Source organism: Cryptomeria japonica, chromosome 9 (assembly GCF_030272615.1).
Source record: "Cryptomeria japonica chromosome 9, Sugi_1.0, whole genome shotgun sequence".
In the NCBI taxonomy this organism is placed as follows: domain Eukaryota; kingdom Viridiplantae; phylum Streptophyta; class Pinopsida; order Cupressales; family Cupressaceae; genus Cryptomeria; species Cryptomeria japonica.
Window position 1 is genome coordinate 398,844,034 of NC_081413.1, and position 72,089 is coordinate 398,916,122.

The following is a 72,089-nucleotide window of genomic DNA, read 5'->3' on the forward strand; positions in this document are numbered from 1 at the left end:
CAGATTCCATCTTGTCTATCGAATTATTTTTGCTAAGCAATTCATGCAGGGTTGGGTATTCTTGATTGATCAAGAATTCTGGGTAAGTGTAAGCTTCAATTTTGGGTGGAAAAAACACCTGAATCTTGTTCTCATCTTCATTCTAAAGATTGTATTGAAGATAGCTTGGATTGTAGACCAAAGGATGCATCTCATCCTTTACTTTATGTTTTGCTCTTCTTGTTATTTGAACTTAAGGCATTAGAAAGGCCTAAGTATTGTATGTAGATAGGATTAAGATACTACTACAATTTCTTATTGAATGAAAAATCTTTATCTCTATATAGAAATCTTGTGTTTATTATGATATCATTGGAATCATCAATTAGAGCTTAGGATGGAAAAGTGTAAGAAAATACTTATTAAAGGAATTATGAGTTTATTTAAGAATATAGAGTATTTTGTTTTATAATTGAATTTAGAATGAATTACATCTTAACAAAATTCTAAACGATTTAAAAGTTATAGGTGTTAGAAAGTGAGGATTTTTTTTCAAAATGTTCATCTTAGTGTCAAAGTTGGCCCAAAAGTGGGAACCATTACTGTGAGTTCACCTTCAAACAAAAGAATTAGTCTAACATCTCACAAATTTGTGGGGAACTTTGGTGGGAACGATGCAACCACAAGAAAAAGATATGCCCCAACATAACATGGGACCATAGGGATATTATGTGGGAATAACATGAGACATATAAAAAATATGCAAGCAAATTAAAAAAATAAGACCATGCCCCTAGTTTTAGCATTCGCCACACACCATGATATAAAGGATTATGATGACCATAAGGAGGTAAAAATAAGAAGTTCAAGATAAAGATAAACAATGGTCCCAAAAGCACCAAAGAAATAAAAAGCATCTTAAGTACCTTTCACCATAGTGAAGATGATGGATGGAGTTTATGTGGTTTGATGTGAGGAAGGATACATCCCACAAAGACCAATGATGGATACTAAACTATGATTCCTATGACAAGAGACAAGCGAGATACCTGAAACTCAAAGTGATCTCAAAGGTAGTGAATTGAACAATAAAAACTGCTCAAAATAAAAGAACCAAACAACAATTGAGACTAGACTAAAAAGAGGTTAGAACAACATATAATTTTACAAAATAAAACTATGTTAAACCTCATGTTGTGTAGATTTTCCCAAGATGTTTGGTTGGATGTGTGCTCACTCAAAAATCTAGTAGCAAAATGATGCTCCAATGCAAAATGGGTGAGAGATAAAAAATGGCTAAAGTTACGGATAAATAGGTTGAGGGATGAAAAGAGATGGATTCTTGAGATTGGAGGATGAAGATCTATAGTGGAGGATGATGGAGAAGAATAAAAGAATTAAAATTTCCTTTTAGGTACTTCAAGGGACAAGCCCATGTGCTTGATGTGATGGGAGGAGTTAACTTTACTTAATCAAAGATTAAGTGTGTGCACATGCTTAGCGAAGTGGATTAGGAGGAGATTAAGATTAGGATTAGGAGGCAAGTGAGAGATTTGGAGCATGTGACACGTGAGGGGGTAAATTAAATAGTAATAATTATTTATTTAATTGTTTGAAAGAAGGGGACTAAGGACGGGCAAATAATTAAAGTTAATTATTTACCTTGGGGTAGGAATTAGAAAAATAAAAGAAAGTAAATAATATTAAATAATAATAAGATATTATTTAATTAATATTAAAGATGGGGAATTATATGAAATAGGGTTAAATTGACCAAACATAAGTACTCGTCAATTTTGGGTGTCTATAGTTACCTTTTGGTGAGCTTGAAAATTAAAAGTGAGTGTTTCTTATTTTATTTTATTTTTCTTAGAGGTCTATTGACATTGGAAGTGACATCCAAGCACTATCCAAAGCTTGTGTCCTAGTGGGCTATACAAATTCCAAGGAGGATTTACCAGTATATGTTAAACTAACATCCTCTTTATAGTCTTCCAAGTGAAGGAGGAAAATGCGTTAACTTTTTAAACCAAGTCATTAGATATCACCCCGGATTCATAGACTTGGACTTCACATACCTTCAAGTATATAAATGAATCCCTTAGTGGAACCTTATGTTATCCTAGACTAAGAAATTTAGTACAAATTTGTAATGTGTGATGCACTGATAAGCAATTAACCCGATTAAGTCACCCACTATATAATTTTAAAAATGGAATAGTGGGCTATGATTACATTTGTAATCCTCCATATTTGGTGCTTTGATATATTGGGTCAAAACATTTTATGATCAAGTCAAATATATTGATGAGCTAAAAAGCCAAAAAACTAATTGATTATTATAGGTAGTTATTATGCTTTATTTGTCTCCCTTGTTGTGTTAAACTAATGTTGATCCAAATTGTCCAAAATTAAATTTCTAAAGATAAGTCAAACCAAAATACCAAGTTAAGAGCCAGAAGTCCAAAATACAACCAAGGTATGTTTTCATGTAAACTACCAATAGAAATTAGGCAAAGTGTAACATGAAATTCCATTAAGAGAAGTATTTTTTTCTAGAATGCATTTGAACCACACTATCACCTTAATTACTCAAATTATCAATTGTAAAAAATAAATAATCACATCAAGGCATCTAATTAAACCCTTATCAAAATTCTCCAAAAAGATCAATCAATGAGATAAATATAATTAAGATCTTCAAATCAATCCCATTATATGGACCTACCACACTAGCATTCTTACACCCATAAGAGTTACTCTATGCTCTCTTGTTTTAAGAGATGAAGTAATTTTTGAAATTAGGATCATGGTGCCTTCTTTGGAAAAATCTCATTGATGATGGGGAGTATTGTGTTGTCTTTCCTTATGAATTAGAGCTCCTAGATGAACAAAGGATCAATGCATTAAACCATTTCAAGTCACAATAGAATCAACTACACCATAGCTATAAAAACACATCAATATATAGAGATTTTGTAATGCCCCGCTAGGAACCCTAAAGGAAAACAACACAACTAGGCAACTAAAGGGTGAAGTAACTTTTTTTTTTTTTTGTTAAAGACTAAGTGCACTAACTAAAACCATAGCACATTGAATAACACAGCAGAAGTCTATCATATGTTTTCCTAAGGGTAGCCAATGAAGATTAATTTCATAGATTATATTAACACCATAGTTAATCCATTTAATTAGATAAATTGAATGCTTAAGTTTAAAACTACACATACATCCAAATTTCATAATAAAGAAATAAAAGTATTCCAATGTATCCAATTTCCATAAACCATTTAAACATAAGATAAAAACAATAACATTCATTTCACTAACATAATAATATTACAATATCCATAAATACATGGCTTCCAATAATACCACTGATTACAAAGATACAATATCAAGGTTACATAAAAGTCTGATACAATGACCACAACGTCTCAACTAAACAATGTTCTCGAACAAGAGCTGGTACATAAACCATGAACCAAGAAACACTAGTGAAGCCTTTCCTTGCTTGAAGATACAATCCAGAATATCCGATGGGAAGTGGCACTACCACCTGACCATGTGATCCCAAAATGGAACCACCCAACCATGCTAGGAGATAGTAGAAAACCCTCAAGCAAGCAAAGTAAGACAAGTACGAAAGGACTACAAGACTCTGCAAACATCCATGTGACTCAACTCACAAAACACTAGTGACTCTAAGAAGAGAGTGTCATCGCATAGCTTGATGGTTACAATGGGACAGCCTCCATAGGTCCCAGCCCCCATCCATGGGTTTCTCCTGGTAACCTCTCCCGAGCCTCCGGTTCCAACTAAGTCTCATGCGGACCCTACCAATCCTTTCGTGAAGACAAGGTGGTAAGTTTGCCATTCTAGGCTTCTCGTAACATTATGAGCCTTGTACTGGCACTCAACTATGCACGAGGTACATTTATCTTAATTAATATTTAATCTACCCACCCCCTAATCAATTATTAGGTTATCACTTTTTAACTAACTTTCGACGAGTTATCCTGTCATCCACTTCAGGCACGGCCCCCGCTCAAAAGCCACTCTCTCTCATAGGACACTAACAGGAAATGTTTCTCTCTACGAGAACTCTATGGCAAAAAAAACAACCATAAACAATCCTAACAAGCACAAGTAAAGGATACACAAATACCAACCCAAGATTGACCATTTGGATTAAAACACACAATGGCTCATATCAAATAGGTTATACAACAACACCTAGTCTAGGAGAAATAATAACATAGGACACAATGACAATTCAACCAGAATACCAATGAAATTTAAGTTTGACTGAAAACACCATTTACACAAGATCCTAATACAACCAATCTTTTCTTTAAAACAACCAAAGCATAAATTATTTGCGAATAAAGATTTTTCCAATAATAAGAAAATACCACTATTTAAAAAAACATCCTTCTTGTCATTTGTCCAAAAAGATTTAAAATAAAAATAATTCTCCTAATGTATTTTCAACATATTTATAAAAATTATAAGCTCTATTCCCGAAACATTCCAAACTGTAATTAAATAATATTTAAAATACATTTAAAATATTATAATAACTACCATAAGAAAAATATATCTAATATAAATATATATATATATAACCACATTAAAACTTGTTTTATACCCCTTGGCACGATAGCCTAAGCTACCACCGGTAGCTAGTACTACCATCGGTAGCTAGCACTGCTACCATCGGTAGCTAGTACTACTGTCGGTAGCTGGTACTACCGTTCGGTAGCACTGCTACCATCGGTAGCTAGTACTACCGCCAGTAGCACTGCTACCGTCGGCAGTACTGTGTACTACCGCTGGTAGCGGATGCTACCGTAGGTAGCATACCCTACCTTATATATATATATTTTAAATTAATTTCCAAATTCCTATAAACATCATTTTACATAATTCCCATAGAATTTTAAATTTTCATATAAATTGAAAACTCCTTCACATAATTTTATTTCAAACACAATTTTTTTAAATTTAGATAATCAAATAAATTTAATTCACAGTTAAATTTATTTCTAAGAAACCACAAGATTTATTTAGAGAATTATTAATACAAATTAAACCAGAGAGAATAAATTAATTTTCTCAATGTTTTCAAAAATTCATCCTTCCCATAAACTAGAAAAACACATCAGGCATGGATTTTAAAACAAAACTTGAATTCACCAGAAGAGGGTTTATATTCGACAATAATTTTATACACACACATCAAATAGAGAAAAATAGAAATATCTACTAAAACCCACAACTAAGAATTCATCCAGCCTGGTCTAGCTTTCCTGGAAGAAATCTGTAGAAGTGCCCTAACTTTTTCATTAAGCTTCCAATAAATTCCTTCACCTAAATTCCAGACCTATTCCTGTGTGTCCCTAAAATAAAGACCTATTCCCCTATTTAAACTAAAATTCTAGGTTCAATAGCTTTTCTAAAAAACCTAAATTTAGAATAAAAACAATTTTCTTTTCTTTTCTAATTTTATAACAAAAGATAAACTAACATGCAATAATTAAAAATCATTATTCTTTCTTTTCTTTTCTCATGCACATTAACTAATTTTCTAAATAAAGAATTAAAACTATATTTTAATTCTTATTAATCCTTTTATTCATTTATTTAATTAAAATTTTAGGAAATAATAAAAACAATTAATCTAATTTATTTTTTTCATTTAAATAAAAATATATTTCTAATATCATGCAGCTTGCAACTTAATTTAATAATTTCTTTTAATTAACTAAATTTATAATCTCAATGCATAAACAATACAACTATGAGATAATTCCATAAACTTAATTAAGTAATTAATTTAATCCACTAAAACCCTCAAATTAAACAAATCTCAAGCAATTACCCATAAAAGATAAAATGACAAAATACAAAGGTCGAACAAACTAACAAGATGACCAACTGACGACACTCACACGAGTGTAACTAAGTAAAATAGGGTCAACTACTATCTCCTCCACTTCCATTGGAAAATATAAGGCACGCTCAGACCTGTGAAGCCAGGTGGAGACGATACCCCGTACCTACCCAGTACTTGTACCTGCAATATCCTGCATCATCGAACCACACATGCATATATATACAATATAGAAAACACGGCATACACACTGATAAAGGAGAATCGTGGCATTCCTTGTCTCACCGAAATGAGTGAAGGAAAATCGTCCCCTTGCATCCAATACACTCGTAAACACACAACATATAATTACACATTGCATAGATAAACTAAAATGTCAGTACATAGCAATAATCCATAAAATGCCATAAACCACAAGTACTGAAATACTGCAAATAAATTATACATCTCATCTCTAGTTAAAGCATAATGTTATAAAAATATGACAAATATATCATGGTAATGTATCCACTGAAAAACAACCAATAATAAAATATGAGTCTAATGAGTTCAAACTAGTAGGGGTACTACATTCTCCCCCTCAAAACTAGGTTTACTCCTGGAAGCCTAAAATAAATAAGAATACAGCTCTCTCATCTTTGCTGCATCCTCCCAAGTAGCTGAGGTCTCATCATTTGTTTCCCATAGGACCCTTACCTTGTCGATGGTATGACCCCTGAGGATCAAATCCCGACGCTGAAGAATGCACACGGGCTCCATACAAAGCTACCCATCCTCGACCTGTAAAGAGTTCCTATCAAGAACATGTGTCACATCTGGATGACAAGGTCGAAGAACTGAAACAAGAAAGACATCATGGATGCAGGATAGACTCGGTGGCAAGGCAAGACGAAAGGCAATAGGTCCTATCCTCTCAAGGATCTCAAAAGGTCCAACAAACTGAGGTGCCAAATTAGAACCCTTTCCATAACGGATCAGACTCTTCCATGGATGCACTCTCAAGAACACACGATCGCCAACAGAAAACTAACGATCTACCCTATGAACATCTACATACTTCTTCTGTCTATCCTATGCTGCTAATAAATGCTCACGAATCCTATCTACCTGCTGCTCCATCTCCCGAAGAATATATGGTCCTATAAGCACCCTGTCATCTAACCGATCCCAACTCAAAGGAGTGTGGTAAGGATGACCATATAATGCCTGAAAGGGGGACATACCTATGGAGCTATGATAGCCATTGTTATAAGCAAACTCCACTAGATATATATAGTCCTCCTAGTGTGATTGTTGGTCCATCATATACATGTGAAGCATGTCCTCTAATACCTGATTCACTCTCTCTGTCTGACCATCTATCTCTAGATGATAAGCTGAACTAAAATTCAATTGAGTCCCCAAAGCATGCTGAAGTGAGGTCCACAATGTTGAGGTAAAGACAGGATCTCTATCAGATATGATCCACCTCAGAATCCCATGCAATCTCACTACTTCTTCTAAGAAGACTCAAGCCACCATTGCTGCTGTGTAGGAAGCTTGAATAGGAACAAAATGAGCAACCTTAGTCAATCTGTCAACTATGACCATGATCGCATCATGACGACGTGAAGAGGCAGACAAACCAACAATGAAATCCATGGAAATGATATCCCATTTCCAATTCGGTACTAGATTAGGCCGAAAAATCCTAGCTGGGTACTAATGCTCTGCCTTCACTTGCTGACACTCTAAACACTTCGAAACAAAATCAGCAATGTCACATTTTATACCCACCCAATGATAAATCTGTCTAAGATCTGTGTGCATCTTCTTGACACTTGGATGTGTCGAATAAGGTACACAATGGGCCTCAGTCATGATCAAAACACGAAGACCCTCCAAAGGAAGTACATAGATCTGTCCATGGTGACGAAGAAGTCCATCTGCCTCAAGGTTATACCTAGAAACTCTACCATCTAAAGGCCTTCCGGACTCTATCACAGCTCTAACATCCTGATACCAAGTATCCTAAGGAAGAACTCCAAGAATTCTCTCTCTCAAGTCTAGTCCAAGGGATAATGCTGAAACTTCATGCCGCCTATGACTCAAAGCATCTGCTACTACGTTCTCTTTCCCTTGAATATAACGAACCTCAAAATCATATTCACAGAAGAATTCCATCCATCTTCGCTATCGAGCATTCAAGTTTGGCTGTGTGAATATATACTGCAAACTGCAGTGATCACTATGCAGCTTAAACCGATGCCCTAATAGGAAATGCCGCAATCAAACCAAAGCATGAACTACAACTACCAACTCTAAATCATGAACTGGATAGTTCAACTCATGGTTCTTGATTTTGCGAGACTCATAAGCAACCACACGTCCATCTTGCATAAGTAATGCACCTATACCTTCCAAAGAGGCATCTGTGCATACCATAAAATCTCCAGATGGATCAGGAACTGCCAAAATCGAAGCACTGACAAGGAGTTCCTTCAAGGTCTTAAAAGTTGCTTCACATTGTTCTACCCAAACAAACTTCTTCCTTTTCTCTAAAGAGAAGTAATCGGGTGTCCTATCCGAGAAAATCCTTTAATAAAGCGATAGTAATATCCGGCCAAACCCATAAATCTCCTAACTTCTTAAACATTGGTCGGTGCTGGCCAATCAATAATGGCTTGGATCTTTGAAGGATCCACAGATATACCTTCTCCCGAAACCACATGACCAAGATAGTTCACCTCAATCTGGAAGAAGTCACACTTTGCTAAATTGGCATAGAGTTGATTTTCCCTTAAGCACTGCAGTACCTGATGTAAGTGACCCTCATGCTCCTCCACAGATCTAGAGTAAATCAGAATGTCATCCAAGAATAAAATGATGAAACGATCAAGGTAGGTGCGAAAAAACCCATTCATTAAGCTCATGAAAACCGAAGGTGCGTTCGTCAACCTGAATGGCACCACTGTGAACTCATAGTGACCATAATGAGTACGAAACGTTGTCTTATGAATATCTACATCCTGAATGTGCAACTGATGGTATCTAGACTTCAAGTCAATCTTAGAGAATGCCTTGGCTCCCTTAACCTGATCAAAAAGGTCATCTATATGAGGCAATGGATATCTATTCTGGATGGTTACCTTATTCAGCTGTCGATAATCAATGCATAACCGAAGAGAACCATCTTTCTTCTTAACGAAGATAACAGGCGCACCCTAAGGGGAAACACTAGGACGAATGAATCCCTTGGCCAATAATTCTTCTATCTACAATTTCAACTCACTTAACTCCTGAGTAGTCATCCGATATGGTGCTCTCGAAATAGGTTTTGCACCAGGAACCAAATCAACATGAAAGTCTATGTCTCGCTTCAAAGGCATACCAGGAATATCCAATGGAAACACATCCGCATACTCTCTAAGAATAGGATGACTATCAAGAGTGATTTCTCAACTCTCTGACTCATCCAATTCCTCAAGAGAAATTGCAAAAAGCTGACATACTCTATGCATACACCACTTAAGTTGCATAGCAGAGATCATACGCAGGGATATCGGCCTCTGTACTCCAACAATCTCCACTTCTTTTCCCAGGTCATCTAAACACTCCACTGTCTTCTTGTGACAATCTACATGAGCACTATGGGATGATAGCCAATCCTTCCCTAATACAACTCCATAAGATCCCAAAGAAATAACCCGAAGGTCAACTGAAGTAATTATGGTTCCTAGTTTCAATTCACAACTAGGAATAAAGGCATCTACAGAAACACTGACACCTGTAGCCAACTCTACTTGCCACCTATCCTCCTGCTTAGCAGACGTAAGTCCGCACTGCTCCATAATGGATGAAGAAATAGAAGAATCAAAAGCACCAGAATCGAAAAGTACAGAGATAGGGGTTCCATGCAACATACCTGTTGCCTCAATGACTATACCCTGATGATTAGCTTGGCGGTCATCTACCACTGCAAATACTCTATGGGATCTCCCTACATCTCCTACTATAGGTTTAGATGTTGCTGGCCTCTGATTTCCTATGTTGTGGAAATTTTGAGGGCACTGCGCAGCTCTGTGACCAAACTGCCCACATGAGAAGCAAGCTCCTCTATTACCTGTCCGTCCACTAGATTGCTGAAAACTTCTCTGACTAGGGGCATGAGATACACTCTATGAGGCCTGCCCTGTAGGGCCTTGTTTGCCCCTCTGCCAATTCCTGCCCTTCTTATACTGAGAATTGCCACCTCTTCGACCCTGGAACTATTTTGGTTTTGACTATTGCTACTGTTGTTGCCCACTCTTAGTGGGTGCTTGAGGAGTTCTAAATGGTGTAGCTGACTGGGACTGATTTCCCCGAGCTTTATTTCCACTGGTAGGTGCACTTCCTATCTGCACACCTGTCTAACCACCAAGTGCACGACTAAGGTTCAGCTCAACTAATTTGGCCTTCGCCACGGCTATCTCCATTGAAGCTGGTTCGAATACCCTTACACCTCCATTGATTCGGTCATTCAAACCTCTCAGGAAATGTTGGACAAGCATAGCCTCGTCATTACCAATTCCAGCGTATTGTTTGAGCTCATAGAACCTGTGCTCATATTGGTCTATTGTCATCCCATACCGACACAAGCCATAAAACTCATCTTCTCAAGTCTGCCTCCACTGGGGTGAGAGGAATCGTGCCTTGAATCTCTCCAAAAATAGTTCCCATGTGATGGTGTTAATGCATACACTGATCTTCTCCTCCTCTAATCTCCACCAGATTGAAGCAAATTTATTGAGACGCATAATAGCACATCTCGCCTTGGTGTTGCTATTGTATGGAAACATAGAGAAACACCGGTCCAAGTCGATAAGCTAGGTCTTTGCCTCAAGACCAGTACCCATACCATCAAAGTAAGGAGGATTGGACCTCATCAAGTCCTTTATGTGACCCAAGGAAGGTGGATCTCAGATAGTTGGAATCTCCCCTCTCCTTGGTGATCTCTCTCTCTCTCTCTCTCTCTCTCTCTCTCTCTCTCTCTCTCTCTCTCTCTCTCTCCTCTAAAACCTGTTGAAGCGGCTCCTCAACCGGAGCCTGAATAGGCTGTTCAAACTCAGGCCTTTGGCCTAACCTAGCCAGAACCTCCTGAAACATCTGTCTCAGCTCTTCCCTTTCGGGAACATGTTCTCCTGCATGCTGAGAGTTCTAATGAACAGATTGTTCCTGCTCCTGATGAACTGACTGTTCCGGCTCAACACTCACATGAGTGGGTGGTGGTGAAGGACTGTGATGGTCAGAACCATGGCCCCATCCTCCACCTCTGCCTCCTTTGCGACCACCCGTACAGCCACCTCCTCTAGCTTTCCTAGCCATGACCTGGTACCATAAAAGAGAAAATGGTTCAGATCTATAGCAAGGATAAGACAAGAGAGATACAAACATGTTGACCTAAGCAAGATGGTCAATGAAAGGCACACTACAAACCCAGAGTACCCAGTGTTGAAACTTGGGCTCTGATACCAAATGTAATGCCTCACCAGGAACCCTAAAGGAAAACAACACAACTAGGCAACTAAAGGGTGAAATAATTTATTTTTTTTGTTAAAGACAAGTGCACTAACTAAGACCATAGCACGTTGAATAACACAACGGAAGTTTATCATATGTTTTCCTAAGGGTAAGAAGCAAAGATTAATTTCGTAGATTATATTAACACCACAGTTAATCCATTTAATTAGATAAATTGAATGCTTAAGTTTAAAACTACACATACATCCAAATTTCATAATAAAGAAATAAAAGTATTCCAATGTATCCAATTTGCATAAACCATTTAAACATAAGATCAAAACAATAACATTCATTTCACTGACATAATAATATTACAATATCCATAAATACATGGCTTCCAATAATACCATTGATTACAAAGATACAATATCAAGGTTACATAAAAGTCTGATACAATGACCACAAAGTCTCAACCGAACAATGTTAGAGTTATCTTGTATTAGCTAATAATTATTTATTTAATTATTAATCTATTAAACTCTACGCTTAAGCTAAACTTAGGCATTTAATAAATATTGTAGGTATTTAATAATTATTCTAATTATTAAATACACATTATCCTTTTAGGGTTTCATATCTTTAGGGTTTCTATTATCCTTTTATAAGGATTGTATTGTACTTATTCATCAAAAATTTGATTCCCTTTCTAAATGATAATTTTCTTCTTCAGGGCATTTATGTTTTTTTGCTTTATGTGCCTCCATTCTTCTCTTGTGATAGGTATTTGCATGCAGGTGTTTTTGGGATCTCTGAAGTATTTCCTCAACTTCTTCATGGTATTAGAGCCTACATCTACCGCTGCTTGTTCCTGATTTTTCAAAAGATCTTTTGGAGGAGGGTTTCAAGTTTTTTCAGAGTTTTTTATTGGATCTAGAGCATTTTTTTTTTTATCATTTTGGGCTCAAACAGATCTCACTGTTGAGCTCAGAACGCCCCAAAACCCCCATTTCCATATAAAATTTGTCAATTTTTGACAAATTTAGGTTATGAAAAATTTTTCTTTGGTTTTGCCTTTTTTGGCATGAATTTCGAGAAATTCGTCAAAAAAATCAGAGCAATTTGGGCCAAAACAGATCTCATCGTTGGCTTTCGAAGGGTGTTTCCATTCATTTTGATATATAATTCAACCTATTTCAATGACAAGTGCATCTGGGCCATGATTTTTTCATTGGCATGCTTTACAAGGCACAAAAATACGTACGGTTGTACCTGCAAATGCATCAGAATTTTTTCGTCAAAAAAAATAATAATAATATTTTTTTTTAACCCTTTTTATGCCCAAAAAGAGGGGTTTTTTTTCTTTTGGACATATCTTGGGCATACGGAGTCATTTTTTCAAAAACGAATAGGCATTGGAAAGCTGGCTCCGAGTCGGACCTCGTCATGTTGGTAATTTTTTCCAATTTTTTTGTTTGACTATGTTTTTTTCCAGTCAAAGTGGGGTCTTTTTTTTGCACTCCGAGAGCCATAGAATGAGCATCCGAACTTTGTTTTTCAAAAACTTTATATCATTGGAAATCTTGTCCTATGCACTTTCCAGCCATATGAGTTTTATTTCCAAATTCTGCTCCATGCATATTTTATTCAGTTTTTTGCTTTTCAACACTCTAGTGGATATCTTGGTTGTTTCAGGTCCTGGGATCTCTTCTCTGGGTAGGATGTCTCTATTTTGGTTGTCGTTTCTATTTCCAGTCTTCTTATCTTTGTAGCTTGTATTCATGCAAACGCACTAAGATAAAGTGCCATCATGCATTATTTACATGGAATCTTGCACCTCTTGTGCCTTATTGTACATGCACTACTTATAAAGTGTCATGGGGGGTTGATGTTTGCCTTGTTTGCCATCTATCGTTGTCCAGTGAGTGTTCCTTTCATGACATTCGCCTCATGATATGTGTCAAGTGAGTGTTTCTTCCACGACACCATATACTTTCTCTGCATCTTCGATGTTCCTGGTTCTTCGTCATGCAGTTCTTGTTGGTCGTTCTTTTTAGTGTACCTATCCCTCTCCCTTTTCAGCATTATGGGGAGGTTTGTCCTGTTGGTTCTAATGTTTCTTTAGTTTGATTGATCAGCTCTTCAGGCTTTGGTGTCTCATGCCATCTGTATCTTTGAGTTCAGTTGTTTGCCTTTGTTTGCCATCTGATTCGAGTAGTGTCATTTGAGGGCACTCATGCAGATTACAGTCTTCTCTACCTAGTCATGTTCTATTTCAGTGGAGGTTCTTTAGATCAGTAGTTACTCTTCGGCAGTGTTTGCAGCTATTTCCTATTTCAGTGGTGTTCTTCTTGCTTTTCAATCTCTTTTTGGAGTAGAGTTTTTTCCCATGTGGTTTTCTCTATTTCTCCGATTCATAGAGATTTGGTTGTGATTGGGTACCTCATCAGGCCTTGTTGCCGGGACCCAAATTTGCCTTCATCATGTAGTTGCATTTTTTGCTTCATGCATTTAGTTTTTTAGCTACTCCCTAAGTTCATCTTAAGAGGGGGTGTTAGAGTTATCTTGTATTAGCTAATAATTATTTATTTAATTATTAGTCTATTAAACTCTACGCTTAAGCTAAACTTAGGCATTTAAAAAATATTGTAGGTATTTAATAATTATTTTAATTATTAAATACACATTATCCCTTTAGGGTTTCATATCTTTAGGGTTTCTATTATCCTTTTATAAGGATTGTATTGTACTTATTCATCAAAAATTTGATTCCCTTTCTGAATGATAATCTTCTTCTTCAGAACATTTATGTTTTTTTGCTGTATGTGCTTCCATTCTTCTCTTGTGACAGGTATTTGCATGCAGGTGTTCTTGGGATCTTTGAAGTTGTATTCTATAATAAAGAAATAAAAGTATTCCAATGTATCCAATTTCCATAAACCATTTAAACATAACATCAAAACAATAACATTCATTTCACTGACATAATAATATTACAATATCCATAAATACATGGCTTCCAATAATACCACTGATTACAAAGATACAATATCAAGGTTACATAAAAGTCTGATACAATGACCACAACGTCTCAACTAAACAATGTTCTCGAACAAGAGCTGGTACATAAACCACGAACCAAGAAACATCAGTGAAGCCTTTCCTCGCCTGAAGATACAATTCATAACATCTGATGAGAAGCGACACTACCACCCGACCATGTGATCCCGAAATGGAACCACCCTACAATGCTAGGAGATAGTAGAAAAGCCTCAAGCAAGCAAAGTAAGACAAGTGCGAAAGGACTACAAGACTCTGCAAACATCCATGTGACTCAACTCACAAAACACTAGTGACTCTAAGAAGAAAGTGTCATCGCATAGCTTGATGGTTACCATGGTACAGCCTTCATAGGTCCTGGCCCCCATCCTTGGGTTTCTCCTAGTAACCTCTCCCGAGCCTCCGGTTCCAACTAAGTCTCATGCGGACCCTACGAATCCTTTCATGAAGACAAGTTGGTAAGTTTGTCATTCTAGGCCTTCTCATAACATTATGAGCCCTGTACTAGCACTCACCTATGCACGAGGTACATTTATCTTAATTAATATTTAATCTACCCACCCCCTAATCAATTATTAGGTTATCACTTTTTAACTGACTTTCAACGGGTTATCCTGTCATCCACTTCGGGCACGACCCCCACTCGAAAGCCACTCTCTCTCATAGGACACTAACAGGAAATGTTTCTCTCTACGAGAACTCTATGGTGAAATAGACAACCATAAATAATCCTGACAAGCACAGGTGAAGGATACACAAATACCAACCCAAGATTGACCATTTGGACAAAAACACACAATGGCTCATATCAAATAGGTTATACAATAACACCTAGTCTAGGAGAAATAATAACATAGGACACAATGACAATTCAACCAGAATACCAATGAAATTTAAGCTTGATTGAAAACACCATTTACACAAGATCCTAATACAAGCAATTTTTTCTTTAAAACAACCAAAGCATAAATTATTTGTGAATAAAGATTTTTCCAATAATAAGAAAATACCACTATTTAAAAAAACATACTTCTTGTCATTTGTCCAAAAAGATTTAAAATAAAAATAATTCTCCTAATGTATTTTCAACATATTTATAAAAATTATAAGCTCTATTCCTGAAACATTCCAAACTGTAATTAAATAATATTTAAAATATTATAATAACTACCATAAGAAAAACATATCTAATATATATATATATATATATATATATATATATATATATATATATATATATATATATATATATATATATATATATATATATATATATATATATATATATATATATTTATATATAAACACATATATGAATACACATATATCTATTTATATACATATATAATATAACACATAATAAATTTTATTTATCCAACCCCTGGGTATGAAACCCAAAACAGTCATACCGCAGTACGCACAGGGGTTAGAAATTAATTTAAAAATTAAAACCACGTTAAAACTTGTTTTATACCCCATGGCACGGTAGCCTAAGCTACCGTCGGTAGCTAGTACTACTGTCTGATAGCATTGCTACCGTCGATAGCTAGTACTATCGTCCGGTAGCACTGCTACCATCGACAGTACTGTGTACTACCGCCGAGAGCAGATGCTACCATAGGTAGCATACCCTACCTTTTTTATATATTTTTTTTTTAGTTTAAAAAAAAAAAAAATTAATTTCCAAATTCCTAAAAACATCATTTTACATAATTCCCATAGAATTTTAAAATTTCATATAAATTGAAAACTCCTTCACATAATTTTATTTCAAACACAATTTTTTTAAATTTAGATAATCAAATAAATTTCATTCACAGTTAAATTTATTTCTAAGAAACCACAAGATTTATTTAAAGAACTATTAATACAAATTAAACTAGAGAGAATAAATTAATTTTCTCAATGTTTTCAAAAATTCATCCTTCCCATAAACTAGAAAAACACATCAGGCATGGATTTTAAAACAAAACTTGAATTCACCAGAAGAGGGTTTATATTCGACAATAATTTTATACACACACATCAAACAGAGAAAAATAGAAATATCTACTAAAACCCACAACTAAGAATTCATCCAACCTAGTATAGCTTTCTTGGAAGAAATCTGTAGAAGCACCCTAACTTTTTCAATAAGCTTCTAATAAATTCCTTCACCTAAATTCCAGACCTGTTCCTGTGTGTCCCTAAAATAAAGACCTATTCCCCTATTTAAACTAAAATTCTAGGTTTAATAGTTTTTCTAAAAAACCTAAATTTAGAATAAAAACAATTTTATTTTCTTTTCTAATTTTATAACAAAAGATAAACTAACATACAATAATTAAAAATCATTATTCTTTCTTTTCTTTTCTCATGCACATTAATTAATTTTCTAAATAAAGAATTAAAACAATATTTTAATTCTTATTAATCCTTTTATTCATTTATTTAATTAAAATTTTAGGAAATAATAAAAACAATTAATCTAATTTATTTTTTTCATTTAAATAAAAATATATTTCTAATATCAGGCAGCTTGCAACTTAATTTAATAATTTCTTTTAATTAACTAAATTTATAATCTCAATGCATAAACAATACAACTATGAGATAATTCCATAAACTTAATTAATTAATTAATTTAATCCACTAAAACACTCAAATTAAACAAATCTCAAGCAATTACCCATAAAAGATAAAATGACAAAATACGAAGGCCGAACAAACTAACAAGATGACCAACTGACGACACTCACACGAGTGTAACTAAGTAAAATAGGGTCAACTACTATCTCCTCCACTTCCATCGAAAAATATAAGGCACACTCATACCTGTGAAGCCAGGTGGAGACGATACCCCGTACCTACCCGATACTTGTACCTGCAATATCCTGCATCACCGAACCACACATGCATATATATACAATATAGAAAACACGACATACACACTGATGAAGGAGAATCGCGACATTCCCTGTCTCATCGAAATGAGTGAAGGAAAATCGTCCCCTTGCATCCAATACACTCGTAAACACACAACATATAATTACACATTGCATAGATAAAGTAAAATGTCAGTACATAACAATAATCCATAAAATGCCATAAATCACAAGTACTGAAATACTGCAAATAAATTATATATCTCATCTCCAGTTAAAGCATAATGTTATAAAAATCTGACTAATATATCATGGTAATGTATCCACTGAAAAACAACCAATAATAAAATATGAGTCTAATGAGTTCAAACTAGTAGGGGTACTACAAATTTTAACATTGATGATCTTATCTTGAAAGAAAATCAAAGAAACACTAATGGAGATTGAGAAAAGAAAGGTAAATTTGAGTTAGATTGTTGGCTCATGATATTATCATGTTTAGAAACATGGATTATGAGTGACTTATAAGTTGGTTACATCAATTGGTTAGGAGCTAAATGAGCCAATAATACTAAATACATCTTAGGAATTTCCATTTTAAATGCATCAATGCTTTAATGGTTAGAAAAGAAAAAAAAATACAAAAAAAAAAACACCAAAGCAAAAATTAAGAAAAACAAAATAATAAGGAGAAAAAACACCCTTCACTAAAAACCATGTATATGGTACCTTGGGCAATTGCCATGATGAAAACCCACTTGTGGGAATCATGTGTAACATCTAGTTTCCATTATTCATCCTTTGCACTTTAAGGCAAATTAAACTACATTTCACCCTGTTTGTTGCATACAGTTTCACTCACATCCTTTCTCCCAATCTTTGTTGCATTCATCCACCCATATCACCTTTTAATTTTGGCTAGGCCTTGTCATGTGTCTTGATTCATGCTTTCAAATAGGCACATTGACTATACCTAATCAACACTTTTGATATTATGACATGTACCTCATTATCACCTTATCTTTAGAAACCACATCATACAAACATATACACCATAGAAACCTAGACACACATTTGGCTTTTTTGGACCTAGGGAAAATAATTATATACTGAATAGTCAAATAATCGACCCAGATTGACCCTTGGCTATACTTTTGATGAAATCTTTGTTCATAGTTATCTGATGGGATATATCATTCCCAATTCTAGCATCGCTAGGTACTGTCACAATAATTTGTAATTTGATTTTCAACTTGACAAGAGGCAAATATTTACATCGCTTTTCTTGTTTGCTTACATATTTCTTCATTTTATGCATTTATATTTTCAACCTCCCAAGGATAACATTGTCCATTATATCATGATGTGTATTCATGGCATGCTTGCTAGGGCATTGTTGCTATTTACATTTTCGCTTACAATTCATGAGTTAGTCCTTCATGCATATGGAACATCATCACAGTCCTACATATCATGATGCATTTTGTCCTATGCTACATCAAATTTAAGTTGCTCAAAACACATTTAGATATTTTTTCAAAATCATTGACATGCACCTATCATCACAATACCCAACTCATTATGACACAAGCATTCCAAATTAAGTTATCATCTATTATACCCATTTGCATTTTCAAATCACTCAACATTCATCCAACTAACTAGCCAAGACGAAATGGCCTCTTTTCTAACCTCCCCTCTATTTTTATCCTAGTCTATCCTCATTTCACTCATAATCTCCTATTAATAGCTCACTTGTCTTCTTCAAACCTACCTATCTTGAAGGGGGCATCCCTACACCATCTATAACTCATCCCTAAATTCTTAGGGCATCTTAAATTTAAAATCTGATTGATCATCCAAACCAATCAAATAAATAATTTAGCAATCCTAACCAAAATCCCCAGTGCATCCTATCCATCACCATCATCAGACCATAGCATTCATAACTATATTTTTTTCAAAGCACCATTATTGCTTTTGGTTGGAAACACCATTTTTTTTTATCAAAATATATATCTAAGAATAATTATATAATTTTTTTTTTATATTGATCAAAGCTGAAAATAATAAAAATGTTATAAAGGGAATAAATAGCAGTCCAAAAAAGACTGGGAAAATCTACAAGGTTATCATAATTCCATCACATAACTAGCACGTTAAGCAGATTACAATACAAAGCACAATTAGCTGAAACATTCGACCACCAATTAAAGATGACCAACTGAAACAACCCACCTATAAAACATAAAAATTGAAAACTCATTAAATACAAAATACATAATACAGAATACAGAGCTGCAACAATCAATTAATGAACATAAGAAATTACCACCACCCAACTCATAAAATATAAGAGCCTTGAAATTCGAAAAAGTAAAAACATTGATGTCTCAAGTTGTTTGAATATAAAACAGTCCTTAAAATTTGATTGTATTTTATATCTATATTTAATTTTAGGCTCCGATATCTAGTCTGTGGGGCCCTTTGCCGGCACTGGCTACGCAGTGGACAAAATGGCCCCTCCCATGCCATGCCTTCTCCATACCCCTCATGTCATCATGCCATCCAATAAACAAAACCGCATAGGGTAGGTCTTACTGGCCCCCTCCGTATATGATCTGAGCTTCCAAAAAACTGTGTTGTCTGTGCCGAGAAAAATGTGTGTGCAAATAAATGTTTTAAAGGGCTTTGCCCTCTTCACAGCCTTGCGAGGAAAATATTATTTCCACGTGGGGTTGCGAAGAGGGCAAAGCCCTTTAAAAAAATTATTTTTTAAAATATATTTTATATAATTTTTTTAATAAATTATTTTATAGTTCTTTTTTTTTTTTTTAATATACTTTGTATATATTATATTTTTTTAAATTTTCTTTAATATATAATATTTATGATATATTTTTTAATTAATATTATTATTTTTTTGCTCGGTTATTAATATTAAATATTAAATATTAAATATAGAGATATGTATCAAAATATATATCAAATTAAAAGCACATCTCTTTATTATATATATATCTTTATATTCAATGTAAGCAAACATTATAAATTAATATTATGTATAATTTTATTTTTGATATATAATTAAAAAAACATAAAAAATAACATAAGGAATCTTAGTTTCTAATTTAGAAAATAAAAAATAACTTCTATATTTCAAAATTTTAAACATAAAATTATAATATAAAAAAAATCAATCATACATGAACATAATAATCTATATATATAGGCAAACCTTAATATTTAGCAATAATATTAAATACTATAATTTAGCCTAAAGCTTTCCTTATGAACATAATATTTAGCCAAACCTAAGTAACCCTAAGCTTAATCTTACCTTAATTGAAACCTAAACCTAAACTTAACTCTAACCCAAGAATTAATTACTACCTATAACTTGAATTAAACCCTAACCCCACTTCAATACTAACACTAAAAATTAAACGCTAACCCTATAAATTACTACCTATAAATCAAACCCTAACCCTATTTTAATACTAACACTAAATAAACTACAATTGAATTGTAATACTAACCTTATCCTTTATTGAGCCCTACTCCTAACCCTCACATTAATTATAATTGAATCCTAACTATAACCTAACCCTAAACTTAACTATAAGCCTAGAATTAAACACAACCTACAACTTAATGCTAATCTAACCATAATTGAACCCTAACCCTAAACTAAACCCTAACCCTAAGTGAACCTTAATTCTAATTTAATTCTTACCTAACCCTAACCCTAATTGAACTCTAATCCTAATTTAACCCTAACCTTAATGTAATTAAATCATAATCTCAATTTTAACCCCAATTGAAATCTAATACTAGAATCCTAACTATAATTAAACCCTTATCATAATCAAACCCTAACCTTCACAATATCCCTAATCTACCATTTAAACCCTAATCTAACCACAATTAAATCTTAAGTGAAGCCCCTATGGCTAACCCTAACCATTAAAGTAACCCTAACAATGATAAAAACCCTAACTACAATCCTAACCCTAACCGTTAACCCTAACCCTCGACATAATCCTAACCCTGACCCTAAATCCTAAGTCTAACCACAATCTTAACCCTAACCCTAACCATAATGTAAATCCAAGCCTTAACCATTAACCTAACCCTAACAATGATGTAAACCCTAACTATAGTCCTAACCTTAACCCTTAACCCTTACCATAACCTTATGATATAAAACCCTAACCCTAGACATAATCCTAATCGTAACCCTAAATCCTCAACCTAACCACAAACTTAACCCTAACCCTAACCATGATGTCAATCCAAACCTTAACAATTTACCTAACCCTAACAATGATGTAAACCCTAACTATAATCCCAACCCTAACACAACCCTTACCCTAACCTTATGATATCAACCCTAACCCTAGACATAATCTTAACCATAACCTAAATCCTCAACCTAGCTCCAAACTTAACCCTAACCCTAACCATGATGTAAATCTGAACCTTAACCATTAACCTAACCCTAACAATGATGTAAACCCTAACTATAATCCTAACCCTAATCTTAAATTTGAGCTATTGATTTTTCTCTAATTGAACCCTAACCCTAAACCCTAAGACTAAAATTAAGCCTAACATTGATATAACTCTAATTTTATCTCTTATCATAACCTTAATCACAATCCTAAATCTAGCCCTAACCTTAACCCTAAGCACTAAGCCCTAACCCTAACCATAGTCGTAACCTTGACCGTGATGTAAATTCTAACCTTAACCATAGCCCTAATCCTAAAGATAACCCTAACCATGATGTAAAACCTAACCATAATCCCAACTTTAACCCTAACCATAATCCTTTTTCAAACTCTAACTGAAACCATAACCATAACCTAAACCCTAACCATGTTTTAAACCCTCACCCTAATCATAATCCTAAACCCTAGCACTAACCCTAACCATCATGTTAACCCTAACCCTAACAACATCTCTAACCATAACACTAAACCCTAACCCTAATCCTTACCCTAGATCCTATCGCTAACCATTATTATAACCCTAAATATGATTTTAACACAAACCCTAAGCCTAACTCTAACATAATCCTAAGCCTAACCCTAAACCAAAACCAAAACAATAACCCAAACCCTAAACTCGGCCATGATGCCATGATGTAAATCCTAACCCTAACACTAAACCTAACCCTAAAAATTATGTAAACCGTGAACCATAATCCTAACCCTAACCATGTATTAAACCCCAACCACAATCCTTATCCTAACCATAAATCCTAACAGAAATCCTAACCCTAACCCTAACTCTAACCCTAAGCTTGACCCTAGCTATAATCCTAAACCCTAACCCTAACCCTAACCCTAACCCTGAACGTGATGTAATTCCTAAACCTAACTATAACCCTATCAATAAACTTTAATATAGTGAAAGCTTATTCACTTATAATTATAATAAAGTTTTTATAAAATTTAAATTATACTAAACTTTATGCACTTTTGAATTATAAGTGCATAAAGTTTATTATACTATAAAGTACATTATGGGTTACATATATAATTAAATGTAGAATATATATTTATTTATGAATTATATAATATAATTTAAAATTTAATATACGAAATTAAATATAGAAGTATATATCAACTTAAATATTAAATATTAAATAATATTTTAATATTTAATTTATAATATTTAACTATATATCAAAAATAAAATTATATTTAATATTAATTTATAATTTTTGCTTACATTGAATATAGAGATATGTATATAATAGAGAGATGTGCTTTAGTTTGATATATATTTTGATACATATCTATATAATATTTTCCCCGCAAGGCTGTGCCCTTTAAAAACTTTATTTGCACGCACATTTTTCTGGGCACGGACGGCACAGTTTTCTGGAAGCTCAGGCCAGTAGGACCTAGGCTATGCGGTTCTGTTTATTGGACGGCGTGATGACATGAGGGGCATGTAGAAGGCATGGCATGGGAGGGGACATTTTGTCCGCTGCGTAGCCAGTTGCCCTTTCTTGTGTGACACCAACAAGTAGCTAATACCTATCATCCATTTAGCAGCATGGGAAACAGTGGATACCATCACCAATGTGAAGTTTCTGAAATTACTTGCCAATACTTTTGTTTATAACAATAATACAGCTCGAGTCCCATAGTTTCTGCTTCTCACAACTTGTGTTATCCTTCCCCATATATATTGCCAAGTTGATGGTATCCACAATTTACCTAAAGCAGCAAACACTTCCTATTACGTGCTTCTTCAGGCAACCCTAAAAAAACCTTATAAATTGCAGTCGCTCTAAGCACAATCCGTGCTGTGTATGTTGTCTGAACATGGGTTTTATGTTTAAGTTGAGCTTGGCACTGCTACTCTTTCTCTGCTCACCTATGCCTTGCACACCCATCCATTTCCGAGTTATGAGACCCATACTCATAGCTACCCAAACTACCCAAATTTCATGGACTACTGTTTATGTCAAGTATTTTTTCTGTATTAGATTCCGGAGCTCATTTGTGGGTTCCGAGGTCTATGTTAATAGCTAGTTGGAGCAATGTTTATGTTAAAGTTTTTTTCATTACACTTTTTTTCATCAAAAAGCTTATTTGTGGGGTCTGAGGGGTCTGAGGCGAGCCTCAGAGCCATTGAAATTTCATATTAGAGTAATGTTTATGTCAAGAATTTTAGCATTAGACTTTTTTATATCAGAAGTTCATTTGTGAGTTTTGAGACTCATATTGATAGCCATTGAAATTGAAATTTGATGTTGGAGCAATGTTTATGTCAAGACTTTCTGCATTAGACCTTTCTATAGTAGGAGCTCTTAATCTTATTTTTTTTATTTAGGTTTGTTTCTTTTTTATAATTTAAGTTTATTTTCATTCTATTCTTTTCTTATCTCTTTTAGATATTTTTGTGTTTGTTCTATTCTATTCATATAAATAAATGAACAGAAGAGTAATACACACACAAGACACATATATATTTTCTATTTATCTTTTTATCTTTTGTTCATTTTTTTGTTCATGCCCTTGTTTATGTATATGTATATGTATGTATGTATGTATATATACATATATTTGTGTGTGTGCGCGCCGGCACGCTCGAGCATATATATATATATATATGAACATGAAACAAAAGAACAAAAGGACTAGTTGGTATTTCTTTTTTGGGGGAGTTCTTTCATTAATTAGTTTTTTTTATTGTTTGTCTTTGTGTTTTACTTAGTTGAAGTATTTGTCTTTTCTTTCTCTTTCTCTATTCTTTTATTTTTTGTTCTTTTCCTTTTTTTTGGGCTTTGCATCTGGTGTCACCTTCTCTCTCCACTCTCTTCCTTTTTGAGCTACCTTTTGGTCTGCAATCATTGATCTTATACATTTCTTAGCTCTCTATCATCCTAATCATCGGAAACATTGATAAAAAACATGCACACAGTCTAATCCAGAAACAGCATCTAACAAATTATGGATTGTCGAAATCTTATATCATTAATTAGCCATTGAAATTTTATATTGGAGCAATGTTTATGACAAGACTTTTTACATTACACCCATTAGCATTGATAAAAAACTTGCACACAGTCTAATCCAGAAGCAGCATCTAACAAATTATGGATTGTGGAAATTTTATATCATTAATTAGCCATTGAAATTTCATATTAAAGCAATGTTTATGAGAAGACTTTTTACATTAGACCCATTTCCATCAGAAGCTTACCTTTAAGTTTTGACACTCATATTCGTAGCCTTTGGAATTTCATGTTGAAACAATGTTTATATCAAAACTTTTTGTATTAGACTCATTCAGAAACTCACATGTGAATTCTGAGACCCATATTCATGACCACCAGAATTTCATGTTGTAGCAATATTTATGTCAAGATTTTTGGCCTTTCTGTATTGTTGTAGCAATACTAACATGTTCTGTAAGTTTATAGCAGTTTAGGTCAAATAGGCTTGACAAATGGAACTTTATTATGGCTATGTTGTGCAGGTAGAGAAATGATGGTGAGGTGTGGTTCACCTTTGAAGCTGACCATTGTGAATGACTGCCCTTCCACCATATGGCCAGCACTGCAGCCAAGTGCAGGGTATCCAGTCCTGGGCAGAGGTGGGTTTGCTCTGAACACAAAGAGTCATGTGAGCATTGATGTTCCCAACGAGTGGCATGGCAGAGTGTGGGGCAGAACAATGTGCAGTTTCAGTGGCGGTAAAGGTTCCTGCTTCACAGGAGACTGTAGTGGAAAGCTAGAGTGCGGTGGCTCAGGAGGAGCAACCCCTGCAACTCTTGCCCAACTCTCACTGCACACATCCCCCACTGGTAAATCCTCCTATACTGTCAGCTTGGTAGATGGTATGAATTTGCCCATGACCATTACACCCCATATTGGAGGCAATGCAAAAGGCCCTGGTGACTCTACTGTGGCGGGCTGCAGGATTCCCAACATTTCTAACCTTGATTGTCCTGAACACCTTAAAGTAAAGCGTGGAAATGAAATGATAGCCTGTAAGAGTGCATGTCAGGCATTTAGAACAGACCAGTACTGCTGCACTAATCAGTTCAACATCGCCAATACATGTAAGCCTACTGAGTTCTCAGAGAGGTTCAAGAAAGCCTGTCCTAAAGCATCCACTTATGCCCATGATGCTGTTCTTCACCACTGTGACGAACCCAATGAGATCAAAATCATATTTTGTCACGTTTAAGGTTCTCCAACCACTGCTGATTATCAAATAAGTTTAAACTAAAAGTTTCTTTTCAAATGAACTCTCTTGTTACCCTTTGGTTAGATAGCCAGAGCTAATCTTCTACATTCAATGTTGAATCTCATTTTATATTTTCGGTCTTACAATTGCATATGAATCACTTGATACTGTTATAATTCATCTAACCTATTTACGCACGCTTCTTTACTTTTCATATATTTTCAAGCTAAAATAAGCTTTTTTTTTGTTTGTAAATTGCGATTTTCCATTGTTCATATATATTTTCAAGGGTTGAGGTCTTTAATTTGTTTTTTTTTTTAAGGGTGTTTTTTATTCATTTAAAAATATCAAGGACTATTATATCTTAAGTTTTTAAGAAAAAAACATGTGCTTACAACAATTATTTTGCTTATTTGAAAAAATCAAAGACTATCATCTACTTGAACATGTTTGTTCAAGTTTTATACAAAGAATATATATTAGATGAGAACACATCATCATCTTAGAGATTGCATCAAAGTTTATTGTATTTGAAGCATCTACGTTCTATTCAAATTTGTAACTAATTCTCAAGGTTTCTAGTTAAGGAGAACTCAAATCTTATGATTTTCCCAAAGGTATTATTTAAACATCATATATCTTTGTACAAATTTAGACACCAAAATGAAATCAAATAAACACACCAAAATAGAGCAAATAAATACGTTTTTTGAAGAATTAGTTAAATTAGATCCACAATTTGCATGTTCATTTATGTGCATTGATATCAATTTCACACACCTTCACACTAAGTTTTTTCATTAAAATCAAAGTTGAGTATGTGTACATTTAATTTATTTTTTATTTAAATTTTTACATTTTTTTAAAGTATTTAAATTTTTATATTTGTTATGATGAATTCAAATATTTTTCTGCACAAATTTAGACACCAAAATGATATCAAATAAAAACATCAAAATAGAACAAATAAATACAAGATGAATTAGCTAAATTAGGTCCACTAGTTGTATGTTCATTTATATGCATTTATTTCAATTTCACTCGTGGTAATCACTTTCACACTAATTTTTTTCATTAAAATAAAAGTTGAGTAGTTGTATATTTAATTTAATTTTTTATTTAAATTTTTACACTTTTTAAATATTTAATTTTTTATATTTGTTATGATGAATTCAAATATATTTTTTTATCCATGTTAATTGGTGCTCAATTGAATGCATTTATTTAAATAACATAGTTAATTTATGAACGTATTTATTTAAAAAACATAGATAGTTTATGTAAAACATTTTATTTCTTTACATTTATGTTAACCTACTTTTGTGCTTATGACTCATCCTTAATTTTTAATTAGGTTTATCTTATTTGGTTGGAGTTTAAATCCACCATTAGTTTTACATTGATTTTTCTATGCTAAAGTTTAGGCATATTTAAATTACAATTTGTTTTAATCACTTCCCACATAACATTATATTATGCATTCTTGGCAATATCATTTGTCATTGTCATGGATTCTCATAGTCCATTATCTTTTTGTAGATTTTTTTATTTGTTTGTAAAATTTGTAGCATATGAGCCCACTATAATATACTTGTACTTTATCATTCATATGGGGTTATATTGTCTATGGAGATGTTCCAACATGTGGCTACCTTTTCCTCTTTCATGAACATCATTATTGCTTTCTCTTTCATACTAGATATTCTCAATTTACTTAGTCATGTACCTTACATTGCTTCTATTTCTCCTATGAATAGTGTCAATGCATTGCTTTGATAATAATGACACTTTACCATTGAGTACTATTCCTCCACATTTTATGAATACATTGTTGAAATAAGATATGACTTGGAATCTCTATCCTTGTTGTTACCTTAATGCGATACCAATAAGAAGGAAAACTAGAATAAGTGTGATAAATTACATAAACAAAACAAAACAAAATATTTAAACTTTTACATAATAATTTATACATCTGTATAACACCATGTGAAATACCCATCATTGTCTTACATTCATAGTTTCCTAAAATTACAAGTATAATTATAAACAGTCAGAATGTTTGTGCACTTTTAAATATTTTCTCATCCTTACTCTATTCTATTCCATCCATTCATTTATATACAACGTATGATATTATTAATATCACTCGCAAAGATGTAAGGATGTCCCCCCTAGGATCAATCCTACATAGCATACAACCATAAGAGGTATTGCAAAGCATTTGGTAGTGATACAATTGTACTCTTTTTTTTTTTTCTCTTCAGTTGTGACGTATGGTTCATCCTAATATTTAAAAGGTAATCTCATTGACTTAGTATCTAGCACTGTTGTGAGTTCCAATCAATAGCGTACAATAGGCCACCCTTTTAGGCTTTCAACCTAACAAAGATATATGAAGTTAGCTCATTGACTTAGTATCTAGCACTGTTGTGAGTTCCAATCAATAGCATACAATAGGCCACCCTTTTAGGCTTTCAACCTAACAAAGATAGATGAAGTTAGCTTTTTTCCTACCAACATCATCCCTTTGACCTTACCTATGTCTTCTCCAATATGACAAATTTGAAACATGGATATTTATGACTCCATCCTCAAAAAATGGTCAACAAATTTCTAGTTGGCTACTATCATCAAACTACATGTATTCTTATACTCAGCTCTCTACGTTTGTTCCAACTTCTACTACATTTTCATTTACCATCTTGAACTAAAGTAGGTGACTCAAATATCCAGGGTGGGAAAAAAGTGAATACTGTGGTTCGATGTGAAGTTTGTGAAATTTATTTTCAAGGAAACTGTGGATACCATCAACTTTGCCAATGTATCTGTCTAATGTCAGAGAATAATACAGCTCGTGTCCCACAGTTTCTGCTACTGTCACCTTGTGTTATCCTTCACCTAATACACACTAGGCACTAGGTAGGTACTTCATGCTTATCCTTTCTACGTTCTCAATTCCAATGCAGCTTTACATAACCAGCAAACACTTCCTAATACCCTAAAAAACCACGTGTTTCTTCAAGCAACCCTAAAAAAACCCTTATAAATTGCAGTCTCTCTGCTTACAATCCATGTTGTGTATATTGTCTCAACTTGTTTCAGCTTGTGTCTAGGGAGGTATAAACATGGGTTTTATGTTTAAGTTGAGCTTGGCGCTGCTACTCTTTCTCTGCTCAGGTGTGCTTCCACGCCCATTTGTGGGTTCAGAGGTTGATGTTTATAGTTACTGGAATTTCATGTTAAAGTAATGTTTTTGTCAAGGTTTTTGTTTTTTTTGGGTTCATATTCATAGTTACTGGAATATGTTTACGTGAAGTTTTTATTCTTCTTTATTAGACCCATTTCCATTAGGAGTGCATTTATGAGGTCTGAGTCTCATATTCAAAGCCACTGGATTTTCATATAGGAGCAACATTTATGTCAAGGTTCCTTACATTAGACCCATTTTTTATCAGGAGCTCCTTGCGGGTTCTCAACTCCATATTCGTAGTTACTTGGAACAATGTTTATGTCAAGGCTTTTTGCATTAGACCCATTTTCATGACGAACTCACTTGTGGGTTGTGAAGCTAATATACATAGTAGTTAAATTTTCATATGGGGAAATGTTTGTGTCAAGGCTTTTTGCACCAGGAGGTCATTTGTGAGGTCTGAGGCCCATATCACAGCTACTGGATTTTCATATAGGAGCCATGTTTATTTCAAGATTTCTTTTTGCATTAAACCCATTTCCATCATTATTTCACTTGTGGGTTCTGAGGCCCATATTCATAGCAATTGGAATTTTATGTTTGAACAATGTTTATGTCAATTTTTTTTCTCCATCAGTAGTTTATCTTGACAATGTCTAAACTGCAATACTCTTCTGTTAACATAATCTGTATGCAACTCTTCTGCTAACATAATCTGTACTGCAACACTCTTCTGCTAACATAATCTCTACTGCAACTTTTATGCTAACATGATCTGTAAGTTTGTGGCAGTTTAGTTCAAATAGTCTTGACATATGGAGCATTATTATGGTTATGTTGCGCAGGTAGAGAAATGATGGTGAGGTGTGGTTCACCTTTGAAGCTGACCATTGTGAACGATTGCCCTTTCACTATATGGCCGGGACTGCAGCCAAGTGCAGGCTATCCAGTCCTGGCCGGAGGTGGGTTTGCTCTGAACACACACAATCATGTGAGCATTGATGTTCCCAACCAGTGGCATGGCAGAGTGTGGGCCAGAACAGGGTGCAGTTTCCATGGCAGTGGAGGCAACTGCCTCACAGGAGACTGTGGTGGAAGACTAGAGTGCAATGGCTTAGGGGGAGCAACCCCTGCAACTCTTGCCCATCTCTCACTGCACCACCCACACACTGATATTTCCTCCTATACTCTCAGTTTGGTAGATGGCATGAATTTGCCCATGACCATTACACCACATGGAGGCCATGCAGGCCCTGGTCAGTGTACTGTGGCGGGCTGCAGGATTCACAGCCTTGCTAACTTTGTTTGCCCTGAAAAGCTTCAGGTAAGGCATGGAAGAGATGTGGTAGCGTGTAAGAGTGCATGTGAGGCATTCAGAACAGACCAGTACTGCTGCACTAATCAGTACAATAGCCCCAATACATGTAAGCCTAGTCAGTTCTCACTGATGTTCAAGGGTGCTTGTCCTGATGCATACACTTATGCCCATGATGACCCTTCTCTCGTTCACCACTGTCCATCACCCAATGAGATCAAACTCATCTTCTGTCACGCATAAGGTTCTCCACCCACTGCTGTAAAGCTGTTGATTATCAGATAGGTTTAGTGTAAAAGTTTCATTTGAAATGAACTCTCTTGTTATGCACATGGTTAGATCACTCGTTAATCTTCTAGAATGGACGTTGAGGTCTCACTTTATTTCTTTATATCTTGGAATCGCATGTAATCACTTGATTTACGCATGCTTCTTTAACATTTTATACGTTTTTCAAGCTTGAGAGTTGAGCATTTATCTTTTATTATTTTTAAATTGTATTTTTTCCATTGTCTATATATGGCAAAAGCAAATCCTCGAGGGTTGTGATGATGGGGAATCCTTCAAAGCTGCGTTTTTCAAGTCATTTGAAAATATTAGGGGCTATTAGGGGTTTTTTTGAAAAGAATTTGTGTTCGTATTTGTTGACAATTATTTTGTTTATTTGAAAATATGAAATAGTAGAATTTGTCTTTGTATTTAAAGACACAATTATTTTGTTTGTTTTAAAATATCAAATACGATTATCAAATGATATGTTCAAGTTTAATGGTAAGGATTCTTGTATTTTAAAATAATCTTTAATAACATAGACTATTGTCAAATGAAATGAAATGTTCAAAGTGTGAAGTGAGTTTTTTAGATGAGAACACATTATTTGTGGGTACAATCTCATCATATAGCAAAAATTAACAAAAATCAATTTTCAATGATTTTAATCAAGAACTCAAAATCTTGTGATTTTTTAAAAGATGTAAACATTATATATCTTTGCTCCAATGTAGACTAAAATCAAAACAAATAAAAGCATCAAAACCAAACTAAATACTAAATATAATAAATACAAGAGAATTAGCCAAATTTAATCTAAAAATTACATAATAACTTAAACAAGAATTAGCAAGGTAGATCTTTGATATCAATTTCACTTGTTGATCACCTTTGCACTTTTAAATTAGACAAAATCAAAAGTAATTGGGAACAAGAATTAGCAAGGTAGATCTTTGATATCAATTTCATACTCATGGTGATCACCATTGCACTTTTAAACTAGACAATAAAAAAGCAAATAGAAACACAAAATGGAAGCAAATAATAAAAACAAGAATTAGTCAAGGTAGTTCTACAAGTTACATTATCAACTTATGTGCATTGATATCAACATCACACTCATGGCTTGAGTTTCTGTGGTGTGTGTGGTGTGTGTGTGCTGGTAATGGTTTGTTTGTTTCTCTTGGGTCAGCCCTTGGTTTTGGTTGTTTTCTAATAAAAAACATCACTCATGGTGTTCACTTTGTACTAGGAAAGTGTACCGATAATTGTTATAGCTAATTTTGTGCACACATACACATTCTCTAAATGATACATTGGATTAGGAAAGTGTACCGATAATTGTTATAGCTAATTTTGTGCACACATACACATTCTCTAAATGATACATTGGATTTTGATGATTATTTTTGGTTTTTTTTTTTTATAGCTATTGTTTTGGCTTATGGGTAGTAATGATGTACGTTGTGGGATTTGTCATATGTGCAAGCGTCAAAAAGTATATTTCGAAGTGTTGCTCAATATTTGTTTAAAAATGTCTCAATAATCGTGCACTTAAAATTGCCAATGTTTATGCACAAATGCTTTAGTAGTTGAGCACTATGGGTATCAATAAAGGTGCACAAATGGGCCAAGTATGGTCCAAAATTGCAAAAAATGAGGGGCTATTGATGCATGTGAATTTGTTAATGGACTTTTAGTTATTTGTTTTTTGGTTCTTTTACAATTAGTAATTGGGGGGTTGGGTGTGCAAGAAGGGCTATTGATACATGTGAATTTCTTAATGGACTTTTAGTTATTTGTTTTTTGGTTCTTTTAAAGTTAGTAATTGGGGGGTTGGGTGTGCAAGAAGTGAACGGTTATTGGAACGTGAATGGTAATTGGTGTTCCTCACCTAGTGAAAAGGACACTTGGGCAAAGGATTTTTTCATTTATATAAAAGTTGAGTACTTTTTACATTTAATTTATTTAATTTTTCACATTTATGTAAATACTTAATTTTTTATATTTTTATGATCATTTAAAATGTTTTTTAAATCTAAGTTAATTGTTTTCAATTGAATTTATTTTTTTAAATAACATAGATAATTTGATAATTTATGTAAAAGATTTTATTTCTTAACATTTTTTGGGAAACCTACTCTTTTGCCTCTTTTGTCCTTCCTTTTCAATTACATTTATCTTATATCATGTTCGATTAGGATTTCAAATTTCATGTTGATTTTTTTTATACTATAAGATTATTGAGGCATTTTTTTAAAGAAAATGGATAAAAATTTATTAATCACCGAGAAAAAAATACAAAGAACAAGGACATAGACCCAAAAAAGATCAACCAAAACCTAGTAGAAACCATAAGATGAGACAAGCTACACATCCTATCCTCCAAAACCAACTTCTCCAAAATTTGAGAAACACTTTGGAGATAAAACTCCCCAATCACCAAGATTCCATCCCTCCAAGAACTCAGAAGCCCATTTATCTAAACAATCCATAACTCTATTCCATTCTTTAGGAATATGACTAAAGGAGATAAGAGTCTAGAGAGCAACTCAAACTAAAAAATTGTCAAACCACGAGTGCCAGTTGCCAATTAGCCCCCATCCAAATGTTGCTCATTTAACATATCCAACACAATTTGTGAATCAAATTCAAAAATGATTCTTCTCCATCCAAGGGAACAACCTCTTTCCATTACATACAAAATAGCAAGGGCCTCCATGAGGTTATTAGTATACTACCCTTTTATAAAAAATAAATAACATAACACTCCCATTATTATTTTTGCAAATGTCACTTATCCTTACATGTCCCAGATTCCCCCTAGAGGATAATTGGTATTCACCTTGAGAACTCCTTGAGTAGTGGGGAGCCATCTTCCATCCCAACGGATCCTCTTTTTGGCCTAACAAGGTCTTTTACAAACTGAACAACCAAAACTCCTATCTATAATATTTGAATTCCTTATAATAACCAAATCACTATAATCAAACTGTAACATAAAAATCCCCCAGCCAGAGAACTTGGGGGCGTGGGTGTTGCACTGGGTAAATCCCCATGGGGAACATGGCGAGCCGCAACAACAACCACCCGAGCAGCATCAAACCAAACAGCAGCAATGACATCGAACATATCATGGATCACAGGAGCAGAAGCCCCCCGCGAGGAGGAAGGGGGGTGAAGTCAAAGGACGAGAGAACACTACAAACATCCGCAACGGATAACACCATAGAAGCAAAAACCACCATCGAACCAGAGGCATCGACAGTAGCATTCAAATGGAGAGAGGCTGGAGAGTTGTTGGAGAGAAGCGGGAGAGCCATGTAATGAAGCTATTAAAGTAAAAACATTACACCACATGTTAGTATCATCAAAGTAGTTAATTTATCTAAGAATTATACCCCTTACTAGATTATGTGATATTTGTTGGAGGTATATGTATACGCACAATTTGGTTTGATGTCTAAGCTTGCATTTGTCAAGTATATATTTGGTTGGTACTATGGCCTTTTCCCTCGATTACTCTTATATGTAGGCCTAGGATATGTAGCTTGTCTTTCGAGTTGAGAATCTCATTTGAAAAGCTTCACAATACATTCTTAATATCATCCAGTTTTGGGGTTGTTACAAGCTAGTGGAGCTTAGGACATTAGAAACTAGGTAGATGGATAAACATACATTAAAGGGGGAATTTGATGACCACTTGAAAAAGAATGGATTGATCTTTGATGGCTCTTCATGTACTAATAATGAGAATTCTCGAAATAAGGTATTGCCACAATAGTGTCCCACTTTTAGGACATCTTGATTTTTGCCTAAAATCACATATTTTATAAGCCTTCAGAGGTTCCATTTAAAATATTTTAATTGAAGAGGGTTAGATCAAAACCCCTTGGATAGAACCCCTCCAAACTTAAATCATGTTTGTAATAGAATCACATCTACACCTATCAAAATGTTGGCAAAAAACCACTTTGTCTTTACCTTTTGGGGATTCAAATAAATTCATTTAGAAGTTATGTTTTGTAAGTATGTGGTCCTTATTATAATCTTTCCAAAATGTATTAATTTTTTGAATACATTTTTTTTGATTATTATATTTATGTTTTATTTCTTATGATTTCTTTTTCACCAAACAACGTGGTTTTTGTTTCACACAAAGAAAAATAGAAAACACATAAACCAGTAAACAAATAAACATATAACATGAAGCAAATAAACCATCCACATAAATGAACACCATAACACAAAATTTATACATGGAAAACCTCAAAGAGGAAAAACCATGGTGGAATTTGCGACCCACAATATCAGTTCACTAGCCATATGAAAGGATCTTACATATAATGGGGCCCTGCACATGTAGGAAGGCACACTGCCCAGAGCATACTGCTCATCACTGAAGAGTTTCACTGACTACAAGCTTCTGGTAATGTAAAACAATAAAATTGAACTCAAAAATGCATCTGCTATGCCAAATAGAGTTCCAGTTCTAGCTCTGCTTTGTACCGGTTCATAAACCCTGAACACTACTATCAGTATCTCTTCTCCTCCAAGAATGCTTTCCAAGCTATCTACATATAATTGCATGATATAACACTCGCATACAGATGATCTACATACATATACTTTACACTATAGAGTTCTGCTATATTTTCCTATGTCGCATCCTATATCATATTTAAAATGAACTAGCAGACTCACCTATATACCTATTACAAACAATATGTCTTATACCAGCTTACAATACATTACAAAAGACATTCAATGTCGCTCGCGACAATAATTACAAAATGATTTTCTAATTAAGTCTTCCTTGATGTCGGCTTCCTTGAAGTATTGATGTCGGTGCCGGTGTCAGTGTCGGTGTCTGTGTAATCCTGGATACTCCAATGTCGGTGTCTGTCGATATATGACTTCCATCTAATCTTGTTGCCATCAATGACAACAAAATGAATCTGATGAGTGTCAGTTGCCAACAATCTCCCCCTTTGACATTGATGGCAACACTCATGTGAAAAATGGATTGCCTGTCGGTTCAATTGAAATATACTCCCCCTGAGCAATACACTCCTTCTGATATCCTGATATCCTTCCCATGTGATCATGTCTGATTTTTCTGATATTTTTCACATATATACATACTCCCTCTTTGGAATCAATGCCAAAGACCGGTGAAAGAATTGAAAGAATTTAGAACAAAAGAATAAATGAATACTATTCATTTCACTGGAGCTTGACTAACTTCAAAATTTCTGGGTAAGCCTTATCCAACAACTAAAGATATGTATCCCAGATGGTTTTGAAAGTTTCAAAAATGGATGCTAATCCACTTAGTAAGTGGGCAAGTGTTTCCTTCTCTTTGACATTTGTCGATGTGGGTTTAGCAATCATGTCCATGCACTCTCTTATGAACACCCAATGAATCCAATTTGGGACTCACCAATCCTCTAAGACTTCTTACTCTCCTAATGACTTTATCTCTCTCCTTCTCAAAAGCAAAAGATTGGTTCTCCAAGGACAAAATTTGTCCATCAACAGATGTGGTCAATGTGGTAAATCCATCAAAAGAATCTACAATGCTAGTTATCTTATCATATAACTCCTTTAATCTGTTATCTACATTAGCTGTAAGAACTTTTATGTTACAACACACTGTGTAGATATTTGTACACTGTTTTAAACAAACCTCAATAAGAATGAGTTTGGCCTTGATTTTCTTTTTCTTTGTTTCTATGATCTGGTCAAAGGCTGCTCTTTTAGTTGTAGTGAATCTTTTTAAAGCCTGTCGGTTTGCAATCTACCTCAGTGATTGAAAATTATTAGAAATATTTTCTGTTAATGTCTTGAGTTTGCCGAAAGGGCTTGCTCTATCTTCAATTTGACAATCATGTATCAATCTGTGCAACACTATAAATGATTGATCAATTATTCCCTTGTCAGCAGTACCCTCCTTCAATAATTTCTGAGTTGCCATCATCATCAACTCAGTTAGACTCATCTCAGCGACAAATTTTTTCTCAACCTGAGAAGTGTCAATTGCCAAAACCTTTGCCGAGGAATCAGTTTTAACTGTCGATATAGACTCACTTTCCTTTACCTTATCCTCTACAACCTCTTTTGCACCGGTGGCTTCGCCACTTGGTGTAGTGTCAATTACTACCGGTGGAGTATTATCCACAGTATTTACAGTATCCTGTACATTTCCTTCCTCAAAAATAGTTTCAACCGGTATGGACTGTACACTCTCCTTAGTCGGTTGTGTCTGTATATCTATAGTGTTGGCTTGATGATAATTGTAGTACCCCTACCCTAGTTAGCTTTGTAAAACCGGTTTTGACCTTAGTTGACTTTTTTATGTGGCATTCTAGAATGGTTGAATTACCATGAGGTAATGTTGTAGTCAGATATTATGATTATTGTGCGTACCTATAAATGTGTTTTTGCATCGATTCTTATGTAAGTTTAATTGTCCTCCTGATTCTTGTTATTAATCACGAGCTAACACCTTCATTATATATATATATATATATATATATATATATATATATATATATATATATATATATATATATATATATATATATATATATATATATATGCTTGTGTGACTCTTGGTTGTAGGAGATTGCAAGTACAGTACCACCTAGGTGCGAGGTTCGTCTTCACCTAGATTCGCAGGGTTGAGTATACCTCTTTCATCCTTAGAATTTGGGTTAGGTGGTCGTAAAACCCTCAGTTTACCCTAGTCATGCTCAAGTGAGCGTCGTGTGTGGTTCGTCAGTTCCTTTTTCATTTGGGTTTGCGGGTTGGGTATTTGGTTGTCTTTCTTGGGTTGTGTGTTTGGCATGTGGTTAAATTGAGTATTTAATCCTAAGTAGTTATTTTGATTTAATGTGTTCATTTACGCATTAGTAATTAAGAAACTAAAGTAAATAGGTTTCTTTCATATAATTAATCATTTATTTTAAAAATTTCTCTATTCATGTTTGTAGCAAGTTTAATTTAATGGTTAATTTTAAATCATGAATTTATTTAGTTATGCATTTTGAAAGAGAAGATTTAAATTTATTTGAAATAGAAATAATTTAATCTCTTTTGTTTTTTGGAATAGAAAGGTTAATTTTAATTATTTAAGAAAATCAATTTTGATTAGAAAAGTAAGTTTTATTCATATATAATTGATATAGTGTGAAAGATTGATTTTGAGAATTTAATTTAATTAAAAATATTTTACCCTCATTAATATTGTGAAATACAACTATTAGCTTTGTTAATGTTTTATTCATATATAATTGATATAGTGTGAAAGATTTTTTATTTATTTTTGATAAAAGTGGATGAACCACTGAAATTATATTAAATCTTTATATTTTTTTTTAATTTTATTTTACATGGTGTCTGGTTCAACAAGCACTGAAGGGAAAGAACCAGTAAGAAAACCCTTCACTATTGCTCAAAAAACAAAAGCCTATTTACCCATTACAAAAACCCATAGGCAACCCAGATACAACCCCTGATTACAATATCAATCACATTAGATATAAAGGAAGCTTGGAAAAAGCTTATAGGAATCAGTGAAGAAGATGGCACCCCAAAATGAGACCACCATGTCCACAAAAATAGTGTCATCACCCAAAAGGGACCAAACTGTCTATGCACCACATGACTCCAAGGCCCTGCAGAGAACAAACCCACAGCCAGAAGGGAACCAAATAAAAACAATCCTAACAACACAAGAATAGTTAGCAAACATATGTCCATCCATATAATAAGCAAAGAAGGATGGAAAAAACCCTCAGGAATCAGGGAGAGGCCTATCCATAAAAGAATCCAAAGCAAAAGCCATAACAACAACAACAAGATAAGGAGCCATTTGCACCACCAAATAACCTATCCCTCATTCGGAATATAACAGATAAAAGGACAACCACACCAAGAATAGGGAATGAAGGAAGTTTCTAAATGAAAGGTCTATTAAGAGAGAAGTTTCATGCAAGAGATAGGAAAATCCGAAGGGGCAAGTTCTATATGATCAGCACCCTCAACAACAGCCTTGTTTGCAAGAAAATCCACGAAAGCATTAATTTCTCTAAAACAGTGAGAAATAGAGAAAGTAGAAAAGCCATTTAGTTGAAGGAGAATGTGCTCTAAAAAATACTGCAAGTGCCAAGAGAGACACTTTTTTCTAGCAACCGCCTGAAATACCAGCATTGAATCACCTTCAATAACAATGTCATTAATGTTTAAAGAACAAGCAAGATCAAGTCCAAAGGATAAGGCCTGAAACTCAGCCACATTATTAGTGCCATGACTAATATATTTACCCACTGCTTTGATGATCTTTGAGGAGTGATAAAAAATAATTACCCCAACCCCAGAGCTCCCCGGATTACCCTTAGAGGCCCCATCAAACTGAAGTTTGAATGAAGGAAAAAGAGGAGGACTCCATTTAGCCATCTTCCGCTTAAGAGTCGAAGAAACTCCATCTGTTATAACCCCATGAGAAGGCATCAAATGAAGTAAAGACCATCGCCAAGTGACCCAATTATCCCAATGAGAAAAGGACCTGAGATGTTCTAAATTTCTATGAATGAAAGCAAGCACCACTTCACTAATGGAAGCTTGAACTTTACCAATTATGACTGTCAAAGATGAGGATTTATGTTTGAAGATTCTTGAATTCCTTTCAAGCCAAAGATTCCAAATCAGCAGAGATGGAGTGACAACCCAAAGAGATGAATAGAACGAAGAGGGAAACAACAAGGGCCATGACATAAATTGTGAAAGTAGATTTGGACAGAGAGAAGAAGACCATCCTAACATATCAAACAACCAATACCAACACTCAGAGGCAAAAGAACATAGCAAGAAAAGGTGATCCATCGATTCCATACAATAACCACAGAAAACACAAGGAAAAACTGTTGTAATCCCAAGTCTATCCAACCACATTCCAGTAAGGACTTTATCTTGGATTGCCAACCAAGCAAAAGCCCCTGCCTTTGGAAGACAAGCAGGATGCCAAAAAAGCTTAGTAGGCCAACAAGATGGCAAGGGGGCCTAAACCAAAGAATTGTACCCCTCTTTAACTAAATAGGAACCTGTAGCATTTTTAACCCAAACCAAAGAGTCCTCCTTCATATGGAAAAGTAAAGGTCTTTTATGAAGTTCTTCTATAAAAGCTAAAATAATATCATTATTAATAGATAGGGGAGGGATATCCTTCCATTTAGTCACTAAACATGGACCTGAGGTGACAATGTTGAAATAATCTGCAACAAAAGGTCCCCAAAGATCCGAAAAAATATCTGGTAAAGGGGACCAGTCACGAATAGTTGAGAGAGCAGGATGCACATTCCAAACTTCATCCCAAAAATGAGCCTTTTTCCCATTATGGACCACCCAAGATAAATGTGGTAAGATCACCTCCCTACAAGAAATCAAAAAATTCCAAAACACAGAGCCCTTCGGAAGGGATGTTGTAGTAAAAATCCTTTCGCTGGGTGCTCCCCTTAAATACTTGGCGAGCATGATGGAAGCCCATTTACTTCGGGGGTTTGCATATAACTTCCAAATCAATTTTGCGCCTAATTCTTTATTCTGAATAACTAGGTCGCGGATACCTACACCCCCCACCTCCTTGGGATGACATATTTTATCCCAAGCAAGAAGAGGGATCTTTGTTTGTCCTCCTAAGATGTCACTCCAAAGGAACGTCCTGAGGGAAACCTTAATCTTCTTAATGACTTGAGAAGGTGCCTGCAAGATAGACATCAAGTATGTAGGAATGGCACTCAACACTGATTTGATTAGAAGGATCTTACTAGCCATTGTTAGCCACTTATGATTCCAGGAGGTAATTCTGGAGGTAATAGAATGGACTACTTTATCCCAAAAGGAGGTCTTATCCGAACCCAAAAAGAAAGGGATGCCCAAGTACATACAGGGAAAGGTCCCAACATGAAAGCTCCAAAAGCGGGCAAGATTGTCCTGAACTAATGTGGGGACATTCACAAAAAAGACTTTGGACTTCTGATTATTAACCTTTTGACCAGAAAAGGCAGCATAATCAGAAATAATTTCTTAATAACTCGAGCTTCCCTCATAGAAGCCATCCCAAACAGAAGTGTATCATCAACAAATAAACAATGAGATTATGAAGAAAGGAGGCCATCCACTCTAATACCTGACCATATACCCGAAGCCGTAGCATTAGATATAGCCCTGCTCAATGCTTCCACCAAAAGAATAAACAAAAAAGGGGATAGAGGATCTCCTTGCCTAATTCCCCGGGAGGAAGCAAAAAAGCCTGAGGGAGAACCATTAATCAAAACTGAAAAGCAAGTAGAGGATATACATGAAAAGACCCACTTGACCCAACTATGCGAAAACCCAAAACGATACAAGACCGCCACCAGGGACTGCCAATTAACACGATCATAGGCTTTAAGCATGTCTAGTTTAAGAATCATTGCTGGGATATGGAGTGCAGGATTTCATGCGCTACAATAGCACCTTCAGGAGTTTCCCATCCAGGCACAAAACCACCCTGCTCCAAAGAAATTATCCGAGGAAGGTGTTTAGACAGCCTAACCGAAATTGCCTTAGTAAAGATTTTGTATAAAGTGTTACATAAGGCAATTGGACGAAAGTCCGAAAAAGAGGTAGGATTATCTACTTTTGGAATAATAGCTATAAGAGTAGTATTAATTTCTCTTAAGATCGACCTATTCCTTCTAGACTCCTCCAAGGCTAACAACAAATCTTTTCCAATAAAATCCCAACATCTCTGAAAGAATAAGGCCGTAAATCCATCTGAACCCGAAGCCTTTTCCGGATGCATGGAAAAGACTATCTCTTTCAATTCAGCCAACGAAAAGGGGGCCATAAGCAACCTATTATCCTCAGGGAAAACTAAAGGGGGGATCGAATTTGCAAACTCATCATCAACCACCACCGGCTCCACTGAAAGAAGAGACTTAAAAAACCTTACAGCTTCAGTGGCTATATCATCCTCATCTATCAGAGTATTACCATTAGAGTCGTGAATACAAGAGATTCGATTGTGAAGTCTCTTGAGCTTAGAAGAGGAATGAAAGAATTTAGTATTTTGATCCCCTTCAGAAAGCCAAAGATCCCTAGACTTCTGTCTCCAATAAGATTCTTCCCTAGCCAAGGTCTCACTCAACTGCAAGTTCAACAACTTTAACTTATCATATATTGTAGGAGACAACCCTGAAGCAACAATGCTTTCATTAAGCTGCTCAATTTCCTCCTGAATCCTGGCCTTTTCACCAAAAATATTCTTAAAATGCATCACATTCCAATCCTTAATCCTTGACTTTAAAAAGCTCGGTTTCTTAACAAGCTGAAACATCTGCGACCCAGGAAAAAATGGAGCTGAATACCACCAATGTTTTAAGGAAGGCAAAAGCGATTGGTCCCTAAACCACATTGGCTCAAACTTGAAAGGTAACTTTCTAGGAGCCCTATCCTCGAAAATAGAAAACTGAATAGGGAAATGATCAAAGCCAGTAAAGGGGAGAATTGAGGACACAAAATCCTGACCTGAATTGAACCAATTATCCGAAACCATAAAACAATCCAATCTTTCCAAAATTTGGCAAAAGTCCCTACGCATATTAGTCCATGTAAATGACCCATTAAGAGGTTTACAATCAACCAAATTCAAGGAGTGAATGAAGTTGCAAAAGTCTGACATAGCATGCTTATTAGGGATGATTCCCCCAACCTTTTAATCCATACTAGTAATTGCATTAAAATCTCCCCCAAAAATCAGAAAAACATTCCGCAGAGGAGTGGAAAGAGAAACCAAGTAATTCCAAAGTGTTCTTTTTTCTAGAACCCCTGATGGACCATACACATTAAATAACCAGAATTTTAACTTTGACAACCTGCTCTTAACTAGCCCAAGCATCCAATTGGATGAGGAAGCAATTAATGAGAAATGTACAGTACAATCTTTCCAAAGGACTGCCAGCTCACCCAAAGCCCCAGAAGAGGGAGATGAGCAAAAATTCCAAACTTTCCAAGAGGAAAATAGCCTATCAGCCGAAGACAGATTTAGCTTAGTTTCTTGTAACAACACCAGATCACACTTCATTAAGTCTAATTGTGACTTAATCAAGTGTCGTTTGTTAGGGACGTTTAAGCCCATAACATTCCAGGATATAATCTTCATTGGGCCTAAGGGGAAGCATCAGCTCCCCTTGAAATATTCAACGATACTGGAGAAACCAATCCAACCGAAAAAACCTTATGTAGACTTCGTTTAGTAGCTAAGGCTCTTGTGAGAGGTGGACTAAAGGGTTTCTTTGATCTTTTCTTTTTGGAAGTCTCCAAAGAGGAAAGAATAGTTGATTGAATTCTCGCATCGATTTCTAATTTAGTCTTAATATGCTTAGGCTTGCGACCCCTTTTCCTTGGAGTAGACAAGGGTGAAGTAGGGATAAGAGGGGTTTGAACCAAAGGAAGCCCAGGAGTGACCTCCACAAGTGCCTTATCTACCCTAACCTCCTCCTTTTCTGAGACCAAGGGAGCGAGAGAATACACAAGACCTGAAGCCACCAAATTATTATCCATATTGAGAAGCTCAAAAGAGTTATTGGTGGGAAAAGTAGCCAAATCATTCTCCAAAGTCTCCAAATCAACCGAAATCAAAGAAATTACCTTATTAGCTAAAGGAGAATTAAGAGATACCTTATTAGTATTACAATATCCTGTACCTGAGCAATGGGATGCTCATTTGGAATAACGTCAACCTCCACGGGTTTGTCACTATCTATCAAAATCTTTGGGGTTCATGAAACGGTCTCTAATAAAATACCCACATCTAGAGCAATATCCCCACCCATGGTTTTATTCAAAACAACAAGGATTCGGGACTCAGCCCCTAAAATATTACCCAACTCAACCACAGGCTCAGAATACAATCCCGTATTTGTAGTGACATTAGAAATTTTTAGAGGGGAAGCATTCGACAGACCAATCCTCGAGGAAATAACAGAGTTTTTAGGAGCCACTGCTGAAACCCTAGAAGTGAAGGTCTTCTTCACGGGGGAAGGAGGAATAGTGGCAGCCCCAACAAATTGATCTTTATTCTAGGCAAAAGTTTCCACATTCTCATCAAAAGGAGATTCAATATCCCCCGACCCAAAACGAATGGATTTCATATGAAAGAACAGGGGAGAATCCATAGTTACTACAGAGCAACCAAAATCTCCATAATCCCTGACCAAATTTTGACGCCACAAACCAAACAGAGATCGAATGTTACAGAATTTTGGCGGGGAGAATTTAGGGGAAGTTAAGACACAAATTTTGACAACCAACACCCCATCCTCAAACATAGAACATGAAAGCAAAAATTTACCCAAAGAATCCCTGATTTTCATCAATATATTAGATTCAATAAATTCAGATGGTAACAGAGGAAGTTTAAACCACATTGGAACCCATTTTGGGCCAACCCTAGTAGCCGCTAAAAAGGGTTTCCAACTTTCCACAAAAATCAGGTTTTTTCCAAGCCAAAAAAATGGAGCACTCAAAGCCTTATCTCTAGCAGATTCAGAATCAAACACAATAAGAAACAAACTTGCAGAAAGAACATGGAAGTAAAAAGTGCCATACCAGTGAGCATGAAGTTTGTAATGAAGTTTGGATAGAGGAATAGAATCACCCCACACCTAAATCACAACTACCAAAGCCCGAAGATCATGAGCCTTCTTCCCAAAATGGCATCCGAGGCATCAATCAACGGGATCATAATCAAAGTAGGCTAAGAGGGCAATTCTAGATTCTGCAAATGACCTCCTAAATCCTTTGAAAGTGGTTGCAAATTCGCAAAGGCATTCGACAGATCAATCTGAGCCTTATTGCCAGAAACCCTAACATTCCACCTTTGCCTACCCTTCTGCCATTTCCCGAAATTGTGATCCCGCCGAAAGAACCCTTTAAAATATGCAGAAGAAGGGAAATCAGATTGGGATGTTTTAACACGAGTAGGCGAGGCCAAGACATCAACCCATTTGCTGTCCTTGAACACCCATTACGGAACATGTCCTGTTCGAGAGCCAAAATGATCTTTGTGGGGGAGTGGATCAGACACTGCCTCATCTCCCCAACACCTATTTCGATGCATGCCAACGGCCATCTGAAATTAAGTCCTCCTGATTTGATGCTCCCAAGAACATCGATGAGATGCAAGCCCAAAATATAGAGAATCTCGTTGCTAGGAACAAACACAATGCACAACAAACTCAGATCTGAAATTGTGAATAGAGAGTCTATGCAGAATCACACACGAAGGCATAAAAAGCCAGGTGATGGAGGTTGTGCGAAAACAAAAACAAAAACTTCTACCATCAATTTTGTTAGATCCGTTGCAGGAAAAGAAGGAACCCTTGTTGCGTGGTCTATAGATGAAGAAGATCGTGCGACAGAAGCAGGAGATTGTGTGGCAAAAACACCAGGAGGGTGCATGCCTAGATCATACCAAAAAATCTTTCAAATTTTTATAGTCAAACCCCCGAATTTTTCAAACATTTATTTATTTATTTTCGCTCTTTATTTTAAGCATTCATCCAAATCAGGATATTATTCTAATGACAATCTGACCCTGCTTTTAATACAACACTCCTTTTCATTAATGATATTCAACGATCCTTCTCCAAATCAAGCTTTAAATCCTTCTCCAAATCAAGCTACTTGGGCTGCGCACTTCCAATTGATATAGTGTGAAAGATTGATTTTGAGAATTTAATTTAATTAAAAATATTTTACCCTCATTAATATTGTGAAATACAACTATTAGCTTTGTTAATATTGAGAAAATTAAAATTAAATGAGGGAGAAAAACATTTTTTTTTTTTAATTAGAACAGCAAGTTTAGATTATTTTAATAGTTGAAAAGAATGATTTTTCTTTTATTTTCTTTTATTTATTTATTTTATTCTTTTTTATTCAAAAGTTCTTTAAATTCTAAAATAAGGAATTAGGTCAGGAGATTCTTCTATTTAACCCTAGGTTTGGAAATATTTTAGGGGAGGATTTTTTTGGGAGAGCTTTTTGGAAAATATTTTGGAAGAAGGATTTTTGGGAGATTGATTTTTTTTGTTTGGAAGAGATTTTTGGAAAATATTTTTGGATGGAAAAATTTGGGGGTTTTGGGGAGGAGAAGAAATTTCTTGAGCTGGAGGATTGGGCTCTTCTTCAATCTTGCCAGGATTGTTGAACCAAGTAGGCCTCTGGTTAATTTTATTGGCTTCTTTATTTTAAAGAAATTGTTTTGGATTTTGAAAAAATCTGTTTGTGAAGATTAAAAAAAATCTCATCTAATTGGGGAAAATAAAACAATTGTAATTTTATTTCCAATCCAATCCCCTCTTGTTATGTTTCCATTCCAAGTTTAGATTATGGTTCCTCTGGTTGTTTTAAAATAAAAAATAAACTTGAGATTGGTTGTTTACAATGAAAATTTGTTAAAATCTCAAATAAATGCTTTCAATTTCATGCTTTAATCAGAGAGATCTGTTGTGCTTGGTTAAATGGAAATGGAAGTATGAAATAAATTTTACCAATCTCAATATTTGGGGCTTTCTGGTATTTTTTTTTTTTTTTTTTTAAATATGTTTATGCTGGTCTTTTGTTATTCTGAAAAATATCCCCATTTTGTTCTAAGAAAATTTTTGAGTATTGTATATATATATAAATATAATAAAACTCAAAAAATAAAAATAATGAAATTTATATCTGTAATTTTTAGTTTTATTTGTTTTTAAAATAATAATAAAACTAAAAAAATAAAAAATAAAAATAAATTAATGCCCCTTCCCAAAAGAAGAGGGGACCACGTGGTTCCCACTTGGTGGGGCCCGTGGGTTTTCCCATGGGAGGGGGGTTAAAAGTTTTGTTAAGTTTCTTTTTTTATGTTAAAATAAAAGTTTTTAATTTTATTTTAATAAAAGTTTTTAATTTTATTTTAATAAAAGTTTTTAATTTTATTTTTAGTAAAATATATATATAATTTGAAATTCGAACATTATTAAATTATTATTAATATATATTTTATTAATGAAGATATATATATATATATATATATATATAATTTTGGTATCTATATTAATGGGGAGGTATTTATTTGGAAAAAGATGGAATATTATTTTAATAGGAAAATTGTTGAAATAAAATATATTTATTAATTGATAATTTGTAAATAATATTTTATTCAAGAATATATTATTTAATTGAGAAAAAGAATGAAATATTTTATCATGGATATTTTGAAAATTTAAATGATATGCTATTGGAATTATTGGAAATTTAATAATGTATCGTTTAAAAAATTGGTAAGTTAATGAGATTTTCATTTAGAAAAAAATAAATGGTTTAGTTTATATTTTTCCTCTGTATTGAGACATGGACAAATGGACTATTGCAATTGTGGTGTTGTATTCACCTTGTAATGGTGATTTTTTTGTTAATGTATTTTTGAAAACTTAGATCATTTAAAAAACTTGATCGACTTTTATTGTTTAAACCAATAGGAAAGAAGATTGTCCTTTTCCGGTTATTGCCTATGCAAGTTTAATTTCTATATTCCCTTTTGTTTAAGTAATGGCAAGGCCTTGATATGTTTGTTTTGTCCCTGTCGTTTGGTTGATTTGGGGTACCCGTTTATGTCTTCGGTCTCTAGTTTGGTTGTTGCCTTGTGATGGTGTTATAAGTGGTCTTGTCCTTTATGCGGGTGTCGAGTGTTGATTTGTGCTTGACCGTAGCGGGCCAAGTTTCTAGTTAGCGTACTGTCGGGCAATGGACCTTATATTAGCTTTTAATATGTTCATTTGGATCTATTTCTTTGTAGGGATCATTTATGTAATTATTGACCGATGTGGTCGGTTGTTTATTGGTATGATTCGCCTTGATGGCATGAATGTAAATGATGTGGAACTTATGTACCCTTAACTTATTTAAATGATCAGAGGGGTCTTGCAGTTGAGCAAAACTGGAGATGTAGCCCTTTAGGGGTGAACGATATCAATTTGGTGTTATGTGTTGCTTTTGTTCTTATGTTTCATGTTTTAGTGTTAGCATGTATGGATGACATTTTGATAGAATGTGTAAGTGGATTAGATGAAATTAATTGTAAATGCATGTATGCAGTTGTCTTTTAAATGCAGTAAATTGGATCATGAAAGAATGTAGATTAGAATAATGGAATTTATTTAGTTATTGTTAAGGAAATTAAGTATGCATGGAAAGATCTCGTTAGTTAATGATGAAATTCAAGTGTGTTATTAAATTAGATGCATGACTCAAATTTTAATGAAAAGTATGAACGAAAGGTATGAATAAACCTTAATGGATTAACTTTATCTTGTGATCTATATTTTGTCTTGCTGAAAGAAATTATCCTTGTTTAAGAATTTTCTCGTTATTAAGACACTCGACTTATTGGATTAATTAGCGTAAGTTAAGTTAAATGTGGAATTAAGTAATCGTCTTGGGAAATTCTTTAGGTGTTAGTTGATGTCTTCCATTGTGTAATCTGCACTTTGATATCTTATTGTATCTTTATGTTGTGTCTTTTTTTTTTTTAAATATTTGCACTCCATTCGTGTGTCTTAGCTTTATCCCTTCGAGGTTTCTTGGCGGGGCATTACATTTGGTATCAGAGCCAAGTTGCAAACACTAGGATCTATGGTTTCGCTTGTGCCCTTAGTGGGTGTGTGGTGTATCAACCTTATGTGTATGCTTGTCCTCCTTTTTGTATGCGTGTGATTGAGTAGACCTTAGCTTATGTGTAACATGTGTGTTCACACCTTAATTTCACCTTCTTGATATGGGTGCTTTGGAGTGATTGTATGTGCTTTGTCTGCTTATTGAGGTCCTGGTCTATGATTTCTCTTATTCTGAAGGAGAGTCGTATGTACCTTCCTTATTGATTGTTGTACTCTTTTGACTAATCCATTTGGGTTGGTTAGTGTTGTCTTGAATCTTAAAGTACAAAATGTGCGTGTTTAAGAGTATGATCTATCTTAGTGTTGTCCACTTGAAGGACTAGTATGGTAAATATTGAATGCTTATTTTGTAGTAAAATGAATGATTATTATCCTTCCTCCTCTCTCTCTCTAGAAATTAAATGTTTTTGTTATATGTGTAGTTATCTCTTATTTGTGTTTTCTTATTGCAAGAGAAAGGTTGTGATTTCTTGAGCCCTTGTGTGAGCCTTATAACACTTATGTGTTTTTAGATTATAAAAGGGCTTTAGTTTGAAAGTTCATATTGGATATTGAGAAAAACTGTATGTTTACATTAAAGAATTCTCCATGTGTTTCGTAAGAGTAATATAATTAAATTCTATCTTAATTAAGGTGCATTAATATGCGAATAGTTGATTTTGTGAAACTGCTTTGGTTGTAAAAGAGCTATAAAAAAGTGAACATGTTATAGTGGCTAAGAGTGTGTTAATGTGTTCCATGAAAGATTGTTTTATGCGTTTCATTATGCCGATTTGATTGAGAACCTATTTTAACATTGCTACATTGAACTTGCTTTTGGATATATATATAAATGACTTAGCTTGACTAGAAAGTGTAAAATGAAAAGCTTGTTTGATGTGCATACAGTAATATGTATTTTTAGTTGATAAGTTCCTCATTTACTTTCTTACCATACCTTGAATTTTCAATGATAGGTTGCAAATTATGATATGCGGTTGTATTGTATTAAAGTAGTGAGTGTTCTCAAGAGGTCTTGCATTATCGATAAGATTACCTGTTTTGATCTCTGTTGTTTGGAAAACTAGAACATTCTGTTGCAACCATAATAATTGGAAATGTCTTGTTAGGCTGTTTGGCATCCTTCTAAAACAATAGCGAAATGAAAACCGTGCAAATAAATGATAGACATAGTGATAAATTTTAGCTTGTAGTGTGGTCTTGTTGATCTTGTGTCTTTGTAGGAAATATATTGGTTATCAAACTCTCTTTTTCCTCCTCTTTGCCTAGATTTTAGATTTTAGTAATTCTACTAAAGAGTGTATTGATTTAAATAGAGTGTTTATAAAACATGTGAAATTGTACTTTTTGCATTTTTGGCTTTTTATGGAAAGATGAAAGTCTTGAGCTTCATAACGAAATTTGCATAGTTAGTAATGTGGTTGTGAATGCTTAATGGATTTAGAAAAGATATCAGAATGATGTTATTTCCTTATGTAATGGTGAATTGTTAAGAATTCCAGTGATGGTATCTAGAGTAAACTTTATTCAGCGATTCATGTGGAAAGCATAGGTAAAACCTTTCTTGACTAGATGATAGCGTATTGAAAAGTACTCCCCATAAATGTGACTAAACCAGTAATGGTGCTATTCCTTGTGTATTGTAAGAAACCCGTGCTTGCTATGTGTGCCCATAGAATGGTGAAGTAATCAACCATGGAGGATATGTTTGCTTATGAGTAAGGAAAACCATATTGTTTATGTGATGTCGCTTATTTGTTTCCTTACTGAGTGCCAACCCACGGGTTGTTGATAAGTCAGTATGTGAAGGGGTAGTATTAGAAGTCACCATTCCTTGAATAGTATGGAACAACGTACAAGTAATGTCGATGCGAAGCGACTTTAGCTTCTCTATTTCGAGGAAAAATATATTTTGTAATGAAACTGTATTATAGGTCTACTCAATACTTTCCCTTGTGATGAACCGATTTATAAGGTTCATGTGTACTAGCCTATTCCTATCCCTTATTTGAGCATATTGATGTCAATTCTTGAGCAGAATGATGGTTTTATTGGAGGATATTTGCCTTGTCTTCATGAAAGGTATGTTATTTTTCACATGAGCTGCCAATTGTCCAGCGTTGGTAGACATGTGGGTGGACCTTAGCCATGTATACCTATGGCTTACGACGAGTATCCTAAGAGGTACGTCGCTATGTGGGGTGTGACCTGTGTGTGCCCTTTTCCGCAAGGTACATTGCCATGCGAGATACATCCATTGTGTGCCTTTTCCACTTGGAGTATTGCCAAGTCGTGCTGAGACACGATGCGGGATGTAGTAGACATTGTCATGCGAGATACATCCATTGCATGCTTTTTTCGCTTGGAGTATTGCCATGCCGTGCTGAGACACGATCCAGGATGTAGTAGACATTGCCATGCGGCCTACAAATAGGTTTAGGGTAGAGCCATGCCACGTGATGACGTGATGCGGGGTGATGTCGAGGTACACACCACCATGCCATGTGGGTAGTATGACTATGTCGCACCACATGATGAGCTACTGCGATAGCTAGATGATTGTTCCTTCCTTCCTCGTTGGTGGGTAGATGCTAGTCACATAGTGATGTAATGTGAACTTATGATATTTATTTTATTTTATTTCCTTGTGGGCCAGCAATTTATTTTATTTTGACTTTGAAGGTTTAGCCATGATCTTGTGATCTTTTACATACTTGATTTGGTGTTGCAAATTCCGGATTATTTTCTTGCCTTACTGTTGGAATTGGCGATTTATTATCTTTATTCTTTTGTACTTTGGTGGCTAAACTGATTTATCCTTATTGTTTTCGTATGTTGGTCTTGTGTTGAAATGTGAAATTCCTGTCCAAGGATGTATGAGACGGTCTTGGTTGAGTGTGTAAGAGGAAGTAGACGTAAGGAACCTTGAGGATGGGGGTATGTGAGGCTGTGAAACAACTAGTATCCACTACCTACCTATGTGTGGTGACTATCTCTTGGAGGCTAACCACCTTACTCAACAAGGGATGTTCACGAAGGTCTTGTATGGAAGGTAGCACTGCTATGGTGTGCCCTAGCACCATCAAGCCTTTGAGTGAGATGTTGGATATTTATGATCATATTATTATTCTGAAATCAGGCATAGAGATGTTGATCATGCATGTTATCTTTGACCAAGCATTAGACATGCTCACATGTGGCCTTTTGTGTTGTGCATTCTAGTTATGTGGATGGTTATTATGTGTAATCATGGAGTAAATTGTGTTAACTTGTCACTATGTTATGGGACATAGTCATTGGAAATATTTTTTTATATGCCTGGCAAGCGTAAACAATTAAGTTATTTACGTTTCTCTTATTTCATGAAAGTTAACTTGGTTGTAGAATTTGATATTTGAAGCTAGTTCTATGCGATAAAGTTTTATGAAAAAGATGTATTGATAAAAGAAATTGATCATGATGGCGTGTTTTCTTGTCATGTTTGATATATGAGTATAGTAATTGTTGTCTATATCTTTTACTGCTTTAATTTGGTGTAATGAAAGGAAGAAAATTCTTGTTTCTCTGCTTTGATTGTGGATAATTCCTAGAATATTTAAGAAGTGTATGGTTTTAGATGTATCTTGCAAATGGATAATGACATTCGTAGAAGATTTAGCAATAATGTTTCAATTGTTGAGAAATATTTATATGTGCAAATTAATAATTGTTAAATGAGCTTCAGGGTTAATACGCGTTGCATGATTTCCGCTTAGCCTTACGACTTTCGAGAGTAAGTCGGAGCCTAGGGGGGAGGATGTAGTACCCCTACCCTAGTCAGCTTTGTAAAACTGGTTTTGACCTTGGTTGACTTTTTTATGTGGCATTCTAGAATGGTTGAATTACCATGAGGTAATGTTGTAGTCAGATATTATGATTATTGTGTGTACCTGTTAATGTGCTTTCGCATCGATTCTTATGTAAGTTTAATTGTCCTCCTGATTCTTGTTATTAATCTCGAGCTAACACCTTCATTAAATATATATATGTGTGCTTGTGTGACTCTTGGTTGCAGGAGATTACAGGTACAATACCACCTAGGTGCGAGGTTCGTCTTCACCTGGATTCGCAGGGTTGAGTATACCTCTTTCGTCCTTAGAATTTGGGTTAGGTGGTCGTAAAACCCTCAGTTTACCCTGGTCATGCTCAAGTGTGCGTTGCGTGTGGTCCGTCAGTCCCCTTTTCATTTGGGTTTGCGGGTCGGGTATTTGGTTGTCTTTCTTGGGTTGCATGTTTGACATGTGGTTAAACTGAGTATTTAATCCTAAGTAGTTATTTTGATTTAATGTGTTCATTTACGCATTAGTAATTAAGAAACTAAAGTAAATAGGTTTCTTTCATATAATTAATCATTTATTTAAAAAATTGCTCTATTCATGTTTGTAGCAAGTTTAATTTAATGGTTAATTTTAAATCATGAATCTATTTAGTTATGCATTTTGAAAGAGAAGATTTAAATTTATTCGAAATAGAAATAATTTAATCTCTTTTGCTTTTTGGAATAAAAAAGTTAATTTTAATTATTTAAGAAAATCAATTTTGATTAGAAAAGTAAGTTTTATTCATATATAATTGATATAGTGTGAAAGATTGATTTTGAGAATTTAATTTAATTAAAAATATTTTACCCTCATTAATATTGTGAAATACAACTATTAGCTTTGTTAATATTGAGAAAATTAAAATTAAATGAGGGAGAAAAGCATTTTGTTTTTTTAATTAGAACAACAAGCTTAGATTATTTTAATAGTTGAAAAGAATCATTTTTTTGTTATTTTATTTTATATATTTATTTTATTCTTTTTTATTCAAAAGTTGTTTGAATTCTAAAATAAGGAATTAGGTTAGGAGATTCTTCTATTTAACCAGAGGTTTGGAAATATTTTAGGGGAGGATTTGTTTGGGAGAGCTTTTTGGAAAATATTTTGGAAGAAGGATTTTTGGGAGATTGATTTTTTTTGTTTGGAAGAGATTTTTGGAAAATATTTTTGGATGGAAAAATTTGGGGGTTTTGGGGAGGAGAAGGAATTTCTTGAGCTGGAGGATTGGGCTCTTCTTCAATCTTGCCAGGATTGATGAACCAGGTAGGCCTCTGGTTAATTTCATTGGCTTCTTTGTTTTAAAGAAATTGTTTTGGATTTTGAAGAAATCTGTTTGTGAAGATTAAAAAAAATCTCATCTAATTAGGGAAAATAAAACAATTGTAAGTTTATTTCCAATCCAATCCCCTCTTGTTCTGTTTCCATTCCAAGTTTAGATTATGGTTGCTCTGGTTGATTTAAAATCAAAAATAAAGTTGAGATTGTCTGTTTAAAATGAAAATTTGTTGAAATTCCAAATAAATGCTTTCAATTTCATGCTTTAATCAGAGAGATCTGTTGTGCTTGGTTAAATGGAAATGGAAGTATGAAAGAAATTTTACCAGTCTCAATATTTGGGGCTTTCTGGTGTTTTTTTTTTTTTTTAAATAATATGTTTACGCTGGTCTTTTGTTATTCTGGAAGGTGGGGCCCGTGGGTTTTCCCATGGGAGGGGGGTTAAAAGTTTTGTTAAGTTTCTTTTTTATGTTAAAATAAAAGCTTTTAATTTTATTTTTAGTAAAAAAAATTTTAATATAGTTTTTAATTAATGGTTAATTATTATTAATATATATTTATTAATGAAGATTAATATATATATATATATATATATATAAAATTTGAAATTCGAACATTATTAAATTATTATATATATATATATATATATATATATATGGATTTTGTGTATTATTAATTATTATTTGTGTATATTTTATTAATCATGGGTTAATAAATATATATTAATTAATATTTAATTTTGGTCTGTATTAATGGGGAAGTATCTTTTTGGAAAAAGATGGAATATTATTTTAATCGGAAAATTGTTGAAATAAAATATATTTATTAATTTAGAATTTGTAAATAATATTTTATTCAGGAATATATTATTTAATTGAGAAAAAGAATGAAATATTTTAACATGGATATTTTGAAAATTTAAACGACATGCTATTGGAATTATTGGAAATTTAATAATGTATCGTTTAAAAAATTGGTAAGTTAATGAGATTTTCATTTAGAAAAAAATAAATGGTTTAGTTTATATTTTTCCTCTGTATTAAAACATGGACAAATGGACTATTGCAATTGTGGTGTTGTATTCACCTTGTAATGGTGATTTTTCTATTAATGTATTTTTGAAAACTTAGATCATTTAGAAAACTTGATCGACTTTTATTGTTTAAACCAATAGGAAAGAAGATTGTCCTTTTCCAGTTATTGCCTATGCAAGTTTAATTTTTGTATTCGCTTCTGTTTAAGTAATGGCAAGGCCTTGATATGTTCATTTTGTCCCTGTCATTTGGTTGATTTGGGGTACCTGTTTATGTCTTCAGTCTCTAGTTTGGTTGTTGCCTTGTGATGGTGTTATAACTGGTCTTGTCCTTTATGCGGGTGTCGAGTGTTGATTTGTGTTTGACCGTAGCGGGTCAAGTCTCTAGTTAGAGTATTGTCGGGCAATGGACCTTGTATTAGCTTTTAATATGTTCAGTTGGATCCGTTTCTTTGTAGGGATCATTTATGTAATTATTGACCGATGTGGTCGGTTGTTTATTGTTATGATTCGCCTTGATGGCAGGAATGTAAATGATGTTGAACTTATGTACCCTTAACTTATTTAAATGATCCGAAGGGGTCTTGTAGTTGAGCAGAACCGGAGATGTGGTCCTTTAGGGGTGAACGATATCAATTTGGTGTTATGTGTTGCTTTTGTTCTTATGTTTCATGTTTTAGTGTTAACATGTATGGATGGCATTTTGATAGAATGTGTAAGTTGATTAGATGAAATTAATTGTAAATGCATGTATGCAGTCGTCTTTTAAATGCAGTAAATTGGATCATGAAGGAATGTAGATTAGAATAATGGAATATATTTAGTTATTGTTAAGGAAATTAAGTATGCATGGAAAGATCTCGTTAGTTTATGATGAAATTCAAGTGTGTTATTAAATTAGATGCATGACTCAAATTTTGATGAAAAGCATGAACAAAAGGTATGAGTAAACCTTAATGGATGAACTTTATCTTGTGATCTATATTTTGTCTTGCTGAAAGAAATTATCCTTGTTTAAGAATTTTCTCGTTATTAAGACAATCGGCTTATTGGATTGATTAGTGTAAGTTAAGTTAAATGTGGAATTAAGTAATCACATTGGGAAACTCTTTAGGTGTTAGTTGATGTCTTCCATTGTGTAATCTGTACTTTGATATCTTATTGTATCTTTATGTTGTGTCTTATTTTAAAATATATATATTTGCACTCCATTCATGTGTCTTAGCTTTATCCCTTAGGGATTTCCTAGCAGGGCATTACAATAATTGTAATGTATTCATCACTTGTTGTCATTGATGAAACACTCTCACACACATATATGATTACATTGACTACTGGTGTAACTTTATTTGGTTTACACTACCAACCGGTATGGTTAAGGTCTATCTCTAACCAGTACTTTGTATCAACCGATATGTGCCTAAGAGATAACCTGTGATTACACTAAGTCGGCATCAAAATTAAGATAAAGTTGAAAATGAAGATCAAGTGGACGATTCCAGGACAACGATTCACTAGTTTTGTTCCAACCAGTATTGATTGTTCTAACTGGTATCTGATTTTGTGATGAGTTATCAACACCGTTTGTTTGGCGGTCATTTTTGTGATGAGTTATGTTTAAATGTCTAGATACACCACACCTAGGAAATTGTGTTCCTATGATCGACATAAGGTCTGAATGTCTATTTAAAGACATCTTAGTGAAGCATTTCATGAGAGATGAAAAAAGAGAGAACAAATATGGAAGAGGTGATCTATGCGAATACTTTTGCTGAAGAGCGATAAGTGTTTAGATGGAGAGCAACGTTGAATGTACTTAGAATGATATGATCAGGCAAGTTTTGTACTACTCAGAATAGATCAAATCTTTCTTGTTGTTTTCTAATCATTACAATAGAATAAAATCCCCTAGCTAGGTAAGCTCTAACAAGCTTCATTGTATAAATCCTCTAACAAGGTGATCCATTAGTTTGGATTCTAAAATTCTCCAACAGGGTTACTCTTAACAAGGTAGTACTCTTAATAGGTTATAAGCTTCTAATCAAGCTTGGGATCTCGAACAAGATTCGCTCCTAGCAGAGCTCTTTGTAAGACCTTAACTGGTCAATTTTCTATTACTGCAGATAGTTAACTTGTGAGTTCCATCTCACCGTGGTTTTTACCTATTTGGGTTTTTCATGTATAAACACTTGTGTTATGGTGGATGTTCTACTTTATGTGGATTTTGCTATTTCATTTTGGATAGCATGTATTTTATTCAGATTCTTAGTTAAGTTCATCTACCGGTTAGTGTTAAAAGTTGTGTCTATTTTGGTGTCACTGATTCACCCCCCCTCTCAGTGCTTTTCAAGACCATCATATAGTTACTGTCGGTTTAGTCAAAATTGGAGTTGAACTACTCAAAATACCTTTCCCTTTTGATTTGTTAGAAATGGTGGAAGATGTAGTCTTAACAAACTCTTCCTCAGATGTAAGAAAATCTGGATTTTTCTAGAAGAATTTGGTCCAACCCTTACTGGTCTCATTTATCACCTCATTTACTCTGCCCATCATAAGGATTATCTGTCGGGGTTTACTACTGAAAACTGTCCTATTTGCAACATCTATGCATCTTTTCATTTCCTTATTGTTTATAGAACCACACATTTCCAAAAGTGCTACTTCCTTAATCTCCCTATCCCTCTTGACAGCATCAAGTCTTTTAGCATCAAGTTTATTATACAAAGATAGAGGTATCTCCTTCAAAATTTCTACTAAGGCTTTCTTATAAATGTCTATATGTAACAAAATAGCCTCTTCTATTTCATTTTTCTCATTTTCTTCTAAATCTTCACAATACTTAGATACATTTTTCAAAATTCCATCTTTTGTAATTTCATCAATTAGCTCAACACAGGTCATTTTAGTCTTATCGGTTTCAGTATCATCACTCTTCTTCTTTTTGCTTGGGGTTGTCGGTGTAGATGTGATTGGTTTCCTCTTTTGTATAGACTTCCTTGCCAGAGGTGGTGGTGAAGTAGGTTTAGTTGCCTTTCTAGCAAGTCTCCTCTTAGGCTCTGCCTTTTGCTCTACCAGTGGTTGATCCACTTTCTTCCTTTGTACCCTTCTAAAAGCTAGAGGTTCATTGTCCTAAGGGTCAAAATCAGAAGTGATGGTAGAAATGTAAGCTTCAAGCTTCTTCACTTCTGCAGTACTAGCCACTGTCGGTTCTACTGCCAATTTGGATCTAGAACCTTGTTGAGTGTCTATCTTATGAATTACATCTTATACATATGCAGACATCTTTTCTATTTTCTTCTCTCTTCCCTTCCTGTTGAATCCAGTTTTGACTTCAAGGGCCTTCTCTTTTGCTGTACCAAAATTCTCTGTTTTGTCATCCAATGGAGCTTCAAGCAATATTTTTGCATAGAGTTCAAAAATGCTATCATCCACCTCATATCCAAGCTCTGTAACCCATATTGTCCTAGGTTCAACTACTTCCATAAGAGTTTCACCGGTTTTCACCATAAAACAGATATCAGTGGAGTACTTCTCCACAATTTTCTTTGATATTCTCTCCCTCTACCTCATGTTTTCTTGGAATTTTTTGAAATAACCCCAAATTTTCTCATCTCTGTCGGTACTACGATCGGTGATTGCTTCCTTGATCTGCATACCTAATAGTATGTCATGAGCCCAATGCTTCTTGCCAAGACCAGGTAGCTCATTCAGGAAGTAAAGCATTAAACAAACAATCAAATTTCTGCATCTAAAAGTTCCTTTCTTAACTCCCTTGATTTTCCCAAGGTTCAAATCAATTCACTCCTCATCCATTCACATAAATCATATTTTGCATTATTCCTCAGCATTTGATATGCAACATGAATGCATGAACTAGCAACAAAATTCAATCGGTTGGATTGAGTTACCTTATAACCTATTATCATGCTTGCAAATTTAACATCAGTGTCAGTGATTGTGTTGATCATCATTGATCTGCTATTAGGAGTTGCACCAGTGAGTTCCTCAACCTCAGTGTTGGAAATTTTCTTGTCAGGTTCTTGTCCGATTTTGGGTAAGTCGATGACTACTTTAATAGCCTCCTTAGTGATCATGTAAGGTCGATCCAGCCAGATAAACTCATTGTGAACCCTGCTCAGAACGTATCTAATGACTTCATCCTTAATTCTGGTATGTATAGAATACCGGTTAACCCTAGATCCTTAATTTCTTTGTATTCCAACTTGATGGTTCCGAAGTCTCCCAGTATCACATATTGATACATGCTTTTGATGTCCTTTGTGCCTAGATCCTCCAGGGTGCAGTTAATGTATGCCCTCACGTCTTCAACATTCATCACATCGTTAGGAACGCTAGAAAATGCTCCTACAGAGTCTTCTTTCTTAGCAATCAAGGGAGCCTCCTTGAATACGGGCCTTAACCTATCCTTTACTTCAACAATGGTGGGATTTGAAATGAAAGTAGGAATTGAAGATCCATATGCCATTTTCTAAGAATACCTGAAAGTGAACACCGATGGAAGATTTGGTGCTTCTTAGATAACTGCTCGAAATCCTTTCACAATGGCTTTGCTTTCTCTTAATTCGCCTGAAATTCACCTTTTCTTCGTTCTGAATGCTTGAATTCTCGGTGAGTGAAAATGAATTCACTTACCCTTTGTATCAGCAAATAAAACCCTAATCTTTCTCTGTAATAAATGCTTCACGAACAACCCTACCGAGTGTCGGTTTCACAATCTTGTGTCGGGTGATCCTTCATTAATGATGAACACAACTCTCTAGATCTCTTTAGATCTCTTTCAGGATAATATGCAGGATTTTACAATGACTTTGCCAACCCTTAAGGCTTATGCCTCAGTTACCGATGGAATTTCCTGCCGGTGGAGGAATACCTTGTTCTGCCAGTGGAGTTACCGGTGTAGATCCATCTCCACTTGGTTCTTCAGATTTTCTAACCCATCTCTTGGTGTGATCTTGTTGTATTTCATCTACCTTCTGCTTTCCTTTCTCATTATCTTTATAATTGCTAATCGGTTGAGTCTTTCTTCTGCAATACTTAGCAATATGACCTATTTTGTTGCATGCATAACATGTAACATTGTTCTTCTGAATTGCTTTGACAAATCCGGTGTCATTCCTTGACCTACAGTGATTAGCAAAATGTCCAAACTTTCCACATGCATGACATTTAACATTCATTCTGCAATCTTTTGATCTATGACCATTTCTTGCAATTTGTGCATTGACCAAGAACATAATTGTAGTTTTGATTTGCTTTATTTCTACATTGTTTAGCCATATACCCAAATTTATCGCAAACAAAACATCTACCATTGAATTTATAAGCATTAGATTGCCTTACCAGTTTCCTCCATTCTGACGAGTTTTGCATACCGGTTGTCTGATCTTCATTTGCAGTACCAGAGCTTTCACCTTGTACAAATCCAAGTTCTCTAGAATCATCAATCTGTCTTTGTCTTTTCAATAAGTCATCCAACTGTGCAACACTAGTCCTGAATTTTTCTTTATACTCACTTGTAGTAGTCAAATCATCTCTCAGAGTAGTTATTTGTCTTTCAAGTTCTTGTTCATTGTTCTAGGAGTGTGCCAAATCAGTTATCAATAGATTATTCCCATGAGTCAATCTACCACATTCATCAAATTTTTTCTTCAGAGATATAACAAGATTATCTTCCTTCTTCTTTCTGTCCTCAATATCTTTTGATAACCTCATAATCAGATCTTGCATTTCATTCTTCATGAGCATGTTTGGTTGACTTAGTTTCTGACATTGTTCCTTGAGTGCATTCTTCTCCTCATCATTCGGGTTTTGCAAAAGTTATTTTCTCTTGGCTTGAGCTAATGATAACATTTCTTGCAGGATAAGAATGAACTCATTTGCAAAATTTAATTCATCTTGCAATTTCAAGTTCTTTATCCTTTCAACAAAATAATCCTCAAGAGCCATCTCAAGTTGCTTCTCCATGGCCATGTTCAAAGATTATGGTTTCAGGATCTTCCTCAAGCTATTAAAATTCTTTCGAGGTACCAGGCTCTAATACCAATTGTTGGGATCCAAGAACACTGAGAGGGGTGGGTGAATCGGTGTTTTGTCGGTAACACAATATTTTATCCTTTTATACCATACACATATAAATCGGTAAACAAATAAACATATAACATGAGGCAAATAAACCATCGACATAAATGAACACCATAACACACAAAATTTATACGTGGAAAACCTCAAAGAGGAAAAACCACGGTGGGATTTGTGACCCACAATATCAGTTCACTGGCCATATTAAAGGATATTACATATAATGGGGGCCTGCACATGCAGGAAGGCACATTGCCTAGAGAATAGTACTCATCACTAAAGAGTCTCACTAACTACAAGCTTCTTCTAATTTAAAACAATAAAATTGAACTCAAAAATACATCTGCTATGCCAAATAGAGTTTCGGTTCTATCTCTGCTCTATACTGGTTCATAAACCCTGAACACTACTACCAGTATCTCTTCTCCTCTAAGAATGCTTTCCAGGATATCTACAAATCATTTCATGATATAACACTCGCATACAGATGATCTACATACATATACTTCACATTATACAGTTCTTCTATATTCTCTTATGTCACATCCTATATCATATTTAAAATGACCTAGCAGACTGACCTATATACCCATTACAATCAATATGCCTTATGTTGGCTTACAATACATTACAAAAGATATTCAATGTCGGCCATGACAATAATTACAAAATGATTTTCTAATTAAGTCTTCCTTGATGTCGACTTCCTTGAAGTATTGATGTCGGTACCGGTGTCTGTGTAATCCAGGATACTCCAATGCCGGTGTCTGTCGATATATGCCTTTTAATACCGATATATGACTTCCATCTAATCTTTTTGCCATCAATGACAACAAAATGAATCTGATGAGTCTCCTTCTCCTTCTCCTTCTCCTTCTCCTTCTCCTACCTCTCCCTCTCCCTCTCCCTCTCCCTCTCCCCCCGCTCCTCCTCCTCCTCCTCCTCCTCCTCCTCCTCCTCCTCCTCTCCTTCTCCTTCTCCTTCTCCTTTCTCCTTTCTCCTTCTCCCTTCTCCTTCTCCTTCTCTTCTCCTTCTCCTTCATCATTCAAGAACATGAATGCCAAACATATAACCCTCCCAATTTTGATAATAAATCTTATAGGCTAGAATCTTCACCACATAACGAACACCCAGATCAAAAATATCTTCTACCATCATCGCTCTACCATCTCACTTAACACAAATCAATTTTGTAATCGTGTCAGTCTTCACAATATTCTCCTTCAAAACCATACAAGTGTAGCACATACTAATCAGTGCCCTAATGGCATCCCTTCTAATCTTGTAGGGTCTATTCAGATACATTATGTCCTTGTGAATCTGACTCAAAATAATCTTTATCCACTCTTCTTCATAGCTGAAATCCAAAAAATTCTTCCACACATTCAACCCCATCATCTGAATATTCTTATATTGTTTCTTGAATGTGACTATCTGCTTCAGTTAGTTTATCGCAAATATCATGAAACTTAGAATGACTATTCTCCTTTAGCTCAACATGAATGTATGCCCTCACATATTCAATATAAACAGAATCAAATGGAACCCTTGAGAATGCACCTTATTTGTCTTTCACAATTGTCACATATAGATTTTGCTTGAACATGAGTCGTGGCTTCAGCTAGGGATCAACAATAATTGGAGTTGTCATTTCACTTCTTTACAAAGATCACATAAAAACTAGTGTTTGCAATAAAAATTATTCAAATGCACAAATTGCAAAAACAACTCGTTCGTATGCATGAAATCTCAAGATTGAAAGATCATAAGTGATCAGAATGATTTCAAATTCCCATTTATTCATTGAAATCACCTACTTAGGGTTAAGGAGACATTAATGTATTTTACTGTAATGTGGATAATTGGATCCTAGTGACTCCCCACCTAGGAGAGAGAAAGAAAACCACTAGGGTAATTTTCACTTGGAGGAACTCTATATTCAAAAGAGAGGCTTGAATCCACTAGAACCAAATCCAAGGGAAACAAGGATGTGAATTCCAAGTGGATTGCAAGGGTTGAAGTGTAATTTACTCTCTTTTGTAAATGAGGAAGTTGACTTGTTGACTATGCGAAAAAAGAGAGGAAATGAGTGAAATGAGGAGCTACCCGTTAGGGATCGCGCTGTAACTTTAGATCTGAGCTAATTAGACTGATACAGATCTACCCTAAAAATTTGGAGAAAAGTCATCGGGACCATGGCGAGAATGTACATGGTCCTCCACAAAATTTGTGAACAAAAAGGGTTCTTTCGTCTCTGCAAATGAAACCCAAACCTGCAATTACAGTTGTGCACCTGCAACCTACACACAGAAAAGAGAGGAAAAGGGGGTTGTTGATAGGGGTTTCCCTCAGTTGAACCCTGGTTAAGGAATCAACCTTGGAAGAAAGTAATTGCAAATGTTGAAATGTAAATGATGGAAGTGTATACCTTGTAGATCTACAATTTATTGATAATTGTTTCTTTGCTTCTTGAATGTAATCACAAGTGTCATATGAAATGACATGTAACATGACAAAAACCTAACACACACACATGCTTGCAAATGAACGTTGCAATGTTGCTCCAATGGATGAATGAAGAAGACTTGAATGCTTGAATGCTTGATGACAACCTTGAAATCTCGTATCTTATCTTTATGCCTCTCATCCTCCCTCAAATGAGGGAATTAAATCCCCTTTTATACATGCCTCAAGGATTAATTTTCAACCACCAAAGGCTGACAAAGAGGAATTACAAACCCCGAAGCTATATTATGCATAGGAGACCGGACAAACCTAACTTAGGGCCACTCTAAGGGGTGGGGACAGGGGTGCCACACCCCTGTCCTAGGGCGACAGGGGCACCACGCCGCTGTCTTGCCATATTTTGGGGCCCAAACAGGGTCTAAAGAAGCCACAGGTCTTGAAGGAGGAAGGGTGAAGGGGTGAGAATGCAAAAATAGGTCTTGGTTAGGGAAGAAGATGTCACCACCGAGGTGAGGACCTAAAATGTGGTTAAAATTGCAGGGGTCACAATTTTATGACACTACGTTTAGCCCCCACCTTAGTGGGAGTATGGCCTACGCTAATACTGTCGGTAAAGTAGAAGAAAATGAAAGATGAAGATGAGGGACATGGAGCAATGCCACAAGGAGTATAAGACATCACTAATATTGAGGAGAAAAAATCCCCCAATCTTAGGGTCTCAACTCACGCTAACATATGTAAGAGAACACAAAACAAGAACAAGACACACAAAACAAAGACAACGCACAAAAGAAACACGACAAGAACAAGACACAAGATGACAAACCAACTAGCTGAAGAGACCTCGATACTCAGATCTCTCAACAACTAATCAGGACACAATGACCAATGCCATCACATAAACACAAGCGATCACATAAAAGAGCAAAGCTAAAATCATCCATGAACGATCAATAGTAAAACTATGAGTTCATGAGAGGAAGAAGAGAGATAACATGAATACACACTTTGGTGATCCATGAGAAGAAAGGCTAAGAAGAAAGAAACCATGGACGTCTCACCCCTAAAACTAGGTGATCCATGGAGAGAAGGACATGGAAAATCTCGCCCCTAGATCCTATCTAGGTGATCCATGTAAAGGGAGAGAGTGAGAACACCGTTAGTTCCACCCAACCTCATGCATGTGTGTGCAAGTGAGTTTTGAAGCACCTCATAGGAGTCTATGCCCGAGTATGCTACAACCTGTATAGAATGTATAGTACAAGTGTCAAGAAAGGTCTGACGTCCCGCTCTAAGAGTCTGTACTCTGGTTCCGAGAATAATCACCCCACGTAAAAGAAAAGTGGCATCATCATGCTCTAAGAGTATGTGCTCTAGTTTCGAGAATGACCCACTGTACAAGAGAAAAGTGACGACATCTTTCTCTAAGAGGCTTCCCTCTTGTTTCAAGAATATCTCACTGTGCAAGAAAAAGTGATGACATCTTTCTCTAAGAGGTCACCCTCTAGTTCCAAGAATGTCCCACTGTACAATGCATGCGAGAAGTATAGTACAAAGGAGTAGTGTGGGTGCCCCCACTTAAGATGTCAACATAGACTAATATTGTTATCTTAAGGAAATAAGAACAAGGATACCTACATTCGTCACAAAGAAGATATCCATTATGCAACAATGTCATAAATCCAAGCAAGAGAGGGAATACTCTTCAAGCAAGGATAAGATAATTGAAAAGAGATATCTTGTTGTAAGTGTAAAGGTGACCCTTGGAGGAGAAAAGATCTTTGTTCAAAAGACATCTACCCCCAAGAGGAGTTCTCTTAGACAAATATAACATCTTCTAGAACAAAGAAAAGAAGAGAGCAAGAATGCAATCCTGCCTCCTATTCCTAGGTGAAAGGGATTATTGATGAGGGATGACTCACTTTTAGCCCCCAGAGGGATGGGTGAATTTATCATAGATGTACATTACCAAGTGTGAAAGAGGTTGTAGTCAAGGACTTACACCTCTTGTATATAAGAGAGAACCCTTGAGTGAACACCAACAATTCCACACAAGAAATGACATGAAGTAATAGAATTCACACCATCCACAACATAGGAAAGAGTGGATCCCCAAAGAAGAAGAGAGAGAGATCATCGCACCCCAAGTGTAGGGACAATGAGAAGAACTTACACAATCTTTTAGAGATAAATTAACATATTCAATGCACAATGTACTTGCATGGAAGAAAAGACATTAGTATTTGTAAAATACACATCCCAAGAAGTGGTAATCTTCGAAAGGAAGAGAGATAAAGCATCACATATTCCCCAAGGGGGATTAATCATGAAAGCATACCATTGTAATAAATGATAAGCACATATGCAAAATGGAGCCCCTAAAGAAAAATAGTGATGAGATAAAGAGAAAGAGATAGGAGTGAAAATCCTTGCCCCCCATGTAAGAAGGACAAGTTGAAAAAGGTGTATACATTTTCCAATGGTGTTTATTTTCAAGTGATATCCCTTCCTAATGGAACAAATTATCTAAAGGAAGCAATATGAACTTCTCGAGAGATCATTCCATGCAAGGAGACATATCGTGTTTGAGAATAATCGCAACCATAGAAAAGATATGTTTTCCAAGAGAATGTAAGAAAGAGAAGAGGTGCACTATCCATTAAAGAAGCTTCTCTTCATCAAAGAAACCCAAGAACAATTATATGCTCACATAGGAATGATTCTTATGTAAAAAAAAAAGATCTAATAATGAATAATGCACAAGTGTATAGAAAGAAGAAGTAAAATAGACTTCATATTGCTGCCCCAAAGTATGTAAAATTGAAACAATATCACCACAAATGATAAAGAGCTCCTGTTTTATGGGCTAGTTATGTCATAGGGTGAAGAGCAACATGAAGGGAAAAGAAGTGCTAAGGCACTATGTTTTTACCAAGAAATATAGCTAGATCTGTTGTGAGACAAATTTATACAAGATCATATTGGAGTTGAAATTTTTTCTTAAATGCATAACGTTTTCCAAGAGAGTGTGAATATAAATCATGAAAAATGCAATATTCAATACCTTTCACTTGCTTAAGATTTTTGTTTTTGTTTTGAGGAGGAAAGGAAATGTTCTTGTCATATTTCAATCTCCAATATATTCTTGTAGCTAATATGTCAGGATAGTAAATATTGTCTTGACATAAAGGAGAGGGTTTGTTAGGAGAAGAAGGTTTGTTATCCACAATTCTAATTTTGCCACTATCTATGCCATCTTGAATAGATTTTTGAAAATCAGGGCAATCATCAGCATTGTGATCATTGGTTTGATGAAATGAACAAAAAGGACGTTTTGAAGAAGAAGCATTCTTACAGGCTCTTTTGATTTGTTGTTTTTCAAGATAATCCTTAAATTTTTGAAGCCTAAGGAATTTGTCCATAGAAAGAGGGGTACCACTTCCTAGGCCTCTTGTAGTAGTTTGTGTAGTAGGATTTATAAAAAACAAATTCCATGCTCAAATTTCCCAATTCCTTGTCCTTTAAAACCTTGTTTTGTAATTATATGAAAACCACGACTATAAGAATGTTGCAAATGACTAGATGAAGGAACATGATCATGAATTTCTTTGAAATCTGGATGAAGGAACATGATCATGAATTTCCTTTATCACACTTATCCTTTTTGGAAGATTGGAGAAGAACATCTTCATCATCTTAAAGCTCATTTTTAGTGATTTCTATGCGAGGGGAAAGGTCATGAATAAAATTCATGTCATCATCCTCCCTACATATACTTTGATGTTGAAGATAGGTCTGAGGAGAATAAGGAGGATCTAAAGATGTAAGAATGTTGATGTGTTGATTTTGTCCCCCTTTCCCAAGGGTATGTGTATGAGAGGAAGATGGACTCATGTTACTTTCCAATGCTTGCTCTTTTTTACAAAGATCATTGGGTAAAGCATTAGACCTCATTTCATCCACACAAGATACCCTAGGAGAGGTACAAAGGTTAGGATCTTGAGGTTTGGGATCTACAACAACTTTAAGGTGATTAACATAGGAATGCATTTTGTTAACAACATCACCATAATGCAACATAAATGATACATGAAAGCTTGTTGGCATTTTGGATATGTTGATATGGTTTTGTCATTGATGTCAACACTTGTCATCGCTTGTCAACACTTATAAGCACTTGGAGATTGGTTATATTCATCGGCATGTAAGTGACTTATGCACAATCACCAGTATTTGGTTCACCGACATATTATATTGTTCATCGACACTTGGAATAACTTGGAGACTACTTGGTTATGTCGAAGACATTATTCGTTCACTTGGTTTTGGCAATTTGGTTAATTGTTTATTCGGGTTTGCATATTTGTTGTTACCGACAAATAGGTCCAGGATAAGCACTGACAGACATATCTATTCCAGATCAGCACATCACGTTATGGAGATAATTTATTATTAATGTAAATGCATTGAGCCAACATCATGCATCGGATATTTATTTACTTGTAATTGATTTTATTGTAATATCTTTTAGTGAGACGACCTATTCAAATTGGTCTTAGGTTATGGTATAAATGTAAGATCTCATTTGTGAAATTAGTGTGTAAATGCAAAAAGGATTGCAATAAGGTATATGCGAAAATAAGCAGAGCTATATACATAGACATCATTTGAATATTGAAGGAAGGATCTTGTGAAGGCAATCAGAACTAAACTGGTACTGAATCCAACATATGAAGATGCTATTTTATGCAGTACATTATCATTGTATTTAACCATCCAATTGTAGTCAATGTGACTCTCATTTTGTGATTGAGCAGTGAGCTCTAGGCAGCTAGCCTTTCTGCATGTGCAGAATCCATATCATACACACATACTATCTGCAATAGTATCATTTGATTGTGGGTAAGACTTCCCATCGTGGTTTTTCCCATTACAAGGTTTCCACATACAAACATTTGTGTTATGTGTTGTGGATGTTATTGTCTTTTTGTTTCATGCATTAATATTTACCAGTACTACAATTAACTGTTAAGACTGTCTACCGACATAAAGTTTGGTTTACCGGTATTAAGCATTAAGTTTTAGTTAAGTTAATTTTGGTTGAATTTATTGGACAACTGATTCACCCCCCCTCTCTCAGTTGTCTCTGGTACCTAACAACTGGTATCAGAGCTTAGTCCTCTTTTTGTAGAAGTTTAACAGCTTGAGGAGATCCAATGTCTTCTAACTATTTCAGGAAGGACAGTCTGAAACTTGATGGAACTAACTATGGCATATGGAAGATCGGGATGGAGATACATTTGAATTGCATTGGAAAGGACATATGGGCTGTTACAAATAATGGCTATACTGCTCCTACTCAAGGTCAACCTATTCCACCTAACTTGGCTAAAGATGAGGAAAATGATTGCAAAGCAAGAGAAGCACTTTTGAGCGCATTGTCAGATTAGCAAGTCATGGGATTGTCAGATAGATCTACTGCTAAAGCTATTTGGGACAAACTGGAAACATTGAATGAAGGAGATTCCATAGTCAAAATTGTAAAACTTGAATCCTTCTGGGTCAGGTATGAAAATCTGAAAATGGAAGAAGAAGAAAGAATTTTTCCTTTTATGGAAAGAGTAAATGAAATTGTTTTAGGTATACAATATTGTGGAGGAACCTTAAGTGAAGATAAGATTGTTTCCAAAGTTTTAAGAGATTTGCCACCAATATATAAAATAAAAGTTATTGCTATAAATGAATTGAGAACAATGCCTAATGCATTAGTATCTAGAGACACCTTGGTTGGAAAACTTTCAGCTTTTGAGCTTAAGGAATTTGGTCTTGTTACTAATATCAAGATAGATCTAGCTTTCAAAGCATCATCATCATCTGATAAATCTGATTGGAAAGCCTTCTATGCTAGAGAACTTGAAGAAAGAAGGAGAGAAAATGAAGAACTTGAAGCACTATTTGCAAGAAAAATGCCTATTGGAAGTAAGTATGAAGGTAAAGCACCCTTTAAATATTTTAACTGTAAAAAGATTGGTCATATGGCTTCTAGATGCCCTAGTAGACATGCAAGATTAAGAGAAGAAGTTAAAAGAACATATAAGCCTAACCCTGACTATCAGAAATAAACTTTAAAAAGAATAGAGACAAATCTTGTTATTATGCTGATGAAGGAGTTACTGATGATTCTAATGAGGATCCGACGGACAATGGATGGGCTTTTGTTGCTATAATAGAAGATCAACCGAAACCTACTGTTCAACCAGTACAGCAGGCCCTAAAAACTAAAGTTGAAGATAAGGATGAATGGATTATTGATTCAGAATGTTCTCATCATATACTGGTGATAAGAGTAAATTCTTAACCTTTCAGGATTACAATGGAGGTCTAGTAAGATTTGGAGATGATAAAGCTTGTTTGATCAAAGGAAAAGGCACTATATCTTTTGATGGTAAGCACACTACTGATAATGTTTACTATGTTGAAGGTTTGAAGCATAATCTTTTGAGTGTTGGTCAATTAGTTGAGAAAGGATTTTAGTTACAATTCAAGAATGGTAAATACAAAATATTAAACAGAATTGGTTTGGAAATTGCAACCGGTAATTAGACTAGAGGTAATATTTGTTGGTATTTTGGTATGGTTTTTTCATTGATGTCAACACCTACTATCACTTATCAACTCTAGCACTTTGAAGAATTGGCAATGTTCACCGGCAAGCAAGTGACTTATGCACAGTCACCTACAGGATATGATGTTCACCGGCACTTGGAATGGCATGAAAAACACCTGGTTATGTCGAAGACATTGTTTGGACACTTTGTCTTGGACATTTGTTCATTGGCATATTCGTGTTTGCATATTTGATGTTATCGGTAAATAGGTCCAGGTTATACACCATGATGTAGAGGTACGGTTCAAACAACTTGAAAATGCCTTCAAGTTACTCACTTTCTGCAATAAGTGACAATCCTCCTCACTTAGGAATCTCTCCAACCAGACCTCACACCTTTATGAGAATCATATCCATATCTCAACACATGAATTGTAATCCCCATAACCCACACTGAGACATTATGTAAAGGTTATCAAAATTGGCTATCAAACCCCACAGGCAAAAGTGCTCAAAACTTGCTCAAGTTGCTCACGACTCCTCCCAATTGATTTTTAGGATTTAAAAGGTTCAAAATAGGTTTTAAAAGTTCCAAATACCACAAGAGATACAAAACAACCCTTTTTTTTGGTACCCCAAGACTCCAAGGCAACAAAGCCCTATTTGGCACTACAAGCCTACTAACCCACAAAACCAACTTTGTAGCATTACTCAAAAAATATCCAAAGGACTATTAGTTTTTATTTGACAAAACTTATACTCTACTATGGACAACACTTTTCCAAAAGGGGCGGGTCTTGGAACATCCAATAAACCCTACTTCTAAGAAACCCTCATGTAGGATTAGAAGGGCTAAATAAGGCACTTAATGAAGGAAGTACCCTTCAGACATGCAACCATAGAAAAATGACAACTTGATCACCTTGGGGAATCCAAATCCACACCAATTCCAAGGTTATAGACTCTGGTTTGCAACCCATCAAAAGTTATGGGGACTGTTGTGTCTTTTTACCACTTTTGCATTGCCAACCACATAGAGATGTCTGGCTTCTTTTAATTCATGCTCTTTCCAAACACTTCCTCCAGGTCTAAAAAAAATAAAATATTAAATTAAAGCCCCAAATCTTCCATCCAACCAAGTTTTAGATTTTTTCCATGGTTAAAATGGAAGAAAAGGGAAAAGAAAAGTGAAACCCTAGGTTTATGCCCTTTCACGGGCTGTCTTCACTAAAACTTCAATATCTCGCTTATTTCTCCACTTCCAATTCTCTAGTTGGACTCAAATGAAAGGTATCTCAACCCTATAACTCACCATGGAATAATTTTTCAGTTTTTAGATCATACAAGCCTGTACCAACCGAAATAACAGCAAATGTGCAGGAAAATACGTAATTTTTTATTGCTTCAAATTATCAACTTTCACCATATCCAACCAACAACCCTCCAAATTGGTTCGTTAAGGAATTATATAGCCATCCCAACATGTTCCAACTGAAATCAGGTGGTTGTGAATGTTAGGAAATGATTTTAACAACTTTTCAAAAAGTTGTTCACCAATATTGACAACATTTTGTCAATTTTTTGACAATTTTGTATTTTGCCAACAAACTATCTTCAAACACAGACCTAGGAGCCTAAACATATTATTTTGGACCTAATTAGACCAAAATACACTTGAATCACTAAATCCACACATCCTAAGTCCTTTTGACCATAGTTGACCACAGGGTTTATAAAGCACCCTAGGCCACTAGGCCTTACAAAAATGGACTATGAGGACTTTATTATCAAAACTAAACTTGAACATGGGATTCTAAGATCCCTTACAACACCTTGAAACAAAAACATGAAATTCCTTGAAGAGGAAATTATTAATTTTAGTCTTGTGCCCCTGCACCACACCGGCAAACTTATCTATTCCAGATCAGCACAACACGCTATGGAGATGTTTTATTATTGTTGTAAATGCATCAAGCCGACATATTGAATCGGTTATTGCATCAGATATTATTTTATTTGTAAATTTATTTTATTGTAATATCCTTTAGAGCCGACCTACTAAAATTGGTCTTAGGTTATGATATAAATGTAAGATCTTATTTGTAAGATCAAGTGTGGAATGTGAAGGAAGAAACAATTTGGTATATGTGAGAATAAGCAGAGCTTTACACGCAGACATCATTTGAAGGTGAAACAAGGTTTTTGTGAAGACAATCAG

General features: G+C 34.9%; 2 protein-coding genes across 2 annotated transcripts; both read left to right on the forward strand.

Annotated features, from left to right (window-relative positions):
- Positions 1-25,289: 25,289 nt before the first annotated feature.
- Positions 25,290-25,991, forward strand: LOC131858413 (osmotin-like protein). Its single transcript, XM_059211647.1, has one exon. It carries the CDS (start codon positions 25,290-25,292, stop codon positions 25,989-25,991), a length of 702 nt encoding a protein of 233 aa, XP_059067630.1.
- Positions 25,992-28,956: 2,965 nt separating this feature from the next.
- Positions 28,957-30,890, forward strand: LOC131073085 (osmotin-like protein). Its single transcript, XM_058009452.2, has 2 exons — positions 28,957-29,171; positions 30,030-30,890. Exons 1-2 carry the CDS (start codon positions 29,120-29,122, stop codon positions 30,740-30,742), a joined length of 765 nt encoding a protein of 254 aa, XP_057865435.2. The 5' UTR covers positions 28,957-29,119; the 3' UTR covers positions 30,743-30,890.
- Positions 30,891-72,089: the final 41,199 nt, after the last annotated feature.

Bases quoted from the DNA above. Each gene is read 5' to 3' on its own strand.
- LOC131858413 (XM_059211647.1), top strand. From the start codon at position 25,290: ATGGTGAGGTGTGGTTCACCTTTGAAGCTGACCATTGTGAATGACTGC.
- LOC131073085 (XM_058009452.2), top strand. From the start codon at position 29,120: ATGGGTTTTATGTTTAAGTTGAGCTTGGCGCTGCTACTCTTTCTCTGC. The intron at 29,172-30,029 runs GTGTGCTTCCAC...TATGTTGCGCAG, and splicing joins GCTACTCTTTCTCTGCTCAG to GTAGAGAAATGATGGTGAGG.